This window comes from Pagrus pagrus (assembly GCF_965226575.1).
Source record: "Pagrus pagrus genome assembly, chromosome: 22".
Taxonomy (NCBI): Eukaryota; Metazoa; Chordata; class Actinopteri; order Spariformes; family Sparidae; genus Pagrus; species Pagrus pagrus.
Window position 1 is genome coordinate 12337522 of NC_140204.1, and position 70793 is coordinate 12408314.

Consider the following 70793-nt stretch of genomic DNA (forward strand, 5'->3'; position numbering starts at 1 on the left):
ACCTTTTTAATCCACAAGAGGGAGCTATGGGCCATAGTTTGATTATCCATCAACCAAAGTAAGACAGTATAACAGCACATGTTCAGCATTTTTCTGCACTACTTTTCACTGACACACTTATTACATCATTGTTTATCCTGTACATATATAATGAATATCAGACCCCTGTGTGTTTTTATTTAATTTTACTTCATTCATGCAGGTGGTATAGGTTAATATTAAAATTTGATTAAATTTGATTTCCCATATAGAGACAGATTAAAGCAGATGTGAGCAGGTACCTTGCATCCTGTCTTTCCACCGTGATTTCGGAGAGATTTATACATGCAGACTACACTCTCACATCAGCAGAGGCTTACTTAAAAACATACATAATACACAGTGGTCAATGGTGAAAGAAGTGCTCAAATCGTTTATTTAAGTAAAAGTATGACTACCACAATGTGGAAGTACTCTGTTACAAGTAGCAGTCCTGCATTCAAAACTTTACTGAAGTACAGAAGTATTTGTATCAAAATATACTTATAATATCAAAGTAAAAGTACTCATAATGGAAAATGGCTCATTTCAGAATAATGTAGATTATACCACTGGATTATAATCTTTAATTTTAGTCATCATTACACATTGGTATCTTAATGTTGGAGTTGGAAAAGGCTGCTTATACTGTATTGCCTACTGTGTATGGAGGACTGAAACTGCCAACCTCAAAAATACATTTAAAAAAAGAAAAAAAAAAGAAATGCCATTAAATGCACCAAAAATAATTCTATAAACAAATATGAGCATGAATTATTAAAAATTGACAGTTGTGTTTTAATTTGCTTCTGTATTTTTTATTGTTGGACCATTTTATTTAAATGTTTTCATTTATGTATGCATTTTTATTCATTCATTTATCAATTATGTTGCAAAAGGCAAAAAGAAAAGAGATGAATAAATACGTTTATTTCAGAAAATTAATAAATACAGAAGCATTGAATGAAACAGAATTAAATGTTGCATTTTTAAATATAATATAATTTATATAATATATCATTTATTTATTGAGACATTTTTTATATGGCAGTTTCAGTTCTTCACAACTGCTGTGTAGCTTAATCAATAACAATGATAATATATCTTATATTATTTGTTTAAAGTATTTTGCACTGAACGTTTGAATCTGCAAAGTAACTAGTACCATGTATTTACTTAGTTACTTTACGCCAGTGCTTACAAGCTTGAGTTTACATCTCATTGCTTTTAATCACAACGATATAATACATATAAAAGCCTTAACTCATTGCCTTGCTGTTATATCTGAATCATTTATTATCTACTTTGATTTGTCGAAACTTCGTTCCCTTAACATTCATCAAAGGTCTATCTGTAAAAGTTTAATACGGTTAATAAGGTTTGTTTGATGTGCGCGATAATTTAATTAAACCGTTTAATCTCACAGCTATACTCACTCAGGGGGCACAATGCGAGGCAATTACTCTCCCCCCTCCCTCCCTCCCCTCGTCTGAGTCGTTTCCTTAGTGAGGCGTTAGAAACCAGAAGTGCGTAAAAAACCACATGAAGAGGAGGAACAGAGCGCTCTCAAAACAAGCGAGGAGGAAGACGCATGGGGAGGCTTCCTATTGGCTGCTGTAGAGACAGAGGCAACGAGGGGTGCGAGCTGGAGAGAAGAGGTGGACACAGTTTGACGTTATTTGGGATCGCTCTGGACACGCAGGAGGAGACAGGAGCGCGTCTTGGAGAAGGTGAGTTCCCCCCAAAGCAGCTGCCGCCGCCTGCCTCACTGTATCTGCTCACACTGATAGTTCACATAGGTGAGGCACTGATACGCTCAGGTTTACAGCACATGGTCGAGCCTATTTATCATTTATTAACCTGTAATATCATTGCACGTGTGCTTGGTTGTCTTGTTAATCTGCCTCCTTGAACTTGTGAGGCTTTTTTTAACACTGAGGTCTGCTGGGAAAGGAAGGTTCAGCAAATCAAAATGAGTAAATGACAAATGAGTCAGATAGAATTCAAACTCACACTGAAGAAACTGAACCCTCATGACGATACAATGTCAGATTCAGTGATCACCACTTCAGGATTATTTTTGTAACCTTGAGTAACTCACGAAGGGCTACTTATCAGCAGCCTTTTGGACCTTGCACTCCCTTTTCTGGAAGAGCCTCGCCTCTCAGTGTCTGCGGTACGCGTTTGATCACATGCAGGAAGACTCAATCTACTGTCTTACTGTCTCCTTTTTGCAGTCACTCCTTCCTGAACCCACGTGTTGCTGATCTGCTGCTGCCGCTGCCTGAAGGTATCTGAACTTCTCAGCCACTCTTACCTTCTCCTCATCATATCTGCCTCTAAGTTCTTGTAAAAGTCTGTCATTGTGCATGTTGATATCAGTTTATCTATTCTTTGCCCGACTCTTCTGTATCTCACCGGCTGAATTACTTACTTAAAGACTTCTGTTCACTATCTTGGGATCAATTTTTACATCTGTGCGCCGCATTGTTCTTTCTATCTGTAGGTTCAGAGGTGTTTTTGTACTTTACTTGGTTGTTGGATCAATCTCTGCTCATCAGAGAATGCTTTTACATTCCTGAAGACATTTTTGGACCCGGAAAACTCAGAGATAGTCCTTGAAATCACCTTGAAACAACAGTTAAATCTAAATTTTAATTTTCCAGCCACTAAATTCTGGATGCTTAAATGTGTTAATTAAAAGATTTTCTCTTTAATATCACTGCAATCTTGCCCCTGACAGAGCGCACGCTTTCTCAATCAAAACTCCATTCACATTTTACCGGATTTAAGGTCGTACATCTGATTGTGGCAAGTTTGAGCCTATTAACGCAGAGTGACTCTAACTCATTGAAGCCGGTCAGGCAGAAAGGTGAATGAACATGCCGCCCAACATGCCCCAAACTCCATTCATGCTGAGGATGGTGAACTTTAGAAAGCATGTGACCAGCCGCTGTGCCGACACCTGCTGTGTGTGTGTAGGTGGATTCTTAGGAAGCTATGAACTCAAAATGTGTGTGTGTGTGCCTCAGTCGCTGATTCTAAGACGTACGGTTACTAATGAAGAGCTGGTGTTTTCAGGCATGTGCCGTGTTTGCTCGTCTCCCCCTCTCTGTCAATACACTCAACCTTAAAAGGCCATTTGCCGAGCGGCCTAATGGCTCTCCAATCCACTAAACCGCCCTCAAATCGAACAGCGTGTATGCTACTGTGGTATTTTGTGTTGTTTTTTTGGTTATTTTTTGCGTGTTCGTTCCCACGTTAGCGCCTGAGGCATTGAAATATGCTTTTGTTTGACTAGATTTGAACAGATTGAAGCAACACAAGTACTGAGTTATCAGTCTCCATGGTAACGGCATCACTTTACGAGCGTGTTTGTGTGTGTTTTCTCCGCAGATGGCAGGAGATGATCAGAGATAACTGGGAGAAAAGTTGAAGTCCTCAGTCTCACATCAAGGCGAAAAGCTCTGCGCTTGTGACTGAAATCTTGCTCAGAAGACATTTTATAGCTTTCCCATTTCATAAATCAACGAACAATGGCATCCTACAGCCCGGCCCCGACACAAGAGGCGTCCAGCAGTGGCCCCCCGTCTGTGAAATCTGAAGGCTCAAATGAGTCCATGAAGCTGAAGAAGGAGATCTCCCTTGTTAATGGGGTCTGCCTCATCGTGGGGAACATGATCGGCTCTGGGATCTTCGTTTCACCCAAGGGCGTCCTCATGCACAGCGCCTCCTACGGCCTCTCTCTGGTGTTGTGGACCGTCGGAGGGATCTTCTCCATCTTCGGGGCCCTGTGCTACGCCGAGCTGGGGACCACCATCACCAAGTCGGGGGCCTCTTACGCCTACATCCTGGAGGCCTTCGGGCCTTTTCTGGCCTTCATCCGATTGTGGACGTCGCTGCTGATCATCGAGCCGACCAGCCAGGCCGTCATCGCCATCACGTTCTCCAACTACATGGTGCAGCCCATCTTCCCGACCTGTATACCTCCATACCTGGCCAACAGGCTGCTGGCTGCTGCTTGTATATGTAAGTATACATCTGGAGTGTGTGGCAATGTGTATGAGAGAATAACAGAGACGAGAGAAGGATGAGTCAGTGTACACGCGAGTTAGTGATGAAAAGAGTCGAGTTAGTTACCCATATTATAGAGAGCACGTGAGCTTTGTAGACTAGAGAAGTGAAACATGGTGACACCACTGCTGAAGTCAGCAGAAAGACACACTGACATTTGACGAAAGAGGAAGTGGGCGACCCTTAAAACTTGTGCGACAATTTAGGAAAAGTAAGCGGAAAAATATTTGACTCGACCTCAGAGCTTCAGAGTCAGCAACAGCAAGAGACTCCTCATAAGTGTGGAGGTAAACTTCATTTATGGATGTGGCCCAGATTGCCGAGGTAACTAGAACACAATGGCGCTGAGAAAGAGCAAAGCTGACAAACCGAGTTAATCAAACTAACAAGATCGCTCCAAGAAATTCACAAAACTGCTCACCGAGGCAACCGAGCACAACTCCAGAGGCCGAGAAATACCAACACTCAGGCAACCAGACAAGAAGCCAGAAGACAGAGTGAATATCTCTCAGACAAGCCCTGATAAATATATAGTACATGGTGCTCCTATGGTGCAATTTAATAACTAATTTACCCTCCCACCCACCTGAAAGACATGCCTGAATGAACACACACAACACTTGTGCCATGCACCGATAAGCAGTGCTCAGAGGATGACTGAGAGTACTGATAGTCGCGAGGTAAAGTCCTTCCTGCAGCGAGACTCTGACCTGAGAGGCTGACAAGGCCACCGACAGCTCAGCACAGGAGTCAACACACAGTCCTTGAAGGACTTTTTGAAAAACATCTACACTCTGGAGACTTTGTGCTCCATCTGTACTTCAGTTTTATCCCCTTTTAAATGAGATTTTTGGTCATTAAAGTTAATTTTTGCATCCTATATTTCCATAGCTAAAGAACTTCTCATGAAAATGTATATTTTGTCTGAAGTTGGTCAAAATGACCATTCATGACAACAAATTTGAATAAAAAAAAACAAAACATGAAAAGTATGCATAATAAAACAAATAAAATATACTTATAATAAGGCAAAATTGAAAGTGACAGTCAAAGTTTTAACTTCATAAATTGAACTTAACAAAAAAAATGTTTTTGTAGCAACTCAAATTGTTTTACTTGCATCATAATTCTGACCTACTGTCTTTAAAAACTTTGACTTTACTCATTTTTTAGTATCTTATAATCATGACGTCGACATCCGATCTCATAATTTTGACCTACTACGTCAAATTTTTTCACTTACTGTCTCATATTTTTATACTTTAAGTTTAGATTTAGCACATTTTTTAAATATTTTTTTCTTTTATTGGTGTAAAACAGCTTGAACGTATCTCTTACACTGACCCTCTCGCCCAACTTGTAATGTCAGTACTTTAAAACTTGACTGACATGTGTAGTAGAATTATGAAGCGGGGAAACTGTACATTTTACAAAAATTCTTAAGTCTGAAATCTGAAAAACAGCATCACAGAACCGGAAGGGACCAAAAATACATAATATTTTTGAGGACCTCCTCAAATTACTTTGTGCAACAATAACACAAATTGAATGAATTTCAGCTGTCAACATCTGGAGCCCTGGATGTCAAAGCTTCCCACCCGCACGTGAGTTCACAGCTTTGAGGAGCTCCATTTCACTTCACAGCTGGACCACATTCGACCTCCACTACCAGTCGGCCAGCCTCCTAAATCTGATCTCACACCTCCCACCCTTCTAAACTTTCACTATCAACACACCACGCCTCTACTTCTGTGTGGCAGAGTCTCAGTCTCCATCACTCATTGCTGGTCGCCTCCGTCTGGCCCGTTGTGTGTTGTTGTCTTTGAACCGGGCCTCCTGTTGTGAGCAGACTTGTTATGATCCTGTACCTGTCAATTTGCTGGAAGATGATAGTGTTATGATTCACCACGGCTTTGGTGGTCAACGTGGAGGAGAGGGCGGTGATGTCATCCTGTTTTGCTGTCTTCTTTAGACCTCTGGGTGATGTGGAGGTCAGTGTGGAGAGATAAGTCTGTGAGCTGGAGCCCCTTTGAATGAACTTCACGCTACTGCAGATAAAATTTGTGTACTCAGCTGGTTCGCAGGTGAATTTGTGTAAACAGGAGGAAGATCTACACGCCAATGAGTGCTTTTATTTTGAAACGGTTTTTGACATAATGATTATTGGAAGTCTTCAGGGGTCATGTGCTGATAAGAGGTCAGAGAAAGTCACAGAAAGAAGCATGAAAACATGTTTTCCGAGAACATCAATGCTGCTCAAAGTGAAGGAGGGCAATGAGGAAAGAAGCAGTTTCGACTTTTTACTATCAGTCACTGGGGCTGTGGGTCACAAGTCAACAACAAGCAGAAATATAGAAGGTCATCTGATCAGTGGCGGTTTCACAACGCTCCTTTATTGCTTTAAAAGTTAAGTCTGACACCACGGTACCTGTGTGTGTGTGTGAGGTTGTATGTGCTGCACTCAGCTGTTTCCTCATCTGAAAAACAACACACCAGTCTGCTTGAGTCAGCAGCAGCGTTTCCTCAAATCCACCGAACTCTGACGCGGAAAAACATGCTGGCACAGACTCCCAGTTTACAGAGCAAATGTCACCCACTGAGACTGTACAATGATTTGTGTCTGTGTGTCTGTGTGTGTGTGTGAGTAATATTTATGGATGTGCTCTGGTTGCTTCCCTTTAGGTTTGCTGACCTTTGTAAACTGCGCCTATGTGAAGTGGGGCACCAGAGTCCAGGACTTCTTCACATACGCCAAAGTCATTGCTCTCATCGCCGTCATCATCACTGGCCTGGTGAAGATCGGACAAGGTGCTAAAACCACTCCTCATTTTCATCTTAAAGGGACGGTTCACCTCAAAAAACATTTATTTTTTCCTCTTACCTGTGATATTTATCCATCTAGGTCGTTCCAGGTCATGATTTATGTAAAGAGATATTGCAGTTGAGTTTTCAAAGTGTTTTTTTGGCGCTTTGAGCTCCACCTGTCTAGTTCCATTACATTTGAGCGAAGGCATACATCTCTATGGACAATATCTCCAAAATTCGGCAACTTAAACCAAAAAACAACCTAGATGGATAAAAAACACTACAGGCAAAATAGTATGTTTGATTTTGAGGTGAACTGCCCCTTTAAATCCTCCATAATATCTTGAAATTTCACCAAATCCAGATGCTTTAAATTCCGCTTAAAATGACTGGATTGAGATTAGGAAGCTGATTCTTAACGAAACAGTTGTGTTGTTGTTTTCCAGGTCACACACAGAACTTCGAGGGCCTGTTCGAGGGCTCCTCTCAGAATCCAGGACACATCGCTCTGGCTCTGTACTCAGCTCTGTTCTCCTACTCAGGATGGGACACCCTCAACTTTGTCACAGAGGAGATCAAGGACCCAGAGAGGTGAGGAGATCACTTTTCGTGTTCCAGTGCGCAATGATGAAAGTATATTTTAAGATACAATTTTTTAAAGTACAGAAGCCGGCAAACACCTAATGCAAGCAGGAGTCTTTAATTTGGATCGAATTGACCTGGTTGAGACTTTTGAAAGTCTGAGGTTGTAACATAAGCTGTCAGACGAATGTAGTGGAGTAAAAGTATTGCCTCTGAGATGTAGTGGAGTAGAGGTATAAACGTAAAAAAAGTAAAATGCCTCCAAAAAAGTACCTTGAATTCTGCACCTGATTAAATGTACTTAGTTACATTCCACCACCGAAGGCCACACATGTGATCGGGTCACACGCCTCTCCCGGAGTTCCCAGGCAGATTAGGTGACAAACAGCCCCACCTTATGACCATCCCCATCCTCCCCTCACCCACGAGGCTGATCTTGACCCACAGCCACCCTAATCTTGAGGAAACCTGTATCTGTAGCTCACCTCTTCTGCTTCCCTTTGCTGTTTGTTTGTGTGAACTACAGGAATCTGCCGCTGGCCATCGCTATATCCATGCCCATAGTGACAGTGATCTACATCCTGACCAACGTGGCCTACTACACCATCCTCCCCATCAATTCAATCTTAGACAGTGACGCCGTAGCAGTGGTAAGCGCATGTAATACTTAATACATCACCTCACTTTGGCTCTTCAAGTGCAGCTTTTCACCGTTTAATCTTCTCCTTCCAGACGTTTGCGGACCAGGTGTTTGGTGTAATGAACTGGACCATTCCCTTGGCTGTGGCTCTTTCCTGTTTCGGAGGACTCAACGCCTCCATCCTGGCGTCCTCCAGGTGAGTGATCACAATTTAATATTTGGTTTTAGTCTTTTACTCCTGTACTATCAACACCTATTCCCTTGTTTTCACTCATCACCGCTGTGCTTCATATTTTTGTCTCTAAAAAGGCTGTTCTTCGTGGGCTCCAGGGAGGGCCACCTGCCTGATTACCTGTGCATGATCCATGTCACCCACTACACTCCCATCCCCGCCCTGCTCTTCAACGTCAGTCAACACTCATCACCTTTCATTCGATGTTCTCTTATAAGTTGCATTTGGCTGCTATGTGTTGCATATTTAGGAAAAACTCTCCCCACATTTCAGTTTGACTTACACACTTCTTGTATGTCTCTGCAGGGCATCATGGCTCTGATATACCTGTGTGTTGAAGATGTCTTCAAGCTGATCAACTACTACAGCTTCAGCTACTGGTTCTTTGTCGGTCTGTCCATTTTGGGGCAACTGTACCTGCGCTGGAAGCAGCCGGACAGAAAGAGACCACTGAAGGTAACTCACTTCTACTGCAACGCATTGTGAGCTTGGAGTTAGTCTTGCATAGAAACACCAATTCTCATAATGCTATAAGGGAAAAGACGCCCTAGCTTGTTTAGATTTCTTTTAACCAATCACAACTGTCTTGGGTGGTGTTAACTGGGTGCATCCACCTATTTTGCATTAAATTGGCTAAATCTCTGAAAAGAATTGCTGAAACCTACTAGCTTGTTTACATTTTTACTGTTAGCGACCAGGTTAGGGTTAGGCTAACTTGCCATTTTCAGCCTGTAGCTTGCTAGCTCTGGTTGTTGTTGTTATACAGATAGTGAAAGGGAGGAGAATACCAATAAAACCTAGCGCCTACATTACCCACAATGCAACTCAACTGCTCACAGTTAAGTCTGAGATTCTAGTGTGTTATGCTAGTACTGGCCAATGTAGCCTCAAGCGCTACCTAATAGTAACTTCACTTCTTTTTAACTCTGCACCCCCAATGTTTTTTCATTTCGGACTTGTAGTCTCCAGAACAAATAAACGCAGACTCAGATGACATCACTTGAGGCAGTTCCCCTTTAAGTGCCGAAGTTGTTAATACTAAAATAACTGTATAGGACGGGAATTGTATTTCGTTTTTTCCATGAACATGAAAAATAAAATGATTCGGCAATTCACGAAGTGTGTTGCTTTGCTACATCAACAATCATAAGGCTATAAATAAATAACATCTGACAAACAGACATTAAAAATGGCACAGCCTCTCTGTTAGAATATTCCCTTTAACCGTTGTTGTACTTTATGCGATTGTATTTTATGTGTAAGTAACTGTGACTTTGAAAGGTGCTGTGGAAATCGAGTTGACCTGCTTTCTTTATTTCATCGTTAATGTGGGAATTCAGAGCACCACCTCATTTCTCTTTCCTCTCTTCTCATCCCACAGCTCAGTCTCATCTACCCCATCATTTTCTGCTTGCTCACCGTCTTCCTGGTGGTGGTGCCGCTCTACAGTGACACCACAAACTCCCTGATCGGTATCGGCATCGCCCTGTCTGGAGTGCCTGTTTACTTCCTCTGCTGCTACACTCCAGCCCACAAGAGACCATTGCGGCTACGGAGCCTCATTGGTAAGAGCCTAACCCTGAACCCTTGATGACATTTATTTTTATATTTAACGGCCCCACTGGGGATAAAAAGGAATGGAAAAAGTATTTTTGGGATTTTTTGGTCCCTGAAGGCACAAACAATAAACATGCAACATATTTTTGATACACTTCTTTAAGAAAACAGCAGAGGAGTCCATTTAAAGTAAAAAGTACACCCTTTTTGTTTGATTAGCAAAAAAATGTCAAAAAAACATACTGATACATCAACAAACCTAGTTAATTACACATATTTATTGTTAACAAATATCTATAGTTAGACTAAAACTAAATTTAAAACATCTACAATTATTTGTGTTTTCCATCTTCGTTTGATATCTCAGCCTTTTTATGGATCATCATCATTTATTTTTATATTTTGGGTAATTCAAGCACTTTTCAGGCACTTTTAAGGTAACTAAACCAAAACTTTCAAGACTCTTTAAGTCTAAATCATCACATCTACATTGTTTCTGTGAAATGGAATGATATACTACTTTTTTGTAAAATGAATTGATCTAACTTCTTGGTGGTAAGCCACCTAAAAAGGTGTGCTCCTGAGTGCTACAAATGGCTCAATCCGGTAGAGTACAGCTTTTTCTTTAACTAGATATAACAGCTACACCTGCATTTCATTTGTTTTCCGTGTTTGCAGCTGGATTCAGTATAACAACAGATGAACAGGTTGCCCTAACTTTCCTCCTGTCGTCACCTCTTTCAGCCAAATCCGGCGTGCTGATCCAGAAGGTGTGCTACTCTGTTCTGACTGAAATGGACAAGGATCAGTAGACGATTGGTTTCAACACCCTGCCGGAGACTCACAACGCACAAATGTAGAATCTGAACTCATCCTGGACAGTCGCTGCCACCACGAGGCCTCAGTGGATGAAAACATTTGGGCTTGAGCTCGTCGCCAGTCAGCTCTCTGGCCTGTCAATCATCACCCAGTCATAATGTTAATGAATGCATGAATGATGGCGCCCGGCTGCTTGTTGGCAAGATTTCACCCTAGAGGAACATTTTAATGCACTCCTGAAGAACACCCGTTTCTATTACAGAGCTGTAGTAGATGATTATTTAATTATGTAAAGACAAGTATTTTGTGTGAAATTACATACATGCAATACCTTTTTGATTTTACTACAAGGTGGCAATTATTATTTTTATGGTTAAATTGTTTAAGTGGACAGGAGAACATCTTTGAAACTAAAAGCACTGCCGACCATAGAAACCTTGTTATTTTTATCATATTACTATTAGAACAAAGCAAATTTAGCAGTAAAGATTAAAATATGTTTCCACGTTCACTAATGTGGAGGAAGAAGTTTTATACTGTCAGGGGCAAGGTGTAGTGAAGTAAAGGGCTATTTTTACACACATTAACTCTTTTTTTCTGCAGTTTGAGTAAAAGAGTTTGAGATAGTTGAGCTGCAAACATGTATTTATAATAAAAATTACTTGTTGACAACATAAATTGACTTTTTTCTTTCATTCTGCTCCAGGGATGTTTCTGGGGAGGTTAATTAACGTGTTGTTACTCAAAAATCACAAATAAAAGACACCAAAGAGTTGTTTTGAGGCAGATTTTACATTTTAATAATACCTAATGCCAACTCATGTTGTCACTCATCCTGTCCTCTCTTCCATCCATAAATATGTACATAAATGATTTTACTCTCTAGTTATCAACCTAATCTGATTTATCCCAATGTGTCCTTCCATGGCCTCGCCTTGCCACCATCTGCTTTGTTTTTAGATGATGCTGCAGCGATGGGTGGAGTCTGCTGGATGGGATTGTGGCTAAAAGTCTGCCTCAGTGGACCTAAAAAAAAAATGAGGAATGAAACAAGGACATTTAGCACAAAACCAAAATTACAACATTCAGTGTCAAAGCTCGATAACACAGAGACATCATGCTAACGCCTCTATCTAGCCTTGAGGATGTGAAGGTTTATTTTATAAACACTGTGCAAGCACTCTAAATGGCACACAAACAAAAAGTCTTGTGACTTTACATCAGCAGCACCAGTCACACCTGATATTTGAAACGAGAGCTGTAATGATAAATAGATTTTTTTGGTCAACTACCAAATTAATCAAATTCATTTTGAGAATTGATAAATCGTTTTGTGTAATCTTTTAAGATTTTTTTTTTTTTTTTTCTCTGATTCCAGCATCTTATATGTGAATATTTTGACAGGAAACTGAATAACTTTAAGTTTTGGACAAAATAAGACATTTGAAGATGTCATCTTGGGCTTTGGGAAACACTGATTGCCATTTTTCTACATTTTCTGACATTTTAAAGATCAAACAAATCGATTAAATGAGAAAAAAATTGACTGATCAACAAGGAAAGTAATCGTCAGTTGCAGCAGTTAACATGTCTGTCTGACACAGGACTTCAAATAGGATAAAAGATAAAGAAACATAATTAAGAGCTGGAACGAGGGACCTTTTTTGGCCATGACTAAATCTGTTTGCCTTGATTAATGGCGATGCAACAATCTGCATAAATACCTTGGTGTTAACAATCAGCATTTTATTATTCAAGTGTTGTTTTTGCAAAAACTAACCCTGGCCACATGGGGGAGCACCTTCTCCATTTATACATTGAGACACAAAGTACAGGGTTCATGAAGCTTTTCAAAAGTAAAAATCTTTCCACCTGTTCAAATTCAACTTGTCGTCCATCATTTGAAACAACTCCAGCCAGCTGTTTCTCAGTGGCAGACAGCTGAATTAAAGCCAAGGAGGCAATAAAAAGTCGGTCTATGTAAAGCTGATAATGCAGTGTCGGGACTGACCTTTAGACGCCAGGTCCAAATGATTTTTGATTCTCCTCTCTCTCTCTTGCAGCTGCTGGGCCAGCTGAGCGTTTTTCCAGCCTGGGTGGTCAAAAGAGAGTTGAACCAAGACAAAAAGGCAAATTGAGTTGTCAGTACTAGTTAAAATCAATCGAACAAAAGTCCTCAAGTCCTAGACACGTACCCTTCTTCATGCTTTCGATGAAGCCGTCGTTTTGGGGCAGGGCAGAGGCCGGGTGTTTGATCCTCTCTGGGATATTCAGCTTATCTCTGATGAAAGGGTGTTTGAGCAGGGCGACTTGACCCAAGGAGAAGCAGTTGGAGGTCAGCCAGTAGGTGAACACCGCCTGAGGTTTGATTGAGAACAAAAGGATTTCAGACACTTAAAGAGCAAATTGTGTGTGTGTTAAGGATGTTTATAACCCGCTAGAAAAAAAAATGATGCAAGTGGTCGGCAGACTGACCGTGGGGAAGTTGATGGTGAGGGGGAGGATGATGAAAGGCATGATCCTGAACACTGTCTTCATGGCTCGCAGGTTGGGGTTGTCGATACCGGACTCTGCGCCCAACTAAAAGAGAAGACGTGGTGATTACTAAGGAAAAGTACACATTCAACCGATTATAACAAGATCATAAGATCATTCATCACGAAACTCCATCAGTCCGGTGAAAGTCCTGGGTGATGGTATTTTTCAGTAACAATAACTTCCTGACAGGTTGGGTAAAAGGTGGCTGACCTCCAGGATGAAGAACATGGTTCCAGTGACGGCGATAGGCAGGATATAAAAAGGATCTGCTGCTGTCAGGTCGTGAAACCAGAACAGGCCTCCTGTCTGAAAACTGGGCACCGGCAGGTAGGCCATCTTCCTCAGAGCGATGAAGAAAGAGATGAAGACTGGTGCCTGGGGGGAAAAAACAGAATACAGAAACTTTGAATAACAAGCTTACAAATGTTAAAACACAATTCAACAAATAATATACAATTGTTGGGAGTTTTAAACTGGTATTAAGTAGCTCTTAACAGTATAATCATCTACATGTTACTCGTACAAGTGTAGGTAGCACATTGGCTGTGAACATCAGGTGTTGATGTGAGGATGCAGCCATGTTGAAGAAGTATATTGATGAATAAACACTCATACTGCTGATACATGTCAAAGTTTCTCAGAGCTACTTAAGCACGTTTGCATTTTTAACATTTTCAATGTTTTCCTTCATGTGCATGAGAAAAGTTGAGTTCATTTGATTCAAATTTGAATCCACAAAAAAACAATGGAAAGAAAGACAGCCATGAAAATGAAATGAAATCATTTAATTTTATATAAAATTTGAGGTTGATGATTTGATTAAAGCTAAAAACACAGACATAATGTACTCGCATCATAGTGAGATATAACAATATAAATAATCATTATAAAGAGATAAACTGACCTGCACCAAGGGAACTAGGAAGCCACGCAGAGGATTTACATCATGCTTCTTCTGGAACAAGTTCAGGTCAGAGTAGGCTTTGGCGACTGTAACAGGCAAACAACAGCTCATGAGAAGTTGAAGAGGCTTATTACATAATTAACATGATCTTAATTCTGACAGAAAAGACAAGAAAAGTTCATTTTTACAATCAAATTTATTTCCACTCTGTTTGGCCTCATTCATCCTGTTGGTGAGTTTGGTCATGTCAGGCAGAACGTTGTTCAGCTTGGCTGCCTCCCTCTGGCCTTTCACTATGACTGGAAACACGGCCATACGAGCCACCACCGTTCCTACACGAGGGCGAGAGATTAACAGAAACAGGAAAGAGGAAGAAGAGGATCAGAAAGAACGCAGCAGGGTTCACAAACCTTCTTAAACATAATATTCAAGGATTTTGCAACGACTTTCTGTGCCCAATTCTCTGAATTGAAGGACCCAAAACAATATTAAGGTTTGAGGCACAGATCAAAGTTCATCACTGTTGCAACACTGAGAATCTTTATATGAGCATAGAGAAATTTATACTTTGAGCAATGTATATGTCAAACTTCACATACACCATTCTACACAGTGAAGTTCAAACATTCAACTGTAGAAACAAGGTGAAAAACACATTTTTGACTTTGCTTACCTATAACAATGGCCCCCCACCAGGGCAAACCAAGATCCACGTGCATGAACTCTAGCAAGTGCTGGATCAGTCCCACTGGTGTGTAGCCGGCCAATCCCAGCTCTGCTAAACTTTGCTCTGTGGTCGCTGCAGCCTGCAGGACTTCCACTGCAGTCGGTGCAGCATCAGCCACCTGCTCAATGACTGGCTGCGTTAAAACAGGGGTGGGGTTGGCGGACAGAAGCTCAGGGGAGGCATCCAAGACGAGAGGAGGAGGAGAGATGTCAACTACTGGTGCTGCTGTGGAAAATGGGATCTGAAAATATCAACAAAAATGGAATCATGTCATTCAAGTAAGAAGGGAACTAGAAACCTCAGACAGATGATTTAACTTCATATGTAGTCTCAGAGACCTGTTCAGTGATTGGTTGTGCGATGATCGGGGTAGAGTCCACAGGCAGAGAAACAGGAGAAGACTGGAGTACTGGAAAGCCATCAGAAGCTTCGGCCACTGGAGCTGCCGTGCTTCCATCCTCAAATGGGATCTGAAAGTAAACACTATTATCAATATCAACATGGTAGTGGTGTAACAGTTCAATCAAACAGCTGTTCAATTCCCCTTTGACAGCTTAGCAAAGATTAGGTACATTGTAAAAATCTCACATTTGGCCAGAACATGATTTAATTTACTTTACTAATACTAGTGCAACAAAACAAATCTTTCCAAGCCTACATAAGCGATATGAGTGTAATTAAAAGGGCAATCAAACCAAGATAATTCATAACACAGAGGTGGAGCCTGTTGTCACTCCCACAATTAAGTTATAACAACATGGAATGTTTTTTTAAAACAAAACTGAGCAGTAAAACAGACCCATTCTTTAAATCCTGGTCATTTAAGAAATCCAAAAGTCAAGCTATTAAAATATATATCTGAATATATCTTTAATCATGTGGCTAAAACAAATTGTGGAACGAGTTCTAACAGGATCCTCACTCTTTCCTAATGAGGTCAACAGCAGCTTTGCCATTAGACTAATGACATGTACATCAACTCACCTGTGAGCTGTTGTGTCTGACTGCGACGGCGCTCACCCAGAGGAACTTCCCATGATGTCTGCGGCCCAGCAGAGTCCTCGTGGCAGGACTCTGACACTCAAACACTGTGTGCAGACCGGACTTCTGGAGCAACCGCTGTTTGTGAACAAGAGGCAAAGAATGTCAGCCAGATGCACACTTTACACAATAACCAACAACCTGATGACACATGTTGGGGCTGTTAAGGTGTCATATAGCTTTGTTTAGCTGCAGTTCAGAATGGTTTCAGCTAAACTGGAACTTTCAGGAGTTTAAAATCTCTGCTCATTTCAAAATCTGACCTGATTAGAGGTGAAATAAGAAGTTTAATAAGCACTTATTTGCAAACTAGCCAACTACATCAACTGCAGAGGGAAGAATTAAGAAATGCAGCTGGCACATTATACAGTCTGTGTTTTATAATTTGTAGTCTAATTGCACTTTTGAGTACCACAGAAACTTGAAGAAGTGCATTAATTAAAAAAGCTGTCGCTCAAATATAAGCTTTTAAGTTAGTCAGATAATCCTCTGTTGTGTCAAAGCTGAACTGAGACAATCATAAAATGTTATTATTACACAGTAATATTGATTTGATACCTATGATAGTGTTGCGTTCCTAAGACCATACATAATAAAAGATTAATTACATGATCTGAACTGTAGAAAACTACCCTCTGATGACCCAAAGCTCTGACAAAACAGGTGTGTAGCAGGTTTAACCTAAAATACAGTGACCTCTCGAGGCAGATAGCTTGGGGATTTCAACAAGACACAGCATCAAGGATCAGACTATACAACAAGTGAGCTAGTTAAGCTTTAAACCCTGAAACCACAGCTAAGTCAATGGCAGAGTAACAGCACCACTTTCTTTACTTTAAGAGGAATTATGTTGTAGTTGTTGACACAGATAGCAGGTGCTAACATGAGCCTGCTAGCCTGTGGAGCCACACAGATGTAGCTAAATACACTTCAGTACTGTCAACAAACTCCTGGTGGTCTTAAGCACATATTTCAGTGACTCTGGCTAAACTGTCCACGTTATTTTTGTTTAAAAGCACAGTTATATTATATATCGGAGAGCTGTCTTCACTAGAGAGGGTGCTCCTGTCAAAGTCACACAGAAGGCATGCACCCATAACTGCGCAGTGAGGATGCTAGCCGGCTAGCGAGTTAGCCGGGGAAAGTCGCTGTTTGCGTCCTTTTTTGAGAAGCACAGGTAACGCAAGAGGTCTGAAACTGTAGAGAAGACCTACGTGGTTCCAAATGTCTGAAAGGGGATGGCTGCCTCGGCTCGGTTTTCCAGTCTGTCTGAGGAGACATCTTGCTAGGCAGCTCGGAGTCACCCCGCTCCTGATGGCAGCCATGTTGGAAAATTTACTAACTACGGAAAGCGCGAGGAGTCAGTTTTAATGGCCGTCTGCAACAACCGTCGCTCATATTTGGTGCTCATGTTTGTTTTCAAGGTAAACAGTGTAGTTTCTTCTGTTCAAATAAAACATGACATCAAGACACATAAGTACTCATTACCTGTGTTGAAATAAGTACATGTACTCGAGTATTGTTTGAGGTACTTGTTGGTACCTAAGAATAAATAATACTTCATACTATTTAGAAATGATGACTATCACATTCTTACATTGATTAAGCTCAAGAAAAGATTTTTTGTATTTGCTAAATACAACATATGTATGCTAAAATATAAAATATATAAAACGGAATACAAATAACGAATAAATATCGAGAAAGACATTTATATTTTCATTTATTTGTTTATCTGCCAAACCATCGTGGCCTGATTATCTTACAAAAACAATGTTTCAAAGGCTGTATTTGTTTTCATCAAAATCTTGACACCTTAATAGTTTGTAAGAGAAAGAAAAACAAGGTTGGGAACTCTTTTTGCAGAACAGATGACTATCAGTTTATAGCTTCAGCACCCTTAAAATAGGCTACAGTTAATGTGAATTCCTGTAAATGTGAGAAACTGAAAGTGAAAATTAAAGCTCAGCGCTATTTTATAGTCACACAACACACACTATGAGATTGGTTTCAGTGGGTGCTTTGTTTACTGCAGGGTGGAGGCTTCACCGTCTCAGATATTTTCTGTCTGACCGAAATGTGTCTGAGTTAGTGCCAGATGTATTTATATCTCAAATATTTCCTGGTACAAAGTGTCCTCAGATCGTAGGTGAGGTTTAACCAGTTGAACAAGGGTGAAAAACATCAGACTGATCATGTGAACATGACAATGAGAGGGAGGATGACTGTCAATACAAGAGTCTGATCACAAAATGGAAAAAGTTTTTTGTGATTATGAAAAACATGTAATATTCAATCATCCATAAAATGACACATTAATATATAGTCCAATATGACTAATTACATTCATGTACACAATATCTGAAAGTAATCCCTCTCCTGTTGTCCCTCCTGAAGTTAATACATATTTTTTTTGCCTGTAAATATTTTGGGCAATGTAAACAAAGCCGACTTGTGAGGTAATCTCTCCTGCCATCGTAAAGCACAGTTTGGGTGCTTGAGTTTATTTGAGTCTCTTTTTTTATTCAGATTGTTTTACACATTTGTTTACGTCACCATCAGAATCGTAGGAATGACATAAAGGTACATGACAACACAATAGTTTGGTTCAAAGTGATTGACATAAAATCTTCTAAAACAGTTGTCAGTCAGCACTGCAGTAATCCTACAGGAATTAACATGTGGAGTGTCCAGAAATCCTAATGAAGCAGTAAAAAAACCCATAACATTACAATAAAAGTAAAAATAAAACATCTATACAAATACATTTCCTCACAATCTCTTGTCTGAAATCACATTACATGTTCCATTCAGTGTCATCTATTTATATTTCTCTGAACAATCTAACAGTATTTTGACATTGTAATAGATCAGAACATCTCTTCATCAGTGTAAACCTTAAATATGTGAGAAAATTCTAAAATATTATGATCATTCAGCCTGTGGATGTAATTTCAAATGAACTGCTTTTCCTACCTTGACATTATATTAAAGTTTATTAACAGCCTTCTCTCTCATTAATCCTGTATCATTGGCTGCTGCAACCAGCAGAGGTGATCAAAGGGACACTACACAGTATTACAGTACTAGCCACACTGTCTTATGACTAACTGATCTATTGTAAGTAGAAATCACAATCTCATGATCACCACGGTGAATTGTAGTCAAAATAAGCATTTATGTCGTCCTGAACAAAGTGTGTATTTTGTCTTAATCAGAATCTGCATTTCCCTGCCCTCTAAAAGAGAAACACCCGGTAGTTGTTTTCTTTTTTTTCCCCTTCTCTCTGCGTTTCTTCCGTCGGACAGGCAGACAAAACCATCCACTCTTTTTCTTTTCTTGATCCTCTGTGTCAAAGAGTTTTCGCTTTTTTGTGGCCTTTGTCCCACTCACTGTTAAATTGTCAAATCTCTTGGACAAATTTTGTCGATCATCTAATCCTACAATGTTCCTATCCTCTACATCCTGACCAACCTGCGGATGTTCACTGTCTCCCCTCTTTCGCTCCATGACTCCCTTATCATCCCTCTTCACCCCTCTCTCTTTCTCATGTCTGTTATACCTGCTACTGCCTCCCTCTTTACACCTCTGGTCATTTTTCGGCATTTTCTGTTTATTGTTGTCAACTCTTCTATCGTCCTGATTCTCATTAGATTGGCGGAGGTCATATATTTTCAAGAGCTTTGTTGGCCCTGATCCCGTCCCTCTTACATCCACTCTAGTACTTCCGTTCTTGTCTAACTCACTCAGTTGTCTAACATCTTTCTGTATTGTAGGTGTAGTACTGATTTTCTGCTCAGGATGCACATGTGTCCTCCCACTAACATCATCTTGTCCTCCACTGTCACTGTCCTGAGCCTGGACACCTTCACTAGGATAAGGTTCTGTCACTGATGTGTCTGTGGACTGTGCATGTTTATCATCTCCACTCTTTTGTTCCTCGTCTTCCGGCACATCCATCCTCTCCTCTCTTTGTTGATGGTCATCTTTCGACATGTTCTGTTCACTGTTACCACCTCTTCCATAGTCTTGAATCTCACGAGAACATGAGTCATGTTTTATATTTTCTATCTCTGATGTGATCCCTCTTTCATCAGCTTCAGTTTTTCCTTCCTCGTCATCTATTCCCACTCCTCTCTCATCTCTCTGTTCATCCTCACTGACAGGTTTGAGGTCATGTCCATCTTCCTGTGTGCCCCTCAGATTTCCATCCATGTTCTCTCTAGCATCGTCTTCAGGATATTTCGTCATGGTTTTTCCCTCCTTCTCTGACTGTTTATCCTCTCCTGTCTTTACATCCATTACTCCCCTCTCTTCATCACTTATCTCATCTTCTCTGCTAAGATGAGCATCTTTTGCATGCCCGTCACTGATTTCTGGTTTGAAATCATTGATAATATATGGTGTGCTCTCTTTTCCACTGTCCTGATTCTCATCGACACTCTCTTCACATTGAGTTACTCTGCATAAGGTTCCTCTCTCTTCTGGCTGGTTTTCAGCCTCTGCATTTCCTCCCATGCCCTCCTTATCACCTGTTAATATTTCCACCTCATCCATGTGTTTTTCAGCCTGAGGAATGCGCGGTATGGTGTCCTGATAACTTTCATTATAGTGAGGGTTAGGCTGTAGCTCAACTCCTCCAGACCTAACTCTCTCTGTTTCTTCATCTGTGTCTAGACCCTCCACTCTCCCTCTCTTCTTCCCAGCATCTTGACACTGGTCATAGACGTCGCTGGTAGCAGGCAGGTAGCCTCCAGGAGCAGACACCTCACTGGTGGTTTGAGTGGCTGGAGCAGGAGGTAACATAAACAGTCACTTAATGCACAGTAACAACCTAATTGAGGTGGTAATTCACTAAACACATCAGTAAGAATAATGTAAATGTTTGCCTTCTTACCATTCATTTTCCTGTAAAAAAGGAGATAAGCACTGCTGGATCTAGTGAGAGAAAAGCAAAGAGAACGTAGAGTTTAAAATAAAGCCAAATGTTGGGCTTGTGTTTAACACAGGTTCTGTCTTTCATGCATGTGAACATACATGCATATGAAGTGAAAAATATAGACATTTGAAAAGAATTTCAGATCAAAAACTTAATTTCAATATATATATATATATATATATATATATATATGAATGTAATATTTTTTACATTTTTTTCAGCAAATAGTTAAGCTAAAATATATACCTACACAAATTAACGAGCATAATAACAATCATGTGGCCCAAAAAACACAGTCTGCTTCATGTGATCTATCCATTCAATCCGGCCCTGAATACATAGATGTGAAGTTTATGTATGTGTGCATGTCCATGTTCCTATAGGTGCTTTGGTGCACGCACGTCTACAATAGAAATAAGTCTGAATATGAATGAATACGTACATATTTGGATAAATGCATCTACTGTATAGTATTCATTTTATTGTTTCTTGTGGAGTATGGGTTTGGGTTGGCCTGATTACAAGGCAGCCCCCTCGCCCTGACATATTCCCATACATGCATGCATGTGTGTGTGTTTTGATCCTGTGTTTGTAAAAAATAAATCACCTAAAAACAGATGAACAAAGTATGACTTCTTCCAAGAGAAACAATCTGCAGTTGTGGTGTCATACAGTCCTTCAGAATGAATATGTGCTATAATAAAGTGAAGGGGTTTACATCCATATGTGGATGTACTCATCTGGACACAACCTAAGAAATAATCACAAATGTATGGTGGGGTTAAAAAAAGGATTAAAACTTACTTCTCAAGGTTATCCTCCTGGAACGGCTGGTAATCAGCCTGTTGATAAAAGAAAAAACAAACACAACATGATAAAATCAGTTTCAGTGTAAAATCAGTGTAATACGTAACTATAACAGAGGTACTGAAACGTTGGAGTTAAGGTGTTCAGTCTTACCAGTGTGACCCTGGTGTCATTGAAGTTAAACCAGTTCTCATCACCCCGGATAGTTGCAGTGTAATGTCCGCTTCTAAGATCTCCAAAGTGGTCCACAACCGCGTATAGTGCATATGTCTGATTCTGATCACAGTGGAAATATTAGGACCATGAATAAAAAAGAAATGTCTTTTGATAAGAAAGTGTATATTTTATATACCTCTGGTATCTGTAGGGTGCGGGGAACATCCACAGTCTGGTTGATCTTGACATATGTCATGTAACGGTAGTCAAAGTCAAACCTCTTCAACAGCAGCATCAAAACCTCTGGGGGACGCTTCATTACACATTTCTGCATGAATAGCACAGATCTTCAACATGTATTATCATGTAGTTATCATGCACTTATAATACAATTAAAGCTGTAATTTAATATTGGAGTTAATGTAGACAGATCAGTTCAGGTTTTCTCTTTACTCACAATTGTAGCATCAGATTTGGCGTCACACTGCTCACAGTACATCTGGTTTTCCCCGCTGAAGTCTGAGGCTCTAAAATGCTCCTCAATGCCATCCACCTAAAACAAACAAAGGCAGACAACCAACAATGAAGCAATATATAGGATTAATAAAAATAATTAAATAACTGTCAAAATGGTAGTGATGATTTTTTGCCTGCCATATTGTTCAGTCCTATGAGAAAGCATCTATTGAGTTACTTAATCCAAACTTTAGATTTATCTTTTCACAACAACTTTCAGTTAGTTTTTATATTTTTTGATCACTTCAGACCTTGTACTTAATACCATCATCCTAATGACATCCTTTAATCCTAAAATGCTGATGTGCAAATGGCATATTTAGTTTACTTGATATCTCCTCGGAACAGAAAAAATGCTACAAAGTTTGCAGGTTGTCAGATCCTTACCACACTGTAGTGTTCACTGTATGAATCCACTAACGCAAGAGGAAGATGCCAAAATGCCCCATCAGTGTCCGTCTCTATACCACATGTAGAACATATGGTCTTGTCTGTCAACAATCCGTGAAAGATCTGAAAGCACAAAATACAGACATTCGTTGACTAGAATTTTTCCTTTAATTTACAGATTTTCTTTGACATTGATGTCTTTACCTGTGAAGCATCAGGACTCGTTAGACTTAAAATCTTCTCATAGTACTCAGCAGCATCACGCTGTTCATACACTGAGGAGAGGGAACAGCAGAAATAAATGTGTGTTTCTTTAACAAAACAAGTGGTAAAGTTATATCATTGTCTGTTGATTTACTTATCTCTATTTGTAGGGCTAATGCACAGGATAAAGATCCCGATATTATTTTAAGATATTACTCCAAGTAACCTTAATGTAAGGTGTTTTAAAGCAGGTTTGGTCCACAGCTAGTCTTTTCAAAGGCTGAGTTGTTCTGTGTGTTTACACATACTGTACCTCTGTCAATGCCCAGCTTCCTCGTGATGTTATAGGTGTATGCTGTCCGTTCTTTTAAATCATCAAACAAGGCTTTGAGATGACGATCAACGTACTCAGTGGCAGGATTTTCACAGTCGTGCCTAGATAAAGACACCTGGTCATGAGAGATTCAAAGGCACGCAGTAAAATTTAAATGCATTTATATGACAGGAAGTTGGTCTTTAAAACAAACCTTTCCACAGCTGCTCTGAAGTCTTCGGTCATGTACAGCACCTGCAGCACACTGTTCAGGTAACAGGTCGCTCCTTGGTTACACAAGCCATGATACTGAACTGTTGGGGGAGGTTGTAAATACTGTAGGTTAGTGTGGCTCCATCTTTTTCTTAAAAATGCCCACTTATGCTGTGGACTCCAGGCATATAGTTTAGTTCAGTTCACATATAAACAAAGTAAAACAGTGTGAAACTGTGTTGTCCTTTAAGGTCAGTTTGTTTATTCAGTCATGAAAACTAAGGTTTGTTTAGTTAGGCATAAAAAAATCAGTCAATGAAGATCTTTCTCTTCTGATTAAAGTTTCTTCCCCAAAAGTACATAGTGCACCTTTAACTAACAAGCGTGTTATACCTCTTAACCAATCAGAAGCCGGGGCTGACTGCAGTCTTAATCAGGTGCAGCAGTTAAAAGCTATGGGACTGAAAATCACATACGATAAATAATGGGTCACAGAATTTGGTGTAACACCAGCTTAACAAAATGTACCTGGAGAGGAGAACATGTTATCCATTTTGTTTCCTTGTAGACGATCTTATCAGTTCATTTCTACACCTCTCTCAGCTGCAAAGGAATTTAAATTTACGATCAATAGTTGACAATAAATTAATCGCAAACGTTTTCGGAAACGAAGACAAAATGCAGAAAGTGACGAGCCTCGTTACCTTCAGTTGTGAAATCAATGTTTTAGAGACATCCGAGCAGATTGTTGGGAATCAACTTCTTCTGTTCTTATTGTCGATTTACAAGAAATTGATCTGCCTCCTGTAAAATACAACCCGCTGTACACTTTCTCTTTCACTGGTCTCTGCGCCTGCCGGAATGATGCGTTTAGGGTCGGAAATAGTGGGGTGGTAGCTACCCTATTGCAGCATGCAATCGTCAAAGTAGCTACCTCCGTCAACACACTTCTTCTTTGTGAACACTGGAAATGAGTAAAGGATAAACATGTGTCACCTTCACGGACTCCAGCAGCAGTTTTAACTTTCAGTTTCCCCTTTGTTATTTCTGAGAAGTCACGTGAATGCAGAAAACTTAAAGGGGCACTGTGTAGTTTTTTTAATCAGAGGAGAAAGATCTTTATGACTGAATTTTGTTTAAACAAACTAAATAAACACACTATCTTTTTTTTCATGACTGAATAAACTGAATCAACAAACTGACCTTAAAGACAATACAGTTTCATACTGTTTTACTTTGTTTATATGTGGTGGACCCTGCCACCTTTCTAGCTTCAAACAGTGTTCTGGGATCTTATTTTCCTCTGAGAGCAGCTTGTTTATTCAGTTATGGAAAAAATAAATATGTATTATCACCTCATTGATATTGTAAAAATTAATATCAAACAGAGTTTGAATTTGTTATAAACATTCATTATTTGTCAGAAAACATTAATGAGACTTCTTGCCTGTGTTCAGCATCACCTGCTGATGTGACAAAAGCTTTACTGTTGTCAACCTAAAACACTTAATCAAGCATGAGGCACTAGAGGGAACTTGGCTTTATTTTTACATTAATGGACATCTTTAGAGACAACATGGGAACATTGAAGGATTATTACAATACTTTGTAAACAACGTAAGAAATTTTCCTCAGCTATTATTTAAAAACAGCAGCAGAGGCAGGAGTGGCAGGAGAGGCGGGAGGAGAGGGTTTCTGTCAAGCCGTCAGTCCTCCAGGAACCTTTATCACCAGTTGGATGACGGACATGTGCTGGATTCCATATCCAGACAGCAGATCGGAGTCATCGTCCAGCGCCTTGTCAGTGAAGATCAACCTCATGGCCTCCTGTCCTGTATACACACACACATAGAAGGGCTGAAATGAACAGAATCACTCAAACACACAGATTTATATCACATTAAATGTAACTTTCCTTTTAAGGTCAAGTTCAAGTATATGTTCTTGGGCTTGTAACATAACAAATCTGTTTCTTTTCCGCTGGTTGTAAAAAAGCAGTGGTAGAAATTACAAGTCTGAACGTCTTATTCATCACTAAGCATTGATTTGGTGACTGAAGGTCGAAAGACTAAGTTGGTTGAAAAATTATATTTTCAATGACAACTAGGCCGCTAAAAATGTGAAAGCCATTGACCTTCACTTTTTTTTTCCAGAATTGGATTCATTTGTTCTGATAACTGATAACTAACACTGATTGTATGGGCCCCACAATGTGGAAGCTGCGCACACATACAGTATGGATAATTTTATACCCCGTCTTGTTAGCCTGAAATCACGGTCTACAGGGGCGATACCAAGATGGCTGCCGAGTGGCAAGACCTGCCTAAGATGACATTTTTTAACCTGGACTGCATCCAGTTTAACCCTAATTCATCCATGGTGAAAGAGGATGCACTCGCTCTGTTGACGGCTCATTTTAAGTGAATAAAAGCATGGTTTTTATATTTTCAAGTGATTATACACAAATGAAAACATGATTATGAGTATTATATTCAATTTCTGCCAATAGATCCTCCTCAATCTCCTTAAATCCTGCACACTGGACCTTTTAAAGTACAACTTCTAGATACTGCCTGTTCTACATTATAATTCATAGTTTACAATGCAGTTTTGTTGAAAACAATAGGCTATATAAAGCAGTGTGATGTACCTCCATGTCAACCATCTACAGTAAACACTAAACATTAAAATCTGCTCATATAAAAGCAGAGGTGGACAGAGTACACAACTTCACTACTTGAGTAAAAGTACAGATACTCCTTGTCAAATATTACTCCAATACAAGTAAAAGTAGCTTAGTCAAAATATTACTTAAGTAAAAGTACTAAAGTATTTGTTTAAAAAATTACTTAAGTAAAAGTATTTAAAAAATAAATCAGGAAATACAGGAAAGGAAAGTAGCTTAATGTCATTATACAATACACTGATGCGATTCTGCTACAGACGTGTTTATAGCTCAAAAATAAACAAATAAAGGCAAGAAGCCTCAGAACACAGACTCAGCTGCATTCATCAACACATGAAATATATTGCAGACAGCTGCGGTCACTTCAGTATATTTTTGCATCTGACAACCATGCTTTCTCTACATAAAAAAGATGTAGATGTAGGCACTACAAGAACTTATATTGACATTTACAGATGAACAACTTATTGGCTAGTTTACTTTACTTATATCATACATCACAGCCAAAAATGAGCCGGATAACCCACATCAAAGACAGCCGCACCTCACTAACGCGCGCACACCCACTCTCTCTCTCTCTCTCTCTCTCTCTCTCTCACACACACACACACACACACACACACACACACACACTCTCTCTCTTTCACAAACATTAAGCTAGCTAACGTTAGTAGCTACTTTACATACCGCGACGTGCTTTTTCAGGTTGGAAGACGAGTCTTTGTAGTCCGTGATATAATTGGTCCGCGGTAAGCACAACCAACATTTAAACTGAAACGAATCAGTTTTTGTGACAAAAATCTCAAACATGGGTTTGAGATAAGGCCACGGGTGCTCATGACGTAGTACAGGTACGGCAATACGACTAAGACAAACCATACGCGAATCAGTAGAAACAGTTTATTTTCTCTGAATTTTGCAAAAAAAAAAAAATCATCAGCTGACGTAAGATCAAAAGTAGCGAGTAACGAGAGCATCAATAGAAATGTAGTGGAGTAAAAAGTACAATATTTGTCCTTCAAATGTAGTGGAGTGAAAGTAAAAGTTTCCCCCCAAAATAATACTCAAGTAAAGTACAGATACTCAAAAACTGTACTTAAGTACAGTACTCAAGTAAATTTACTTCGTTACTGTCCACCACTGTATAAAAGCAACAATAAAGTAATAAAAAGTAGTCTTTGCTGTCAACTCTTTACTTCATTGATGTGCTTAACGCAGGACTTTTACTTGTAGTGATGTTTTCTAACTTAAGTGAACAATCTGAGCAGGTTTTATTCTTCTACGACTGCAAACTGTATCATGTATGTGCCTGTTGAGAACAAGTTCAAACAGGCAACAAGGTCACGCTCGTTATTTAAGAAATCGAAACAAAATTCAAAGTCGACTAAACACGTCCCAGCATCTCGCTGGGTGTATTAAAAGTACGTCGGGACGTTAAATCGCAGCTCTTGATCACTCACCTGCGGTGTTTGGAAGCTTTTGCGCGATCTTTTCCTTCAGCTGCTGGACCGTCATGCTCTTCATCTGCTCCTCTGTGTTGCACAGGTCGATCATCATCTTCTCCCCCCTCAGTCCGTGAACTATGAGCTGGTAGATTTTGCCCATTGCTGTGCTTGTTTTGGTCGGTGCGCTAGTTGTTGTGCTCCTCTCGGCTCGGTAGCGGCGAATTTCTATCAACCGAGGTTGTTGTTCAGGCTTATGACCGCCATGTGACGTCAGAGTGGGCCTGGGGATACTTTCACTTTCGTCTGCAAAATAATAACAATTATAATTATTATTGTTCGTTCATCTCTTGTGTGTATTTAGTATCAAAACAGCTTTAACCCTATATCACCATTTGTATCATATTTGATACCTAAGTTTCTGAGACCTCTATCTTATCAACATAATCAATACTTTCCTTAAAAACCTGTTGTATATCACCTAATACATGTATTCTGCCCACTAGTGGATAATCATTCCACTGCAGGCAGTGGAAGGGCTTTTTTTTGTGTGGCTTTTTCAAGATGGCCGCTGTCATTAAATCATCCACACACTTTTGGCAGGAAAATCTTTGCTCATTTTCAAGAAGTTACAGAAAGAATAACATTTATATTGTTATTCATTTTTTCAAGTAAATATGTTCTGTATTGAATCAATGCATAATTACTTAATGATTCATTCTTTATATGACAGTTAAACTGTGTTAAAAATGTGTGTATCAAATTCGATACTGCAGGTATATAAGGTTCTTTATCCAAGAATGGTCATGTCACATTTTTGTAATGTAATCTACATCATGCCTACCACAATACAAGCACACACTATTTTGCAAGCACTGCACCAGCAGTCACTTCTCACATGTCTACTGTGAAGGTGTAAGGTGCATCTTTGCCTGAACAAGGACAGAAACTGTTTTTGTGCCGACCACAAAGTGAAAGAAAAAGGCTGTGAAAAGTTTTATGTATAAAAAAACAATGAGAGAAACTGCCTGACATGTTCTATATTTTCAAAATGTTATTTGCATAATTTGTTTTGTATCTAAAATCAACATTGTTGTGAGCAAAATGTTGCCAAAAATGCCCAGTGTATCAAATGTGATACAAAAAAACAAAAAAATATATCATAAACAAAATGATATGGAAAAATTTGGGGGGTGGATTTTGTTAAAAGGTTTCATAAACATCTCAGTTCCAAAAAATTAGAATTTTCCTGCCAATTTTTTTAGTGTCAGGCTTTACAGGGTTAAATTGTAAAGAGGGAGTTATTCGTTGGTGTTGTTTTGATGTGTAATACATGCAGGTCCTGAATCCTACCTTAAAAAAAGCCTCTACTTACCCATTCTGTGCTGTTTCTTCTTCTGCTGCTGTGCTCCTTTTGGTTCTGCAGCTGTGGTTCTGTCACTTGAGGGTCAGGCTGGGGGCTTATAAACGGAATCTGACGTCACACACATACTTTCACTTTTGCCTGTAAAATAATTTGCAGGTGCATGACTTTTAAGCATCATTTCCTTAATCCTGTCTTTAAAAAGAGCATTTCTGTTTACACATTTTGGACACTGAGCACTCTGTCAAGTAGTCTGCATAACAAATTCTGTGCTCTATTTCATATACTCGCCTAAAACAACCAATATGCGAATGCATTTCCTCATTCGGCTACACAATGTGCGGAAATGGCAGCTGGAAAGCACCAGTAATTCCAGCAGGGTTTGGCATCTTACCAGGGCGGTGTTTGTTTACCAGCTGCCACACATTTTGATGGTCTTATGAGACGCTGATGTGAAACAGTTTAATAATACCAGACTGTCAAAACTATGTGTATTAACATTATACCATACTCGTCAAACCTAAAATCTTCTCAATGTGCCCAGCTTCCCTGTGATGTCATAGGTGTATGCTGTCCGTTCTTTTAAATCATCAAACAAGGCTTTGAGATGACGATCAATGTACTCAGTGGCAGGATTTTCACAGTAGTGCCTAAATAAAGACACCTGGTCATGAGAGATTCAAAGGCACACAGTCAAATTTAAGTGCATTATATGACAGGTGTTTAAAACAAACCTTTCCACAGCTGCTCTGAAGTCTTCGGTCATGAACAGCACCTGCAGCACATTGTTCAGGTAACGGGTTGCTCCTTGGGTGAACAAGCCATGATACTGAACTGTTGGGGGAAGTTAATACTGTACATTTTTCTTAAAACTGGCCACTTTTGCTCTTGACTCCAGGCATATAGTTTGGTTCAGTATAGTGCATGTTCTTTTACTGAAAACGTTCTTCAGGATCAAATGATGACAAAATACTAAAATCAAATTACACAAGTATGATAAGCAGAGCAAGAAAGCAAATTAAGCACCGTCAAAGACAAGTATGCTTTCAAGTCTCTTAAAGGGGCAGTATGTAGTTCTGGAGAAGAAACTCAAACTCTGAATTTTAATATTTACAATATCAATGAGGTAATAATACAAACTCAGGAATATTTATTTTCTCCATAACTGAAAAAAAAGCTGTTCTCAGAGGAAGAAAAGGTCCCAGAACACTGTTTGAAGCTAGAAAGGTGGCAGGGTCCGCCACATATAAACAAAGTAAAACAGCATGAAACTGTGTTGTCCTTTAAGGTCAGTTTGTTGATTCAGTCATGAAAACAAAGAGAGTTAGTTTATTTAGTTGAGACATCAACAAATCAGTCAATGAAGATCTTTCTCTTCTGATTAAAGTTGCTTCCCCAAAACTACATAGTGCACCTTTAAAAGTAAAATAAAAATAAAAACAAACATGGAACACGGAACATGGAAAAATGTTTTCTGCATTCACATGACTTCTCAGAATTGCCAAAAGGGAAAGTGAAACTTAAAACTACTGCTGGAGTCCGTGAAGGCGGCACGGTATTTATCCTTTGCTCATTTGCAGTGTTCACATAGAAGACGTGTGTCGACGGAGGACAGAGGAGCTGGGACAAGATGAATGACCAGGGTCAGAACGAGAAAAGATATGACCCGAAGGACACGACCCTGAAGTTTGTCAACAGGCCGGATGATCTGGATCCACTACGTAAGCACCAAAAGCTGATTGAAAAGCGATTGTATTGACGATCTTTGTGAGCTTTCCTTCTATGTAATTACCTCATCTAATGGCTTTATTACTGTGATGCATGACACTTTGTTGGTATGTAGAGACAGGTGGAGATGTGAAACACAATTTTCCTTCCACTTTTCCTCAGTGTTAGATGTGAGGTATTGCGTTTCACTGTGATGGTGAGTTTAATGCCTGCTCTTGTTGTTGTGCTCCTCAGCCCCAGAAGAGGGAGACAAGTGTCTCCGAGCAGAGATGTCCTGCGGGCATGCCGTGACTCCAGAGTCACTCACTGGGTGGTGTCGCAGCCTGCTGGATCAGGTAGCCTACTTTCCACCATTTGATTTTTTTTTTACAGGGCTCAAAGGTGTGTCTCCACTCCTTCTTGTAAAAGTGAATTACTTTAAAACTTGTTTACTAACAGCTACCTTCCTGCTGTTTATGACACACTATACCACCAATAAAAATGGAGCTTATTTGCTAAATGATTATGTTTCAAACCTTGATGCACTTATAACCTTCAGATTAACAGTGGCACACTGATTCCCTTCCTCTGACCTCACTTTCATGTAAAAGTTAAATGTTTTGTTTCATTTTCTGCGAGGTGGAATCAGGACCTAACCTACATCGCAACAGAGTCACACTGATTTTTATTATTCTGTTTTCAACCTTTCTCAAAGCATCTATAATTTGTATTTTAGGATAAAAATGCACAGCAAAGCATGTATTAGACCTACAGATCCACTAAAGGACAGCGAGTGTGTGTCTGTCTTTGTGTTCAATTTAACGTTAGCCTCTGACCAGAGTCATCACTCACTTAAAGTTATGTGTGAGGTATTGCAGGTGTTAGTTATTGGATTCTCAACTGCCTATTGTCAGACTAAGCACAGCAAGGTTCACCGTATCTTTGATTCTCAATCTAATACAATCTTTCCTGTTAATTTCAGGGCCAGTACAAATTCAAGTGCCCTGCTTTAGAGAACGGCACCCTCCAAAAGTGTGATGCAGTGTGGCCTTATCAAGAGGTGCGCAGGCTGGCAGTGCTGACACCTGAAGAGATGCAGTACTTTGAGGAGAACATCGCCCGTATGGCTGCCATAGAATACTGTGAATTCAAAACAGTGAGTGTCTCTGTGTTGTCTCTGTCTTCAAAAAGTTACAGACTGGTTTGATTATGAGTTCAGCAATCATTAGAGATGGTTTGTTTCTGACCTGTTGTGCCAGAGACTGGGAAGTCTTCCTTGGAAACTGTTTAGAAAAGGGCGGGTACTCTTAAAGAAATACTGGGCAGGTGATTGGATGAACCATCCTTCTATCTCCTAGAGAGAGCAAAAACATGCTTTCCATCAAGAAAAGCCTTCAGCTGTGTAACAAACCATCTGGCACATCAGATCAATGCTCAAAAGTTTAAGTTTTTCCTTAATCTTTCTCACATCCTTTCCAACAGTGCCCTGGTTGCAAAACCTATGTGGAGAGAGAGGACCTGACCAACCTCAACGTGCAGTGCACAGTCTGCAGAGCAGACAAAAAGAAAGTTAGTCAGTTCTGCTGGCAGTGTCTGAAGCCATGGAAAGGTCCAGCTCCACGCTCTGACCGCTGCGACAACGACGGCTGCATCAATCACGACCTCGAGCTTCTCAAGAACTGCAAGAACACCGTCCTCCCTGAGGTGCAGGGGGTCGATGGCTGCCCCTCCATCCGGGCCTGTCCCACCTGTGGTCAGAGGGTGGAGCACGACAAAACGGGCTGTAAGAACATCATCTGCCCTCGCTGTCAGGTTGAGTTCTGCTTTGTGTGCCTGAAGCTCACTGAAGAGTGCCTGAAGAAGAGCTCTTACTTCCTCCCCTGCAGTGATGGTGTGGCTCCCAGACAAACCTCCATACCTGTGTGGCACAGAAACTAAGATTCACTACTCATGATGTCGCTTACAGCCTTCTTCTGTCACATTTTATTGTGCTATTCGTGTTGGATTTAAATGTAAGATTCTCTCTGCGCCCAAAGCCAAACATTTAAGCTTATAATGGTATTTGTTCATGCACATTGTCAGCATTTGAAATCTCTTCTGTATGTTCTCACAATGTCTGACTGATTGTTGTATAATGTACTTTTCTTACTATTGCATTGCAACATTGGTTGCTCCTTTACAGTTGATCTCTGCTCAATAACAGCTCATCATTAATAACTGTAACACTGAATAAAGTTTCCCTTCTACATACAAATACCTTTACTGTCATTGTGTATGTACGAGAGCAAGCTACACAGGAGAAACTGAATCAATTGAAGTGTTAAACGTGAGTAGTGACTTAGTGCAAAATGTGAAAGTAGTAAAAAATAGCAACATGTGTCCACATGCAACATAACATTCAAAATATAAAATAATATTTTACATACTTATGTTAAAATGGTAAATTTTACTCACATACGTATGGAGGTGCAAAAAAATGTTGACACCTGTAGGATTGAGCCAATCTTGCAGTGGCCCAGGAGGAGCTGTAGCACCCTCTGGTGGTCAATCCCAAAATAACACTGAACAATGAGGACAATTCTTGAGAATGGAAACGTGGTTTAATATCCAATAAAGTCAGAAAAATGTACAAAATCACATGTTTTTGAATGAACAACCCTTTGACCTACAAACATAATGACACATTTTAAAAATATATTCTCGTCTTTCTCAGGCTGATCACATTCAGTAAGCCTTTAGAAAATGCTTTGATTTCTTACTAAAGCCTTAAAAGTCTCATGAGTGCAAGCATAGAAAGGGGTATTAACAGAAACACAGAAAAAAAAAAACACTTTCAGATATAATGATGTTGGAACAGAGAGAGCAGGGGAAAATATCAGGTGGGGACGGTTGAAATGTTTTCCGAATTTGTGGCAATGTTTATTCGTTGAAGATTGTAAATGTATAACATCAGTCTGACCTATTCGTACCTGTTAAATCTGAGGCAAAGCATGTGAGAGTTAAGTTTGACACGTTCGGTCAATTTCATACAACTGGACATTTAACATGATAAATCAACTTAAAAATAATGTGGTCATTTGCGTGGAGGATGAACTGAAGCATTAATGAGCGTTATATACAACAAAAGATGTTTGCCAAGTGTTGGGTGGTACCAGAACCGCTGCCTAGCTGCTCTGGAGCAGAGTCGGGTGCAGAGCCAGACCTGCTGGAGGACACACACCAGGTGATACAACAGAAAAAATAATGAACAAACATAAGTCATAAAACACAGGACAAGTGAGATAGGATCATCCTCAAACAATTTTTAAAATGTGTGATTCTGTAGCATTTTGGTAAAACACTGACGCCCACATTGACATTTTTTCTCCTTAAAGTGAGCAGTTTATCATTGTTGGTTTGTTGCTTCAAAATTGTTGTTGAATTGCTTATAATTGTGTTTAACTCAAAGCAAAGGGGGTGTTATGAAAAGTAGTCAGCTTTTAACATACAGACCACTAGGTAGCAGTAGTAGACTACAGGTCATGTTACTTCACTGTCTGGGGCACAAAGGTCAGTGAAGTTTGATGAAGCTGGATGGTAAACAGTAGTGACTCTGAGCTCTTTTCCTTAATAATGAAATAAGGAACAAAACAAGAAGGGCCCAGAATATATCCTGAGTCAGTCTAAAAATGACTCGTCTTCCTTACTGTCACATGGGCAGCTATTGCACTGAGATATGGAGATTACGGGAATGGCTGACGTGTTGGATTCCACATTCAGACAGCAGCGTGGAGTCTTCATCCAGTTCCTTGTCTTTAAAGGATAGATATACACTCATGAAGCGGGAGTGCTGGGATGAAAAACAGCACAGCACATTTTAAAAAACACAATGACAAAACTGAAACAAAACATTTAAAAAACAAACAAACAACCCAACAGAATAACTATTTAGGGGTCTGTTCCAGAAATATTGTAATAAATTTTAATGTTTAAGGTCACGTTGAGCTGCCACCACCTTTGTTAACCCGGTGGCAGGCATGGAGTCGTTCGGCGCGGCCGGTGTCACTGGAGCTGCCGCTGGGGTATGAGAGCACAGATCAGGCACGGCTACTCCCCGGTCCCTCACTACCTAAAGGAGGTATCTGGCCTCCCCTCCTGACCAGCAGACGAGCTCCCCTACTCGACTGTCTTCACTGCCGGCAGCACTATAAGCTGCGAACAGTACCCACCCGCCACAGTGCCGCTGGCTCCCAAACAATTCAGGCTGACTGCTCTCACGTCTTCCCGTCCCTCTCTCGAGTCTCTTCCCCCCCTGCCTCTTTTCTTTCCAGCCACTGACCCAGGTGAGTCTCCTCCCCACCCAGGTGAACCGCATCAGCCACTGATTGCCCCCTCTCCTGGGAGTTCCCAGTTGTGTATGTTATTGTTTAACTAAAAATAATAGATGATGTGTGTTAATGAAGTGTAATTCATGACACAAGGAGGTGTTAAGTTATTGACTTCTTCATTAAAGATAAATACACAGCATCATGCATTCATAATTCTGTCTCCACTGGATTAAATTTGAGTTTTTGTCCATTATTTACCTCTTCCCAGTGAATTGTAGCATCAGACCTCCATTGACGATTGATTGAGCTTCCTCTGAGTTTCCTTTCTCAGAGTTAGTTTAATAAACCTGCTTCCTGCTTTCTTTATAACTGTACTTAATATGAGTATTTTTTTATTTTTTCACATTTCATCTCACTGGTAGTCGCTTTTTGCTTCACCCGGCGAATCACCTTCACTGATCCTTGCCAGGACTGCAGCTTATTGTAAGCTCACACAGCAAAGCTAAGACTTTAGCTCCACAGAGTAGAGAGGCTCGAATCAAATCGTGATGAGCACAAAGAAAAACAAACAACAATGTTTTTCAGTGTAAAATATAACAGGCAATAAAAAGGACTCGGTGGCCACAAACTCATAAACAATGAAGCTGAAATGACGATGTGTTCAGAGAATGGGAGATGGGAGTAGTCAAACCCGGGGGGACTGTGACAAGCACGCGCCACCTACTGGACATTAGGGTCGGTGCACTTTCTTTTGCTTACCAGGCTTTGTTAGTGCAAGGAGGCTGCATTTAAGCTTTGGTCTACATGCAGGCCGCTCTATTGTCGGAAACATGTGGTAAAGGGTCCCAACAGATATATCCGGGGTATGTTTATAAAAAATAGATCTTTTCCATACTTCTGTGTTTGCCCTCCTTGTCACCCATTCCACCATATCCCTTTCCAGGATCACCCCCTCCGCCTGGTAACTTTAAAATGATGTAAATTTCTGACGTGTTGGATTCCATAATCAGACAGCAGAGCACCTTTCTCCAGAGGCTTGGATCCAAAGACCAGGTGCAGGTCACCGTATCCTACACACACCCAAACACACACACACACACACACACACACACACAGTCAAAATCAGGCACTGACAACATTACTTCAAAATAAATCCTGAAGATAGGCCTAATATTTCCTAATATTTACAGCCTATTTATCTAATTCTTAAAAAAAAGTGGGTTTGTTTTCATTTTATATTATTTCCCCTTTCTTGGACCCACTGTCTTCCTACATGGTCCTACACTGGCAACCATCTAATGGTAAAGGGTGTGTGTATTGGTGTAAAGTGGCTATGTGTAGGTTGTATGAATATTTGTGATTCTACCTCCAAAGATGAACTCTATCTTCTTCTTCAGCTGCAGCACCGTGATGCTCTTTATCTGGTCCTGTAGTACCTCGGCACTCTCCTTTACCCCACTCACTGTGTCCGACCACCACTTGGTGGTGACCTTGCACAGTCACCACCCGCTGCAACCGGAAATCCCTCTCTCCTGCCACTCTCTCCTCAACTGTTCTTTCCTCACTACCATCTACAGAACAACTCTCTCTAATGTCCACTGAGGAAAGCCTCCTCCACTCTGTTATCCTCCCTCTCCTCCGCTTTAAACGCTCTCTGTCCCCTCACCTCCCGACCAGCACTATCATCTCCCCCCGTCCCTGGCTGTCTGAATCACTGCGAACCAATAGATCAGTGTTACGAGCGGCAGAGAAACAAAACATCTCACATGACATCTTGCCTTTCCTCACCACCCTGATCAACTCCTCCCTCACTTCAGGCCATATTCCAGCTTCTTTCAAGACAGCTACAGTAAAGCCACTCCTAAAGAAACCCACCCTAGACTCAGCTGACATCCGCAACTACAGACCTGTATCGCTCCTTTCATTCCTCTCTAAAAAACTGGAACACACCGTCTACAACTAACTGTCCTCCTACCTTTCACAAAACGACCTCCTTGACCCCAATCAGTCAGGCTTCAGGACTGCTCACTCCACTGAGACGGCCTCCTCACAGTGACTGAGTCACTCCGTGCCGCCAGAGCCTCGTCTCACTCGTCAGTCCTCTTTCTCCTCGACTTATCCTCTGCATTTGACACAGTTAAACACCAAATCCTCCTCTCCACTCTGGCCAAACTTAGCATCGCTGACTCTGCTCTAACCTAGATCACACCATACCTGAACAGAGATGTCTGCCAGACATTTCGAGATGCGTGTTGCAACGTGGGTATTGGAGGATGGGGGGAAAGAGAGGAACAAGTTGGGTGTCGTCAGCGTAACAGTGGTAAGAGAATCCATGTGATGTGATGCAGAGCCTAGAGATCTAGGGTATAATGAAAACAGAAGTGGTCCTAGTGCCGAGTCTCATTCTACCAGTATAACAAGACATGTCAGCATTGGTTTGGAGTCGATGGCTCAAATGACCTGGGAGCTATTGAAAAAATCGGGTGGTGTATTTGCTAAAAATGGTGATTTTTCATTAAAATATTCACCAAAAATACAAATTCCACCCGAATCCAATGGGGACTGCTGTGTCTCGTTCAGCCAGTATAGGACCACGTTTGGCAGAAATTTAGAGTCAATCGGTCAAAAGACCTGGAAGCTATTGAAAAAATGGGCCGAGTTTTTCATGAAAAATGGCCCCCTTTACAATCGGGACTGCTGTGTCTCGTTCAGCCAGTATAGGACCACGTCTGGGAGAAATTTGGAGTCAATCGGTCAAAAGACCTGGAAGCTATTGAAAAAATCGACCGAGGTTTTCATGAATAATCGCCGCTTTTCTTTAAAATATTCACCAAAAACACAAATTCCACCCGTATACTGGCTAGAGGACCACATTTGGGAGGAATTTTGAATCAATCGTTCCAAAGACCTGGAAGCTATTGAAAAAATCGGCCGAGGTTTTCATGAAAAATGGCCCCCTTTCACTAAAATATTCACCAAAAATACAAACTCCACTAAAATCCAATAAAAACTGCTGTCCCTTCCTTCCACCGGCATCGAGGACGTTCGTGATCAATTTCGAGTCAATCGGCCAAAAGACGACCGTAACCGTAACCCTAGCCCCATAACCCTGACCCTAACCGTAGCCTTAACCCAGCCCCATGAAAGATTGTCCCATTTCACTAAAATATTCACCAAAAATACAAATTCCACCAGAATCCAATGGGGACTGCTGTGTCTCGTTCGGCCAGTATAGGACCACGTCTGGGAGAAATTTGGAGTCAATTGGTCCAAAGACCTGGAAGCTATTGAAAAAATGGGCCGAGGTTTTCATGAAAAATGGCCCCCTTTCACTAAAATATTCACCAAAAATACAAATTCCACCCGAATCCAACGGGGACTGCTGTGTCTCGTTCAGCCAGTATAGGAGCACATTTGGGAGAAATTTCGAGTCAATCGGCCCAAAGACCTGGAAGCTATTGAAATAAATCGCCGAGGTTTCTTTTCATGAAAAATGGTCTTTTCTTTAAAATATTCATGTAAAATACAAATTCCACCGGAATCCAACCAAAACTGGCGACCCTGCTTACACCGGTGAGGAGGACATGCGTGATCGATTTCGAGTCAATCGGTCCAGCCAATCACTAACCCTAACCCTAACCCTAACCCTAGCCTCAGCCTTAAGCCAGGCCTCATGAAACATTGTCCCTCTGACTAAAATATTCACCAAAAATACAAATTTCACCCGAATCCAACGGGGACTGCTGTGTCTCGTTCAGCCAGTACAGGAGCACGTTTGGGGGAAATTTCGAGTCAATCGGTCCAAAGACCTGGAAGCTATTGAAAAAATCGGCCGAGGTTTTGATGAAAAATGGCCGCTTTTCCTTTAAAATATTCATGTAAAATACAAATTCCACCAGAATCCAACCAAAACTGGCGAGCCTCATTCCAACGGTGAGGAGGACATGCGTGATCAATTTTGAGTCAATCGGTCCAGCGATGACCGTGATCCGAAACCCTAGCCCCTTAACCCTAACCCTAGCCCTAACAGCAGCATTAAGCCAGACTCATTTAAAATGGCCCCTTTCACTAAAATATTCACCAAAAATACAAATTCCACCCGAATCCAACGGGGACTGCTGTGTCTCGTTCAGCCAGTACAGGAGCACGTTTGGGGGAAATTTCGAGTCAATCGGTCCAAAGACCTGGAAGCTATTGAAAAAATCGGCCGACGTTTTCATGAAAAAGGCCATTTTTTTCTTTAAAATATTCACCAAAAATACAAATTCCACCAGAATCCAACCAAAACCGGCGAGCCTCATTCCACCAGTGAGGAGAACATGCGTGTGCAATTTCGAGTCAATCGGTCAAAAGACGACCGTAACCCTAACCCTAGCCCCATAACCCTAACCCTAACCCTAGCCTCAGCCTTAAACCAGCCTCATGAAACATTGTCCCTCTCACTAAAATATTCGCCAAAAATACAAATTTCACCCGAATCCAATGGGGACTGCTGTGTCTCGTTCAGCCAGTATAGGACCACGTCTGGGAGAAATTTCGAGTCAATCGGTCCAAAGACCTGGAAGCTATTGAAAAAATCGGCCGACGTTTTCATGAAAAAGGCCATTTTTTTCTTTAATATATTCACCAAAAATACAAATTCCACCAGAATCCAACCAAAACCGGCGAGCCTCATTCCACCAGTGAGGAGAACATGCGTGTGCAATTTCGAGTCAATCGGTCAAAAGACGACCGTAACCCTAACCCTAGCCCCATAACCCTAACCCTAACCCTAGCCTCAGCCTTAAACCAGCCTCATGAAACATTGTCCCTCTCACTAAAATATTCGCCAAAAATACAAATTTCACCCGAATCCAATGGGGACTGCTGTGTCTCGTTCAGCCAGTATAGGACCACGTCTGGGAGAAATTTCGAGTCAATCGGTCCAAAGACCTGGAAGCTATTGAAAAAATCGGCCGACGTTTTCATGAAAAAGGCCATTTTTTCTTTAAAATATTCGCCAAAAATACAAATTTCACCCGAATCCAATGGGGACTGCTGTGTCTCATTCAGCCAGTATAGGACCACGTCTGGGAGAAATTTCGAGTCAATCGGTCCAAAGACCTGGAAGCTATTGAAAAAATCGGCCGACGTTTTCATGAAAAAGGCCATTTTTTTCTTTAATATATTCACCAAAAATACAAATTCCACCAGAATCCAACCAAAACCGGCGAGCCTCATTCCACCAGTGAGGAGAACATGCGTGTGCAATTTCGAGTCAATCGGTCAAAAGACGACCGTAACCCTAACCCTAGCCCCATAACCCTAACCCTAGCCTCAGCCTTAAGCCAGCCTCATGAAACATTGTCCCTCTCACTAAAATATTCGCCAAAAATACAAATTTCACCCGAATCCAATGGGGACTGCTGTGTCTCGTTCAGCCAGTATAGGACCACGTCTGGGAGAAATTTCGAGTCAATCGGTCCAAAGACCTGGAAGCTATTGAAAAAATCGGCCGACGTTTTCATGAAAAAGGCCATTTTTTTCTTTAAAATATTCACCAAAAATACAAATTCCACCAGAATCCAACCAAAACCGGCGAGCCTCATTCCACCAGTGACGAGAACATGCGTGTGCAATTTCGAGTCAATCGGTCAAAAGACGACCGTAACCCTAACCCTAGCCCCATAACCCTAACCCTAACCCTAACCCTAGCCTCAGCCTTAAGCCAGCCTCATGAAACATTGTCCCTCTCACTAAAATATTCGCCAAAAATACAAATTTCACCCGAATCCAATGGGGACTGCTGTGTCTCGTTCAGCCAGTATAGGACCACGTCTGGGAGAAATTTCGAGTCAATCGGTCCAAAGACCTGGAAGCTATTGAAAAAATCGGCCGACGTTTTCATGAAAAAGGCCATTTTTTTCTTTAATATATTCACCAAAAATACAAATTCCACCAGAATCCAACCAAAACCGGCGAGCCTCATTCCACCAGTGAGGAGAACATGCGTGTGCAATTTCGAGTCAATCGGTCAAAAGACGACCGTAACCCTAACCCTAGCCCCATAACCCTAACCCTAACCCTAACCCTAGCCTCAGCCTTAAGCCAGCCTCATGAAACATTGTCCCTCTCACTAAAATATTCGCCAAAAATACAAATTTCACCCGAATCCAATGGGGACTGCTGTGTCTCGTTCAGCCAGTATAGGACCACGTCTGGGAGAAATTTCGAGTCAATCGGTCCAAAGACCTGGAAGCTATTGAAAAAATCGGCCGACGTTTTCATGAAAAAGGCCATTTTTTTCTTTAATATATTCACCAAAAATACAAATTCCACCAGAATCCAACCAAAACCGGCGAGCCTCATTCCACCAGTGAGGAGAACATGCGTGTGCAATTTCGAGTCAATCGGTCAAAAGACGACCGTAACCCTAACCCTAGCCCCATAACCCTAACCCTAACCCTAGCCTCAGGCTTAAACCAGCCTCATGAAACATTGTCCCTCTCACTAAAATATTCGCCAAAAATACAAATTTCACCTGAATCCAATGGGGACTGCTGTGTCTCGTTCAGCCAGTATAGGACCACGTCTGGGAGAAATTTCGAGTCAATCGGTCCAAAGACCTGGAAGCTATTGAAAAAATCGGCCGACGTTTTCATGAAAAAGGCCATTTTTTCTTTAAAATATTCGCCAAAAATACAAATTTCACCCGAATCCAATGGGGACTGCTGTGTCTCGTTCAGCCAGTATAGGACCACGTCTGGGAGAAATTTCGAGTCAATCGGTCCAAAGACCTGGAAGCTATTGAAAAAATTGGCCGACGTTTTCATGAAAAAGGCCATTTTTTTCTTTAAAATATTCACCAAAAATACAAATTCCACCAGAATCCAACCAAAACCGGCGAGCCTCATTCCACCAGTGAGGAGAACATGCGTGTGCAATTTCGAGTCAATCGGTCAAAAGACGACCGTAACCCTAACCCTAGCCCCATAACCCTAACCCTAACCCTAACCCTAGCCTCAGCCTTAAGCCAGCCTCATGAAACATTGTCCCTCTCACTAAAATATTCGCCAAAAATACAAATTTCACCCGAATCCAATGGGGACTGCTGTGTCTCGTTCAGCCAGTATAGGACCACGTCTGGGAGAAATTTCGAGTCAATCGGTCCAAAGACCTGGAAGCTATTGAAAAAATCGGCCGACGTTTTCATGAAAAAGGCCATTTTTTTCTTTAATATATTCACCAAAAATACAAATTCCACCAGAATCCAACCAAAACCGGCGAGCCTCATTCCACCAGTGAGGAGAACATGCGTGTGCAATTTCGAGTCAATCGGTCAAAAGACGACCGTAACCCTAACCCTAGCCCCATAACCCTAACCCTAACCCTAGCCTCAGCCTTAAACCAGCCTCATGAAACATTGTCCCTCTCACTAAAATATTCGCCAAAAATACAAATTTCACCTGAATCCAATGGGGACTGCTGTGTCTCGTTCAGCCAGTATAGGACCACGTCTGGGAGAAATTTCGAGTCAATCGGTCCAAAGACCTGGAAGCTATTGAAAAAATCGGCCGACGTTTTCATGAAAAAGGCCATTTTTTCTTTAAAATATTCGCCAAAAATACAAATTTCACCCGAATCCAATGGGGACTGCTGTGTCTCGTTCAGCCAGTATAGGACCACGTCTGGGAGAAATTTCGAGTCAATCGGTCCAAAGACCTGGAAGCTATTGAAAAAATCGGCCGACGTTTTCATGAAAAAGGCCATTTTTTTCTTTAATATATTCACCAAAAATACAAATTCCACCTGAATCCAACCAAAACCGGCGAGCCTCATTCCACCAGTGAGGAGAACATGCGTGTGCAATTTCGAGTCAATCGGTCAAAAGACGACCGTAACCCTAACCCTAGCCCCATAACCCTAACCCTAACCCTAGCCTCAGCCTTAAACCAGCCTCATGAAACATTGTCCCTCTCACTAAAATATTCGCCAAAAATACAAATTTCACCCGAATCCAATGGGGACTGCTGTGTCTCGTTCAGCCAGTATAGGACCACGTCTGGGAGAAATTTCGAGTCAATCGGTCCAAAGACCTGGAAGCTATTGAAAAAATCGGCCGACGTTTTCATGAAAAAGGCCATTTTTTCTTTAAAATATTCGCCAAAAATACAAATTTCACCCGAATCCAATGGGGACTGCTGTGTCTCATTCAGCCAGTATAGGACCACGTCTGGGAGAAATTTCGAGTCAATCGGTCCAAAGACCTGGAAGCTATTGAAAAAATCGGCCGACGTTTTCATGAAAAAGGCCATTTTTTTCTTTAATATATTCACCAAAAATACAAATTCCACCAGAATCCAACCAAAACCGGCGAGCCTCATTCCACCAGTGAGGAGAACATGCGTGTGCAATTTCGAGTCAATCGGTCAAAAGACGACCGTAACCCTAACCCTAGCCCCATAACCCTAACCCTAGCCTCAGCCTTAAGCCAGCCTCATGAAACATTGTCCCTCTCACTAAAATATTCGCCAAAAATACAAATTTCACCCGAATCCAATGGGGACTGCTGTGTCTCGTTCAGCCAGTATAGGACCACGTCTGGGAGAAATTTCGAGTCAATCGGTCCAAAGACCTGGAAGCTATTGAAAAAATCGGCCGACGTTTTCATGAAAAAGGCCATTTTTTTCTTTAATATATTCACCAAAAATACAAATTCCACCAGAATCCAACCAAAACCGGCGAGCCTCATTCCACCAGTGAGGAGAACATGCGTGTGCAATTTCGAGTCAATCGGTCAAAAGACGACCGTAACCCTAACCCTAGCCCCATAACCCTAACCCTAACCCTAGCCTCAGCCTTAAACCAGCCTCATGAAACATTGTCCCTCTCACTAAAATATTCGTCAAAAATACAAATTTCACCTGAATCCAATGGGGACTGCTGTGTCTCGTTCAGCCAGTATAGGACCACGTCTGGGAGAAATTTCGAGTCAATCGGTCCAAAGACCTGGAAGCTATTGAAAAAATCGGCCGACGTTTTCATGAAAAAGGCCATTTTTTCTTTAAAATATTCGCCAAAAATACAAATTTCACCCGAATCCAATGGGGACTGCTGTGTCTCGTTCAGCCAGTATAGGACCACGTCTGGGAGAAATTTCGAGTCAATCGGTCCAAAGACCTGGAAGCTATTGAAAAAATTGGCCGACGTTTTCATGAAAAAGGCCATTTTTTTCTTTAAAATATTCACCAAAAATACAAATTCCACCAGAATCCAACCAAAACCGGCGAGCCTCATTCCACCAGTGAGGAGAACATGCGTGTGCAATTTCGAGTCAATCGGTCAAAAGACGACCGTAACCCTAACCCTAGCCCCATAACCCTAACCCTAACCCTAACCCTAGCCTCAGCCTTAAGCCAGCCTCATGAAACATTGTCCCTCTCACTAAAATATTCGCCAAAAATACAAATTTCACCCGAATCCAATGGGGACTGCTGTGTCTCGTTCAGCCAGTATAGGACCACGTCTGGGAGAAATTTCGAGTCAATCGGTCCAAAGACCTGGAAGCTATTGAAAAAATCGGCCGACGTTTTCATGAAAAAGGCCATTTTTTTCTTTAATATATTCACCAAAAATACAAATTCCACCAGAATCCAACCAAAACCGGCGAGCCTCATTCCACCAGTGAGGAGAACATGCGTGTGCAATTTCGAGTCAATCGGTCAAAAGACGACCGTAACCCTAACCCTAGCCCCATAACCCTAACCCTAACCCTAGCCTCAGCCTTAAACCAGCCTCATGAAACATTGTCCCTCTCACTAAAATATTCGCCAAAAATACAAATTTCACCTGAATCCAATGGGGACTGCTGTGTCTCGTTCAGCCAGTATAGGACCACGTCTGGGAGAAATTTCGAGTCAATCGGTCCAAAGACCTGGAAGCTATTGAAAAAATCGGCCGACGTTTTCATGAAAAAGGCCATTTTTTCTTTAAAATATTCGCCAAAAATACAAATTTCACCCGAATCCAATGGGGACTGCTGTGTCTCGTTCAGCCAGTATAGGACCACGTCTGGGAGAAATTTCGAGTCAATCGGTCCAAAGACCTGGAAGCTATTGAAAAAATCGGCCGACGTTTTCATGAAAAAGGCCATTTTTTTCTTTAATATATTCACCAAAAATACAAATTCCACCTGAATCCAACCAAAACCGGCGAGCCTCATTCCACCAGTGAGGAGAACATGCGTGTGCAATTTCGAGTCAATCGGTCAAAAGACGACCGTAACCCTAACCCTAGCCCCATAACCCTAACCCTAACCCTAGCCTCAGCCTTAAACCAGCCTCATGAAACATTGTCCCTCTCACTAAAATATTCGCCAAAAATACAAATTTCACCCGAATCCAATGGGGACTGCTGTGTCTCGTTCAGCCAGTATAGGACTACGTCTGGGAGAAATTTCGAGTCAATCGGTCCAAAGATCTGGAAGCTATTGAAAAAATCGGCCGACGTTTTCATGAAAAAGGCCATTTTTTCTTTAAAATATTCGCCAAAAATACAAATTTCACCCGAATCCAATGGGGACTGCTGTGTCTCATTCAGCCAGTATAGGACCACGTCTGGGAGAAATTTCGAGTCAATCGGTCCAAAGACCTGGAAGCTATTGAAAAAATCGGCCGACGTTTTCATGAAAAAGGCCATTTTTTTCTTTAATATATTCACCAAAAATACAAATTCCACCAGAATCCAACCAAAACCGGCGAGCCTCATTCCACCAGTGAGGAGAACATGCGTGTGCAATTTCGAGTCAATCGGTCAAAAGACGACCGTAACCCTAACCCTAGCCCCATAACCCTAACCCTAGCCTCAGCCTTAAGCCAGCCTCATGAAACATTGTCCCTCTCACTAAAATATTCGCCAAAAATACAAATTTCACCCGAATCCAATGGGGACTGCTGTGTCTCGTTCAGCCAGTATAGGACCACGTCTGGGAGAAATTTCGAGTCAATCGGTCCAAAGACCTGGAAGCTATTGAAAAAATCGGCCGACGTTTTCATGAAAAAGGCCATTTTTTTCTTTAATATATTCACCAAAAATACAAATTCCACCAGAATCCAACCAAAACCGGCGAGCCTCATTCCACCAGTGAGGAGAACATGCGTGTGCAATTTCGAGTCAATCGGTCAAAAGACGACCGTAACCCTAACCCTAGCCCCATAACCCTAACCCTAACCCTAGCCTCAGCCTTAAACCAGCCTCATGAAACATTGTCCCTCTCACTAAAATATTCGTCAAAAATACAAATTTCACCTGAATCCAATGGGGACTGCTGTGTCTCGTTCAGCCAGTATAGGACCACGTCTGGGAGAAATTTCGAGTCAATCGGTCCAAAGACCTGGAAGCTATTGAAAAAATCGGCCGACGTTTTCATGAAAAAGGCCATTTTTTCTTTAAAATATTCGCCAAAAATACAAATTTCACCCGAATCCAATGGGGACTGCTGTGTCTCGTTCAGCCAGTATAGGACCACGTCTGGGAGAAATTTCGAGTCAATCGGTCCAAAGACCTGGAAGCTATTGAAAAAATTGGCCGACGTTTTCATGAAAAAGGCCATTTTTTTCTTTAAAATATTCACCAAAAATACAAATTCCACCAGAATCCAACCAAAACCGGCGAGCCTCATTCCACCAGTGAGGAGAACATGCGTGTGCAATTTCGAGTCAATCGGTCAAAAGACGACCGTAACCCTAACCCTAGCCCCATAACCCTAACCCTAACCCTAACCCTAGCCTCAGCCTTAAGCCAGCCTCATGAAACATTGTCCCTCTCACTAAAATATTCGCCAAAAATACAAATTTCACCCGAATCCAATGGGGACTGCTGTGTCTCGTTCAGCCAGTATAGGACCACGTCTGGGAGAAATTTCGAGTCAATCGGTCCAAAGACCTGGAAGCTATTGAAAAAATCGGCCGACGTTTTCATGAAAAAGGCCATTTTTTTCTTTAATATATTCACCAAAAATACAAATTCCACCAGAATCCAACCAAAACCGGCGAGCCTCATTCCACCAGTGAGGAGAACATGCGTGTGCAATTTCGAGTCAATCGGTCAAAAGACGACCGTAACCCTAACCCTAGCCCCATAACCCTAACCCTAACCCTAGCCTCAGCCTTAAACAAGCCTCATGAAACATTGTCCCTCTCACTAAAATATTCGCCAAAAATACAAATTTCACCTGAATCCAATGGGGACTGCTGTGTCTCGTTCAGCCAGTATAGGACCACGTCTGGGAGAAATTTCGAGTCAATCGGTCCAAAGACCTGGAAGCTATTGAAAAAATCGGCCGACGTTTTCATGAAAAAGGCCATTTTTTCTTTAAAATATTCGCCAAAAATACAACTTTCACCCGAATCCAATGGGGACTGCTGTGTCTCGTTCAGCCAGTATAGGACCACGTCTGGGAGAAATTTCGAGTCAATCGGTCCAAAGACCTGGAAGCTATTGAAAAAATCGGCCGACGTTTTCATGAAAAAGGCCATTTTTTTCTTTAATATATTCACCAAAAATACAAATTCCACCAGAATCCAACCAAAACCGGCGAGCCTCATTCCACCAGTGAGGAGAACATGCGTGTGCAATTTCGAGTCAATCGGTCAAAAGACGACCGTAACCCTAACCCTAGCCCCATAACCCTAACCCTAACCCTAGCCTCAGCCTTAAACCAGCCTCATGAAACATTGTCCCTCTCACTAAAATATTCGCCAAAAATACAAATTTCACCCGAATCCAATGGGGACTGCTGTGTCTCGTTCAGCCAGTATAGGACCACGTCTGGGAGAAATTTCGAGTCAATCGGTCCAAAGACCTGGAAGCTATTGAAAAAATCGGCCGACGTTTTCATGAAAAAGGCCATTTTTTCTTTAAAATATTCGCCAAAAATACAGATTTCACCCGAATCCAATGGGGACTGCTGTGTCTCATTCAGCCAGTATAGGACCACGTCTGGGAGAAATTTCGAGTCAATCGGTCCAAAGACCTGGAAGCTATTGAAAAAATCGGCCGACGTTTTCATGAAAAAGGCCATTTTTTTCTTTAATATATTCACCAAAAATACAAATTCCACCAGAATCCAACCAAAACCGGCGAGCCTCATTCCACCAGTGAGGAGAACATGCGTGTGCAATTTCGAGTCAATCGGTCAAAAGACGACCGTAACCCTAACCCTAGCCCCATAACCCTAACCCTAGCCTCAGCCTTAAGCCAGCCTCATGAAACATTGTCCCTCTCACTAAAATATTCGCCAAAAATACAAATTTCACCCGAATCCAATGGGGACTGCTGTGTCTCGTTCAGCCAGTATAGGACCACGTCTGGGAGAAATTTCGAGTCAATCGGTCCAAAGACCTGGAAGCTATTGAAAAAATCGGCCGACGTTTTCATGAAAAAGGCCATTTTTTTCTTTAATATATTCACCAAAAATACAAATTCCACCAGAATCCAACCAAAACCGGTGAGCCTCATTCCACCAGTGAGGAGAACATGCGTGTGCAATTTCGAGTCAATCGGTCAAAAGACGACCGTAACCCTAACCCTAGCCCCATAACCCTAACCCTAACCCTAGCCTCAGCCTTAAGCCAGCCTCATGAAACATTGTCCCTCTCACTAAAATATTCGCCAAAAATACAAATTTCACCCGAATCCAATGGGGACTGCTGTGTCTCGTTCAGCCAGTATAGGACCACGTCTGGGAGAAATTTCGAGTCAATCGGTCCAAAGACCTGGAAGCTATTGAAAAAATCGGCCGACGTTTTCATGAAAAAGGCCATTTTTTTCTTTAATATATTCACCAAAAATACAAATTCCACCAGAATCCAACCAAAACCGGCGAGCCTCATTCCACCAGTGAGGAGAACATGCGTGTGCAATTTCGAGTCAATCGGTCAAAAGACGACCGTAACCCTAACCCTAGCCCCATAACCCTAACCCTAACCCTAGCCTCAGCCTTAAACCAGCCTCATGAAACATTGTCCCTCTCACTAAAATATTCGCCAAAAATACAAATTTCACCTGAATCCAATGGGGACTGCTGTGTCTCGTTCAGCCAGTATAGGACCACGTCTGGGAGAAATTTCGAGTCAATCGGTCCAAAGACCTGGAAGCTATTGAAAAAATCGGCCGACGTTTTCATGAAAAAGGCCATTTTTTCTTTAAAATATTCGCCAAAAATACAAATTTCACCCGAATCCAATGGGGACTGCTGTGTCTCGTTCAGCCAGTATAGGACCACGTCTGGGAGAAATTTCGAGTCAATCGGTCCAAAGACCTGGAAGCTATTGAAAAAATCGGCCGACGTTTTCATGAAAAAGGCCATTTTTTTCTTTAATATATTCACCAAAAATACAAATTCCACCAGAATCCAACCAAAACCGGCGAGCCTCATTCCACCAGTGAGGAGAACATGCGTGTGCAATTTCGAGTCAATCGGTCAAAAGACGACCGTAACCCTAACCCTAGCCCCATAACCCTAACCCTAACCCTAGCCTCAGCCTTAAACCAGCCTCATGAAACATTGTCCCTCTCACTAAAATATTCGCCAAAAATACAAATTTCACCCGAATCCAATGGGGACTGCTGTGTCTCGTTCAGCCAGTATAGGACCACGTCTGGGAGAAATTTCGAGTCAATCGGTCCAAAGACCTGGAAGCTATTGAAAAAATCGGCCGACGTTTTCATGAAAAAGGCCATTTTTTCTTTAAAATATTCGCCAAAAATACAAATTTCACCCGAATCCAATGGGGACTGCTGTGTCTCGTTCAGCCAGTATAGGACCACGTCTGGGAGAAATTTCGAGTCAATCGGTCCAAAGACCTGGAAGCTATTGAAAAAATCGGCCGACGTTTTCATGAAAAAGGCCATTTTTTCTTTAAAATATTCGCCAAAAATACAAATTTCACCCGAATCCAATGGGGACTGCTCTGTCTCGTTCAGCCAGTATAGGACCACGTCTGGGAGAAATTTCGAGTCAATCGGTCCAAAGACCTGGAAGCTATTGAAAAAATCGGCCGACGTTTTCATGAAAAAGGCCATTTTTTCTTTAAAATATTCGCCAAAAATACAAATTTCACCCGAATCCAATGGGGACTGCTGTGTCTCGTTCAGCCAGTATAGGACCACGTCTGGGAGAAATTTCGAGTCAATCGGTCCAAAGACCTGGAAGCTATTGAAAAAATTGGCCGACGTTTTCATGAAAAAGGCCATTTTTTTCTTTAAAATATTCACCAAAAATACAAATTCCACCAGAATCCAACCAAAACCGGCGAGCCTCATTCCACCAGTGAGGAGAACATGCGTGTGCAATTTCGAGTCAATCGGTCAAAAGACGACCGTAACCCTAACCCTAGCCCCATAACCCTAACCCTAGCCTCAGCCTTAAGCCAGCCTCATGAAACATTGTCCCTCTCACTAAAATATTCGCCAAAAATACAAATTTCACCCGAATCCAATGGGGACTGCTGTGTCTCGTTCAGCCAGTATAGGACCACGTCTGGGAGAAATTTCGAGTCAATCGGTCCAAAGACCTGGAAGCTATTGAAAAAATCGGCCGACGTTTTCATGAAAAAGGCCATTTTTTCTTTAAAATATTCGCCAAAAATACAAATTTCACCCGAATTCAATGGGGACTGCTGTGTCTCGTTCAGCCAGTATAGGACCACGTCTGGGAGAAATTTCGAGTCAATCGGTCCAAAGACCTGGAAGCTATTGAAAAAATCGGCCGACGTTTTCATGAAAAAGGCCATTTTTTTCTTTAATATATTCACCAAAAATACAAATTCCACCAGAATCCAACCAAAACCGGCGAGCCTCATTCCACCAGTGAGGAGAACATGCGTGTGCAATTTCGAGTCAATCGGTCAAAAGACGACCGTAACCCTAACCCTAGCCCCATAACCCTAACCCTAACCCTAGCCTCAGCCTTAAACCAGCCTCATGAAACATTGTCCCTCTCACTAAAATATTCGCCAAAAATACAAATTTCACCCGAATCCAATGGGGACTGCTGTGTCTCGTTCAGCCAGTATAGGACCACGTCTGGGAGAAATTTCGAGTCAATCGGTCCAAAGACCTGGAAGCTATTGAAAAAATCGGCCGACGTTTTCATGAAAAAGGCAATTTTTTCTTTAAAATATTCGCCAAAAATACAAATTTCACCCGAATCCAATGGGGACTGCTGTGTCTCGTTCAGCCAGTATAGGACCACGTCTGGGAGAAATTTCGAGTCAATCGGTCCAAAGACCTGGAAGCTATTGAAAAAATTGGCCGACGTTTTCATGAAAAAGGCCATTTTTTTCTTTAAAATATTCACCAAAAATACAAATTCCACCAGAATCCAACCAAAACCGGCGAGCCTCATTCCACCAGTGAGGAGAACATGCGTGTGCAATTTCGAGTCAATCGGTCAAAAGATGACCGTAACCCTAACCCTAGCCCCATAACCCTAACCCTAGCCTCAGCCTTAAGCCAGCCTCATGAAACATTGTCCCTCTCACTAAAATATTCGCCAAAAATACAAATTTCACCCGAATCCAATGGGGACTGCTGTGTCTCGTTCAGCCAGTATAGGACCACGTCTGGGAGAAATTTCGAGTCAATCGGTCCAAAGACCTGGAAGCTATTGAAAAAATCGGCCGACGTTTTCATGAAAAAGGCCATTTTTTCTTTAAAATATTCGCCAAAAATACAAATTTCACCCGAATCCAATGGGGACTGCTGTGTCTCGTTCAGCCAGTATAGGACCACGTCTGGGAGAAATTTCGAGTCAATCGGTCCAAAGACCTGGAAGCTATTGAAAAAATTGGCCGACGTTTTCATGAAAAAGGCCATTTTTTTCTTTAAAATATTCACCAAAAATACAAATTCCACCAGAATCCAACCAAAACCGGCGAGCCTCATTCCACCAGTGAGGAGAACATGCGTGTGCAATTTCGAGTCAATCGGTCAAAAGACGACCGTAACCCTAACCCTAGCCCCATAACCCTAACCCTAACCCTAGCCTCAGCCTTAAACCAGCCTCATGAAACATTGTCCCTCTCACTAAAATATTCGCCAAAAATACAAATTTCACCCGAATCCAATGGGGACTGCTGTGTCTCGTTCAGCCAGTATAGGACCACGTCTGGGAGAAATTTCGAGTCAATCGGTCCAAAGACCTGGAAGCTATTGAAAAAATCGGCCGACGTTTTCATGAAAAAGGCCATTTTTTCTTTAAAATATTCGCCAAAAATACAAATTTCACCCGAATCCAATGGGGACTGCTGTGTCTCGTTCAGCCAGTATAGGACCACGTCTGGGAGAAATTTCGAGTCAATCGGTCCAAAGACCTGGAAGCTATTGAAAAAATCGGCCGACGTTTTCATGAAAAAGGCCATTTTTTCTTTAAAATATTCGCCAAAAATACAAATTTCACCCGAATCCAATGGGGACTGCTCTGTCTCGTTCAGCCAGTATAGGACCACGTCTGGGAGAAATTTCGAGTCAATCGGTCCAAAGACCTGGAAGCTATTGAAAAAATCGGCCGACGTTTTCATGAAAAAGGCCATTTTTTCTTTAAAATATTCGCCAAAAATACAAATTTCACCCGAATCCAATGGGGACTGCTGTGTCTCGTTCAGCCAGTATAGGACCACGTCTGGGAGAAATTTCGAGTCAATCGGTCCAAAGACCTGGAAGCTATTGAAAAAATTGGCCGACGTTTTCATGAAAAAGGCCATTTTTTTCTTTAAAATATTCACCAAAAATACAAATTCCACCAGAATCCAACCAAAACCGGCGAGCCTCATTCCACCAGTGAGGAGAACATGCGTGTGCAATTTCGAGTCAATCGGTCAAAAGACGACCGTAACCCTAACCCTAGCCCCATAACCCTAACCCTAGCCTCAGCCTTAAGCCAGCCTCATGAAACATTGTCCCTCTCACTAAAATATTCGCCAAAAATACAAATTTCACCCGAATCCAATGGGGACTGCTGTGTCTCGTTCAGCCAGTATAGGACCACGTCTGGGAGAAATTTCGAGTCAATCGGTCCAAAGACCTGGAAGCTATTGAAAAAATCGGCCGACGTTTTCATGAAAAAGGCCATTTTTTCTTTAAAATATTCGCCAAAAATACAAATTTCACCCGAATCCAATGGGGACTGCTGTGTCTCGTTCAGCCAGTATAGGACCACGTCTGGGAGAAATTTCGAGTCAATCGGTCCAAAGACCTGGAAGCTATTGAAAAAATTGGCCGACGTTTTCATGAAAAAGGCCATTTTTTTCTTTAAAATATTCACCAAAAATACAAATTCCACCAGAATCCAACCAAAACCGGCGAGCCTCATTCCACCAGTGAGGAGAACATGCGTGTGCAATTTCGAGTCAATCGGTCAAAAGACGACCGTAACCCTAACCCTAGCCCCATAACCCTAACCCTAACCCTAGCCTCAGCCTTAAACCAGCCTCATGAAACATTGTCCCTCTCACTAAAATATTCGCCAAAAATACAAATTTCACCCGAATCCAATGGGGACTGCTGTGTCTCGTTCAGCCAGTATAGGACCACGTCTGGGAGAAATTTCGAGTCAATCGGTCCAAAGACCTGGAAGCTATTGAAAAAATCGGCCGACGTTTTCATGAAAAAGGCCATTTTTTCTTTAAAATATTCGCCAAAAATACAAATTTCACCCGAATCCAATGGGGACTGCTGTGTCTCGTTCAGCCAGTATAGGACCACGTCTGGGAGAAATTTCGAGTCAATCGGTCCAAAGACCTGGAAGCTATTGAAAAAATCGGCCGACGTTTTCATGAAAAAGGCCATTTTTTCTTTAAAATATTCGCCAAAAATACAAATTTCACCCGAATCCAATGGGGACTGCTCTGTCTCGTTCAGCCAGTATAGGACCACGTCTGGGAGAAATTTCGAGTCAATCGGTCCAAAGACCTGGAAGCTATTGAAAAAATCGGCCGACGTTTTCATGAAAAAGGCCATTTTTTCTTTAAAATATTCACCAAAAATACAAATTTCACCCGAATCCAATGGGGACTGCTGTGTCTCGTTCAGCCAGTATAGGACCACGTCTGGGAGAAATTTCGAGTCAATCGGTCCAAAGACCTGGAAGCTATTGAAAAAATTGGCCGACGTTTTCATGAAAAAGGCCATTTTTTTCTTTAAAATATTCACCAAAAATACAAATTCCACCAGAATCCAACCAAAACCGGCGAGCCTCATTCCACCAGTGAGGAGAACATGCGTGTGCAATTTCGAGTCAATCGGTCAAAAGACGACCGTAACCCTAACCCTAGCCCCATAACCCTAACCCTAGCCTCAGCCTTAAGCCAGCCTCATGAAACATTGTCCCTCTCACTAAAATATTCGCCAAAAATACAAATTTCACCCGAATCCAATGGGGACTGCTGTGTCTCGTTCAGCCAGTATAGGACCACGTCTGGGAGAAATTTCGAGTCAATCGGTCCAAAGACCTGGAAGCTATTGAAAAAATCGGCCGACGTTTTCATGAAAAAGGCCATTTTTTCTTTAAAATATTCGCCAAAAATACAAATTTCACCCGAATTCAATGGGGACTGCTGTGTCTCGTTCAGCCAGTATAGGACCACGTCTGGGAGAAATTTCGAGTCAATCGGTCCAAAGACCTGGAAGCTATTGAAAAAATCGGCCGACGTTTTCATGAAAAAGGCCATTTTTTTCTTTAATATATTCACCAAAAATACAAATTCCACCAGAATCCAACCAAAACCGGCGAGCCTCATTCCACCAGTGAGGAGAACATGCGTGTGCAATTTCGAGTCAATCGGTCAAAAGACGACCGTAACCCTAACCCTAGCCCCATAACCCTAACCCTAACCCTAGCCTCAGCCTTAAACCAGCCTCATGAAACATTGTCCCTCTCACTAAAATATTCGCCAAAAATACAAATTTCACCCGAATCCAATGGGGACTGCTGTGTCTCGTTCAGCCAGTATAGGACCACGTCTGGGAGAAATTTCGAGTCAATCGGTCCAAAGACCTGGAAGCTATTGAAAAAATCGGCCGACGTTTTCATGAAAAAGGCAATTTTTTCTTTAAAATATTCGCCAAAAATACAAATTTCACCCGAATCCAATGGGGACTGCTGTGTCTCGTTCAGCCAGTATAGGACCACGTCTGGGAGAAATTTCGAGTCAATCGGTCCAAAGACCTGGAAGCTATTGAAAAAATTGGCCGACGTTTTCATGAAAAAGGCCATTTTTTTCTTTAAAATATTCACCAAAAATACAAATTCCACCAGAATCCAACCAAAACCGGCGAGCCTCATTCCACCAGTGAGGAGAACATGCGTGTGCAATTTCGAGTCAATCGGTCAAAAGATGACCGTAACCCTAACCCTAGCCCCATAACCCTAACCCTAGCCTCAGCCTTAAGCCAGCCTCATGAAACATTGTCCCTCTCACTAAAATATTCGCCAAAAATACAAATTTCACCCGAATCCAATGGGGACTGCTGTGTCTCGTTCAGCCAGTATAGGACCACGTCTGGGAGAAATTTCGAGTCAATCGGTCCAAAGACCTGGAAGCTATTGAAAAAATCGGCCGACGTTTTCATGAAAAAGGCCATTTTTTCTTTAAAATATTCGCCAAAAATACAAATTTCACCCGAATCCAATGGGGACTGCTGTGTCTCGTTCAGCCAGTATAGGACCACGTCTGGGAGAAATTTCGAGTCAATCGGTCCAAAGACCTGGAAGCTATTGAAAAAATTGGCCGACGTTTTCATGAAAAAGGCCATTTTTTTCTTTAAAATATTCACCAAAAATACAAATTCCACCAGAATCCAACCAAAACCGGCGAGCCTCATTCCACCAGTGAGGAGAACATGCGTGTGCAATTTCGAGTCAATCGGTCAAAAGACGACCGTAACCCTAACCCTAGCCCCATAACCCTAACCCTAACCCTAGCCTCAGCCTTAAACCAGCCTCATGAAACATTGTCCCTCTCACTAAAATATTCGCCAAAAATACAAATTTCACCCGAATCCAATGGGGACATCTGTGTCTCGTTCAGCCAGTATAGGACCACGTCTGGGAGAAATTTCGAGTCAATCGGTCCAAAGACCTGGAAGCTATTGAAAAAATCGGCCGACGTTTTCATGAAAAAGGCCATTTTTTCTTTAAAATATTCGCCAAAAATACAAATTTCACCCGAATCCAATGGGGACTGCTGTGTCTCGTTCAGCCAGTATAGGACCACGTCTGGGAGAAATTTCGAGTCAATCGGTCCAAAGACCTGGAAGCTATTGAAAAAATCGGCCGACGTTTTCATGAAAAAGGCCATTTTTTCTTTAAAATATTCGCCAAAAATACAAATTTCACCCGAATCCAATGGGGACTGCTCTGTCTCGTTCAGCCAGTATAGGACCACGTCTGGGAGAAATTTCGAGTCAATCGGTCCAAAGACCTGGAAGCTATTGAAAAAATCGGCCGACGTTTTCATGAAAAAGGCCATTTTTTCTTTAAAATATTCGCCAAAAATACAAATTTCACCCGAATCCAATGGGGACTGCTGTGTCTCGTTCAGCCAGTATAGGACCACGTCTGGGAGAAATTTCGAGTCAATCGGTCCAAAGACCTGGAAGCTATTGAAAAAATTGGCCGACGTTTTCATGAAAAAGGCCATTTTTTTCTTTAAAATATTCACCAAAAATACAAATTCCACCAGAATCCAACCAAAACCGGCGAGCCTCATTCCACCAGTGAGGAGAACATGCGTGTGCAATTTCGAGTCAATCGGTCAAAAGACGACCGTAACCCTAACCCTAGCCCCATAACCCTAACCCTAGCCTCAGCCTTAAGCCAGCCTCATGAAACAATGTCCCTCTCACTAAAATATTCGCCAAAAATACAAATTTCACCCGAATCCAATGGGGACTGCTGTGTCTCGTTCAGCCAGTATAGGACCACGTCTGGGAGAAATTTCGAGTCAATCGGTCCAAAGACCTGGAAGCTATTGAAAAAATCGGCCGACGTTTTCATGAAAAAGGCCATTTTTTCTTTAAAATATTCGCCAAAAATACAAATTTCACCCGAATTCAATGGGGACTGCTGTGTCTCGTTCAGCCAGTATAGGACCACGTCTGGGAGAAATTTCGAGTCAATCGGTCCAAAGACCTGGAAGCTATTGAAAAAATCGGCCGACGTTTTCATGAAAAAGGCCATTTTTTTCTTTAATATATTCACCAAAAATACAAATTCCACCAGAATCCAACCAAAACCGGCGAGCCTCATTCCACCAGTGAGGAGAACATGCGTGTGCAATTTCGAGTCAATCGGTCAAAAGACGACCGTAACCCTAACCCTAGCCCCATAACCCTAACCCTAACCCTAGCCTCAGCCTTAAACCAGCCTCATGAAACATTGTCCCTCTCACTAAAATATTCGCCAAAAATACAAATTTCACCCGAATCCAATGGGGACTGCTGTGTCTCGTTCAGCCAGTATAGGACCACGTCTGGGAGAAATTTCGAGTCAATCGGTCCAAAGACCTGGAAGCTATTGAAAAAATCGGCCGACGTTTTCATGAAAAAGGCAATTTTTTCTTTAAAATATTCGCCAAAAATACAAATTTCACCCGAATCCAATGGGGACTGCTGTGTCTCGTTCAGCCAGTATAGGACCACGTCTGGGAGAAATTTCGAGTCAATCGGTCCAAAGACCTGGAAGCTATTGAAAAAATTGGCCGACGTTTTCATGAAAAAGGCCATTTTTTTCTTTAAAATATTCACCAAAAATACAAATTCCACCAGAATCCAACCAAAACCGGCGAGCCTCATTCCACCAGTGAGGAGAACATGCGTGTGCAATTTCGAGTCAATCGGTCAAAAGACGACCGTAACCCTAACCCTAGCCCCATAACCCTAACCCTAGCCTCAGCCTTAAGCCAGCCTCATGAAACATTGTCCCTCTCACTAAAATATTCGCCAAAAATACAAATTTCACCCGAATCCAATGGGGACTGCTGTGTCTCGTTCAGCCAGTATAGGACCACGTCTGGGAGAAATTTCGAGTCAATCGGTCCAAAGACCTGGAAGCTATTGAAAAAATCGGCCGACGTTTTCATGAAAAAGGCCATTTTTTCTTTAAAATATTCGCCAAAAATACAAATTTCACCCGAATCCAATGGGGACTGCTGTGTCTCGTTCAGCCAGTATAGGACCACGTCTGGGAGAAATTTCGAGTCAATCGGTCCAAAGACCTGGAAGCTATTGAAAAAATTGGCCGACGTTTTCATGAAAAAGGCCATTTTTTTCTTTAAAATATTCACCAAAAATACAAATTCCACCAGAATCCAACCAAAACCGGCGAGCCTCATTCCACCAGTGAGGAGAACATGCGTGTGCAATTTCGAGTCAATCGGTCAAAAGACGACCGTAACCCTAACCCTAGCCCCATAACCCTAACCCTAGCCTCAGCCTTAAGCCAGCCTCATGAAACATTGTCCCTCTCACTAAAATATTCGCCAAAAATACAAATTTCACCCGAATCCAATGGGGACTGCTGTGTCTCGTTCAGCCAGTATAGGACCACGTCTGGGAGAAATTTCGAGTCAATCGGTCCAAAGACCTGGAAGCTATTGAAAAAATCGGCCGACGTTTTCATGAAAAAGGCCATTTTTTTCTTTAATATATTCACCAAAAATACAAATTCCACCAGAATCCAACCAAAACCGGCGAGCCTCATTCCACCAGTGAGGAGAACATGCGTGTGCAATTTCGAGTCAATCGGTCAAAAGACGACCGTAACCCTAACCCTAGCCCCATAACCCTAACCCTAACCCTAGCCTCAGCCTTAAACCAGCCTCATGAAACATTGTCCCTCTCACTAAAATATTCGCCAAAAATACAAATTTCACCCGAATCCAATGGGGACTGCTGTGTCTCGTTCAGCCAGTATAGGACCACGTCTGGGAGAAATTTCGAGTCAATCGGTCCAAAGACCTGGAAGCTATTGAAAAAATTGGCCGACGTTTTCATGAAAAAGGCCATTTTTTTCTTTAAAATATTCACCAAAAATACAAATTCCACCAGAATCCAACCAAAACCGGCGAGCCTCATTCCACCAGTGAGGAGAACATGCGTGTGCAATTTCGAGTCAATCGGTCAAAAGACGACCGTAACCCTAACCCTAGCCCCATAACCCTAACCCTAGCCTCAGCCTTAAGCCAGCCTCATGAAACATTGTCCCTCTCACTAAAATATTCGCCAAAAATACAAATTTCACCCGAATCCAATGGGGACTGCTGTGTCTCGTTCAGCCAGTATAGGACCACGTCTGGGAGAAATTTCGAGTCAATCGGTCCAAAGACCTGGAAGCTATTGAAAAAATCGGCCGACGTTTTCATGAAAAAGGCCATTTTTTTCTTTAATATATTCACCAAAAATACAAATTCCACCAGAATCCAACCAAAACCGGCGAGCCTCATTCCACCAGTGAGGAGAACATGCGTGTGCAATTTCGAGTCAATCGGTCAAAAGACGACCGTAACCCTAACCCTAGCCCCATAACCCTAACCCTAACCCTAGCCTCAGCCTTAAACCAGCCTCATGAAACATTGTCCCTCTCACTAAAATATTCGCCAAAAATACAAATTTCACCCGAATCCAATGGGGACTGCTGTGTCTCGTTCAGCCAGTATAGGACCACGTCTGGGAGAAATTTCGAGTCAATCGGTCCAAAGACCTGGAAGCTATTGAAAAAATCGGCCGACGTTTTCATGAAAAAGGCCATTTTTTCTTTAAAATATTCGCCAAAAATACAAATTTCACCCGAATCCAATGGGGACTGCTGTGTCTCGTTCAGCCAGTATAGGACCACGTCTGGGAGAAATTTCGAGTCAATCGGTCCAAAGACCTGGAAGCTAGTGAAAAAATCGGCCGACGTTTTCATGAAAAAGGCCATTTTTTCTTTAAAATATTCGCCAAAAATACAAATTTCACCCGAATCCAATGGGGACTGCTGTGTCTCGTTCAGCCAGTATAGGACCACGTCTGGGAGAAATTTCGAGTCAATCGGTCCAAAGACCTGGAAGCTATTGAAAAAATTGGCCGACGTTTTCATGAAAAAGGCCATTTTTTTCTTTAAAATTTTCACCAAAAATACAAATTCCACCAGAATCCAACCAAAACCGGCGAGCCTCATTCCACCAGTGAGGAGAACATGCGTGTGCAATTTCGAGTCAATCGGTCAAAAGACGACCGTAACCCTAACCCTAGCCCCATAACCCTAACCCTAGCCTCAGCCTTAAGCCAGCCTCATGAAACATTGTCCCTCTCACTAAAATATTCGCCAAAAATACAAATTTCACCCGAATCCAATGGGGACTGCTGTGTCTCGTTCAGCCAGTATAGGACCACGTCTGGGAGAAATTTCGAGTCAATCGGTCCAAAGACCTGGAAGCTATTGAAAAAATCGGCCGACGTTTTCATGAAAAAGGCCATTTTTTTCTTTAATATATTCACCAAAAATACAAATTCCACCAGAATCCAACCAAAACCGGCGAGCCTCATTCCACCAGTGAGGAGAACATGCGTGTGCAATTTCGAGTCAATCGGTCAAAAGACGACCGTAACCCTAACCCTAGCCCCATAACCCTAACCCTAACCCTAGCCTCAGCCTTAAACCAGCCTCATGAAACATTGTCCCTCTCACTAAAATATTCGCCAAAAATACAAATTTCACCCGAATCCAATGGGGACTGCTGTGTCTCGTTCAGCCAGTATAGGACCACGTCTGGGAGAAATTTCGAGTCAATCGGTCCAAAGACCTGGAAGCTATTGAAAAAATCGGCCGACGTTTTCATGAAAAAGGCCATTTTTTCTTTAAAATATTCGCCAAAAATACAAATTTCACCCGAATCCAATGGGGACTGCTGTGTCTCGTTCAGCCAGTATAGGACCACGTCTGGGAGAAATTTCGAGTCAATCGGTCCAAAGACCTGGAAGCTATTGAAAAAATCGGCCGACGTTTTCATGAAAAAGGCCATTTTTTTCTTTAAAATATTCACCAAAAATACAAATTCCACCAGAATCCAACCAAAACCGGCGAGCCTCATTCCACCAGTGAGGAGAACATGCGTGTGCAATTTCGAGTCAATCGGTCAAAAGACGACCGTAACCCTAACCCTAGCCCCATAACCCTAACCCTAGCCTCAGCCTTAAGCCAGCCTCATGAAACATTGTCCCTCTCACTAAAATATTCGCCAAAAATACAAATTTCACCCGAATCCAATGGGGACTGCTGTGTCTCGTTCAGCCAGTATAGGACCACGTCTGGGAGAAATTTCGAGTCAATCGGTCCAAAGACCTGGAAGCTATTGAAAAAATTGGCCGACGTTTTCATGAAAAAGGCCATTTTTTTCTTTAAAATATTCACCAAAAATACAAATTCCACCAGAATCCAACCAAAACCGGCGAGCCTCATTCCACCAGTGAGGAGAACATGCATGTGCAATTTCGAGTCAATCGGTCAAAAGACGACCGTAACCCTAACCCTAGCCCCATAACCCTAACCCTAGCCTCAGCCTTAAGCCAGCCTCATGAAACATTGTCCCTCTCACTAAAATATTCGCCAAAAATACAAATTTCACCCGAATCCAATGGGGACTGCTGTGTCTCGTTCAGCCAGTATAGGACCACGTCTGGGAGAAATTTCGAGTCAATCGGTCCAAAGACCTGGAAGCTATTGAAAAAATCGGCCGACGTTTTCATGAAAAAGGCCATTTTTTCTTTAAAATATTCGCCAAAAATACAAATTTCACCCGAATCCAATGGGGACTGCTGTGTCTCGTTCAGCCAGTATAGGACCACGTCTGGGAGAAATTTCGAGTCAATCGGTCCAAAGACCTGGAAGCTATTGAAAAAATCGGCCAACGTTTTCATGAAAAAGGCCATTTTTTTCTTTAATATATTCACCAAAAATACAAATTCCACCAGAATCCAACCAAAACCGGCGAGCCTCATTCCACCAGTGAGGAGAACATGCGTGTGCAATTTCGAGTCAATCGGTCAAAAGACGACCGTAACCCTAACCCTAGCCCCATAACCCTAACCCTAGCCTCAGCCTTAAGCCAGCCTCATGAAACATTGTCCCTCTCACTAAAATATTCGCCAAAAATACAAATTTCACCCGAATCCAATGGGGACTGCTGTGTCTCGTTCAGCCAGTATAGGACCACGTCTGGGAGAAATTTCGAGTCAATCGGTCCAAAGACCTGGAAGCTATTGAAAAAATCGGCCGACGTTTTCATGAAAAAGGCCATTTTTTCTTTAAAATATTCGCCAAAAATACAAATTTCACCCGAATTCAATGGGGACTGCTGTGTCTCGTTCAGCCAGTATAGGACCACGTCTGGGAGAAATTTCGAGTCAATCGGTCCAAAGACCTGGAAGCTATTGAAAAAATCGGCCGACGTTTTCATGAAAAAGGCCATTTTTTTCTTTAATATATTCACCAAAAATACAAATTCCACCAGAATCCAACCAAAACCGGCGAGCCTCATTCCACCAGTGAGGAGAACATGCGTGTGCAATTTCGAGTCAATCGGTCAAAAGACGACCGTAACCCTAACCCTAGCCCCATAACCCTAACCCTAACCCTAGCCTCAGCCTTAAACCAGCCTCATGAAACATTGTCCCTCTCACTAAAATATTCGCCAAAAATACAAATTTCACCCGAATCCAATGGGGACTGCTGTGTCTCGTTCAGCCAGTATAGGACCACGTCTGGGAGAAATTTCGAGTCAATCGGTCCAAAGACCTGGAAGCTATTGAAAAAATCGGCCGACGTTTTCATGAAAAAGGCCATTTTTTCTTTAAAATATTCGCCAAAAATACAAATTTCACCCGAATCCAATGGGGACTGCTGTGTCTCGTTCAGCCAGTATAGGACCACGTCTGGGAGAAATTTCGAGTCAATCGGTCCAAAGACCTGGAAGCTATTGAAAAAATCGGCCAACGTTTTCATGAAAAAGGCCATTTTTTTCTTTAATATATTCACCAAAAATACAAATTCCACCAGAATCCAACCAAAACCGGCGAGCCTCATTCCACCAGTGAGGAGAACATGCGTGTGCAATTTCGAGTCAATCGGTCAAAAGACGACCGTAACCCTAACCCTAGCCCCATAACCCTAACCCTAGCCTCAGCCTTAAGCCAGCCTCATGAAACATTGTCCCTCTCACTAAAATATTCGCCAAAAATACAAATTTCACCCGAATCCAATGGGGACTGCTGTGTCTCGTTCAGCCAGTATAGGACCACGTCTGGGAGAAATTTCGAGTCAATCGGTCCAAAGACCTGGAAGCTATTGAAAAAATCGGCCGACGTTTTCATGAAAAGGCCATTTTTTCTTTAAAATATTCGCCAAAAATACAAATTTCACCCGAATTCAATGGGGACTGCTGTGTCTCGTTCAGCCAGTATAGGACCACGTCTGGGAGAAATTTCGAGTCAATCGGTCCAAAGACCTGGAAGCTATTGAAAAAATCGGCCGACGTTTTCATGAAAAAGGCCATTTTTTTCTTTAATATATTCACCAAAAATACAAATTCCACCAGAATCCAACCAAAACCGGCGAGCCTCATTCCACCAGTGAGGAGAACATGCGTGTGCAATTTCGAGTCAATCGGTCAAAAGACGACCGTAACCCTAACCCTAGCCCCATAACCCTAACCCTAACCCTAGCCTCAGCCTTAAACCAGCCTCATGAAACATTGTCCCTCTCACTAAAATATTCGCCAAAAATACAAATTTCACCCGAATCCAATGGGGACTGCTGTGTCTCGTTCAGCCAGTATAGGACCACGTCTGGGAGAAATTTCGAGTCAATCGGTCCAAAGACCTGGAAGCTATTGAAAAAATCGGCCGACGTTTTCATGAAAAAGGCAATTTTTTCTTTAAAATATTCGCCAAAAATACAAATTTCACCCGAATCCAATGGGGACTGCTGTGTCTCGTTCAGCCAGTATAGGACCACGTCTGGGAGAAATTTCGAGTCAATCGGTCCAAAGACCTGGAAGCTATTGAAAAAATTGGCCGACGTTTTCATGAAAAAGGCCATTTTTTTCTTTAAAATATTCACCAAAAATACAAATTCCACCAGAATCCAACCAAAACCGGCGAGCCTCATTCCACCAGTGAGGAGAACATGCGTGTGCAATTTCGAGTCAATCGGTCAAAAGACGACCGTAACCCTAACCCTAGCCCCATAACCCTAACCCTAGCCTCAGCCTTAAGCCAGCCTCATGAAACATTGTCCCTCTCACTAAAATATTCGCCAAAAATACAAATTTCACCCGAATCCAATGGGGACTGCTGTGTCTCGTTCAGCCAGTATAGGACCACGTCTGGGAGAAATTTCGAGTCAATCGGTCCAAAGACCTGGAAGCTATTGAAAAAATCGGCCGACGTTTTCATGAAAAAGGCCATTTTTTCTTTAAAATATTCGCCAAAAATACAAATTTCACCCGAATCCAATGGGGACTGCTGTGTCTCGTTCAGCCAGTATAGGACCACGTCTGGGAGAAATTTCGAGTCAATCGGTCCAAAGACCTGGAAGCTATTGAAAAAATTGGCCGACGTTTTCATGAAAAAGGCCATTTTTTTCTTTAAAATATTCACCAAAAATACAAATTCCACCAGAATCCAACCAAAACCGGCGAGCCTCATTCCACCAGTGAGGAGAACATGCGTGTGCAATTTCGAGTCAATCGGTCAAAAGACGACCGTAACCCTAACCCTAGCCCCATAACCCTAACCCTAGCCTCAGCCTTAAGCCAGCCTCATGAAACATTGTCCCTCTCACTAAAATATTCGCCAAAAATACAAATTTCACCCGAATCCAATGGGGACTGCTGTGTCTCGTTCAGCCAGTATAGGACCACGTCTGGGAGAAATTTCGAGTCAATCGGTCCAAAGACCTGGAAGCTATTGAAAAAATCGGCCGACGTTTTCATGAAAAAGGCCATTTTTTTCTTTAATATATTCACCAAAAATACAAATTCCACCAGAATCCAACCAAAACCGGCGAGCCTCATTCCACCAGTGAGGAGAACATGCGTGTGCAATTTCGAGTCAATCGGTCAAAAGACGACCGTAACCCTAACCCTAGCCCCATAACCCTAACCCTAACCCTAGCCTAAGCCTTAAACCAGCCTCATGAAACATTGTCCCTCTCACTAAAATATTCGCCAAAAATACAAATTTCACCCGAATCCAATGGGGACTGCTGTGTCTCGTTCAGCCAGTATAGGACCACGTCTGGGAGAAATTTCGAGTCAATCGGTCCAAAGACCTGGAAGCTATTGAAAAAATCGGCCGACGTTTTCATGAAAAAGGCCATTTTTTCTTTAAAATATTCGCCAAAAATACAAATTTCACCCGAATCCAATGGGGACTGCTGTGTCTCGTTCAGCCAGTATAGGACCACGTCTGGGAGAAATTTCGAGTCAATCGGTCCAAAGACCTGGAAGCTAGTGAAAAAATCGGCCGACGTTTTCATGAAAAAGGCCATTTTTTCTTTAAAATATTCGCCAAAAATACAAATTTCACCCGAATCCAATGGGGACTGCTGTGTCTCGTTCAGCCAGTATAGGACCACGTCTGGGAGAAATTTCGAGTCAATCGGTCCAAAGACCTGGAAGCTATTGAAAAAATTGGCCGACGTTTTCATGAAAAAGGCCATTTTTTTCTTTAAAATATTCACCAAAAATACAAATTCCACCAGAATCCAACCAAAACCGGCGAGCCTCATTCCACCAGTGAGGAGAACATGCGTGTGCAATTTCGAGTCAATCGGTCAAAAGACGACCGTAACCCTAACCCTAGCCCCATAACCCTAACCCTAGCCTCAGCCTTAAGCCAGCCTCATGAAACATTGTCCCTCTCACTAAAATATTCGCCAAAAATACAAATTTCACCCGAATCCAATGGGGACTGCTGTGTCTCGTTCAGCCAGTATAGGACCACGTCTGGGAGAAATTTCGAGTCAATCGGTCCAAAGACCTGGAAGCTATTGAAAAAATCGGCCGACGTTTTCATGAAAAAGGCCATTTTTTTCTTTAATATATTCACCAAAAATACAAATTCCACCAGAATCCAACCAAAACCGGCGAGCCTCATTCCACCAGTGAGGAGAACATGCGTGTGCAATTTCGAGTCAATCGGTCAAAAGACGACCGTAACCCTAACCCTAGCCCCATAACCCTAACCCTAACCCTAGCCTCAGCCTTAAACCAGCCTCATGAAACATTGTCCCTCTCACTAAAATATTCGCCAAAAATACAAATTTCACCCGAATCCAATGGGGACTGCTGTGTCTCGTTCAGCCAGTATAGGACCACGTCTGGGAGAAATTTCGAGTCAATCGGTCCAAAGACCTGGAAGCTATTGAAAAAATCGGCCGACGTTTTCATGAAAAAGGCCATTTTTTCTTTAAAATATTCGCCAAAAATACAAATTTCACCCGAATCCAATGGGGACTGCTGTGTCTCGTTCAGCCAGTATAGGACCACGTCTGGGAGAAATTTCGAGTCAATCGGTCCAAAGACCTGGAAGCTATTGAAAAAATCGGCCGACGTTTTCATGAAAAAGGCCATTTTTTTCTTTAAAATATTCACCAAAAATACAAATTCCACCAGAATCCAACCAAAACCGGCGAGCCTCATTCCACCAGTGAGGAGAACATGCGTGTGCAATTTCGAGTCAATCGGTCAAAAGACGACCGTAACCCTAACCCTAGCCCCATAACCCTAACCCTAGCCTCAGCCTTAAGCCAGCCTCATGAAACATTGTCCCTCTCACTAAAATATTCGCCAAAAATACAAATTTCACCCGAATCCAATGGGGACTGCTGTGTCTCGTTCAGCCAGTATAGGACCACGTCTGGGAGAAATTTCGAGTCAATCGGTCCAAAGACCTGGAAGCTATTGAAAAAATTGGCCGACGTTTTCATGAAAAAGGCCATTTTTTTCTTTAAAATATTCACCAAAAATACAAATTCCACCAGAATCCAACCAAAACCGGCGAGCCTCATTCCACCAGTGAGGAGAACATGCGTGTGCAATTTCGAGTCAATCGGTCAAAAGACGACCGTAACCCTAACCCTAGCCCCATAACCCTAACCCTAGCCTCAGCCTTAAGCCAGCCTCATGAAACATTGTCCCTCTCACTAAAATATTCGCCAAAAATACAAATTTCACCCGAATCCAATGGGGACTGCTGTGTCTCGTTCAGCCAGTATAGGACCACGTCTGGGAGAAATTTCGAGTCAATCGGTCCAAAGACCTGGAAGCTATTGAAAAAATCGGCCGACGTTTTCATGAAAAAGGCCATTTTTTCTTTAAAATATTCGCCAAAAATACAAATTTCACCCGAATCCAATGGGGACTGCTGTGTCTCGTTCAGCCAGTATAGGACCACGTCTGGGAGAAATTTCGAGTCAATCGGTCCAAAGACCTGGAAGCTATTGAAAAAATCGGCCAACGTTTTCATGAAAAAGGCCATTTTTTTCTTTAATATATTCACCAAAAATACAAATTCCACCAGAATCCAACCAAAACCGGCGAGCCTCATTCCACCAGTGAGGAGAACATGCGTGTGCAATTTCGAGTCAATCGGTCAAAAGACGACCGTAACCCTAACCCTAGCCCCATAACCCTAACCCTAGCCTCAGCCTTAAGCCAGCCTCATGAAACATTGTCCCTCTCACTAAAATATTCGCCAAAAATACAAATTTCACCCGAATCCAATGGGGACTGCTGTGTCTCGTTCAGCCAGTATAGGACCACGTCTGGGAGAAATTTCGAGTCAATCGGTCCAAAGACCTGGAAGCTATTGAAAAAATCGGCCGACGTTTTCATGAAAAAGGCCATTTTTTCTTTAAAATATTCGCCAAACATACAAATTTCACCCGAATTCAATGGGGACTGCTGTGTCTCGTTCAGCCAGTATAGGACCACGTCTGGGAGAAATTTCGAGTCAATCGGTCCAAAGACCTGGAAGCTATTGAAAAAATCGGCCGACGTTTTCATGAAAAAGGCCATTTTTTTCTTTAATATATTCACCAAAAATACAAATTCCACCAGAATCCAACCAAAACCGGCGAGCCTCATTCCACCAGTGAGGAGAACATGCGTGTGCAATTTCGAGTCAATCGGTCAAAAGACGACCGTAACCCTAACCCTAGCCCCATAACCCTAACCCTAACCCTAGCCTCAGCCTTAAACCAGCCTCATGAAACATTGTCCCTCTCACTAAAATATTCGCCAAAAATACAAATTTCACCCGAATCCAATGGGGACTGCTGTGTCTCGTTCAGCCAGTATAGGACCACGTCTGGGAGAAATTTCGAGTCAATCGGTCCAAAGACCTGGAAGCTATTGAAAAAATCGGCCGACGTTTTCATGAAAAAGGCAATTTTTTCTTTAAAATATTCGCCAAAAATACAAATTTCACCCGAATCCAATGGGGACTGCTGTGTCTCGTTCAGCCAGTATAGGACCACGTCTGGGAGAAATTTCGAGTCAATCGGTCCAAAGACCTGGAAGCTATTGAAAAAATTGGCCGACGTTTTCATGAAAAAGGCCATTTTTTTCTTTAAAATATTCACCAAAAATACAAATTCCACCAGAATCCAACCAAAACCGGCGAGCCTCATTCCACCAGTGAGGAGAACATGCGTGTGCAATTTCGAGTCAATCGGTCAAAAGACGACCGTAACCCTAACCCTAGCCCCATAACCCTAACCCTAGCCTCAGCCTTAAGCCAGCCTCATGAAACATTGTCCCTCTCACTAAAATATTCGCCAAAAATACAAATTTCACCCGAATCCAATGGGGACTGCTGTGTCTCGTTCAGCCAGTATAGGACCACGTCTGGGAGAAATTTCGAGTCAATCGGTCCAAAGACCTGGAAGCTATTGAAAAAATCGGCCGACGTTTTCATGAAAAAGGCCATTTTTTCTTTAAAATATTCGCCAAAAATACAAATTTCACCCGAATCCAATGGGGACTGCTGTGTCTCGTTCAGCCAGTATAGGACCACGTCTGGGAGAAATTTCGAGTCAATCGGTCCAAAGACCTGGAAGCTATTGAAAAAATTGGCCGACGTTTTCATGAAAAAGGCCATTTTTTTCTTTAAAATATTCACCAAAAATACAAATTCCACCAGAATCCAACCAAAACCGGCGAGCCTCATTCCACCAGTGAGGAGAACATGCGTGTGCAATTTCGAGTCAATCGGTCAAAAGACGACCGTAACCCTAACCCTAGCCCCATAACCCTAACCCTAGCCTCAGCCTTAAGCCAGCCTCATGAAACATTGTCCCTCTCACTAAAATATTCGCCAAAAATACAAATTTCACCCGAATCCAATGGGGACTGCTGTGTCTCGTTCAGCCAGTATAGGACCACGTCTGGGAGAAATTTCGAGTCAATCGGTCCAAAGACCTGGAAGCTATTGAAAAAATCGGCCAACGTTTTCATGAAAAAGGCCATTTTTTTCTTTAATATATTCACCAAAAATACAAATTCCACCAGAATCCAACCAAAACCGGCGAGCCTCATTCCACCAGTGAGGAGAACATGCGTGTGCAATTTCGAGTCAATCGGTCAAAAGACGACCGTAACCCTAACCCTAGCCCCATAACCCTAACCCTAACCCTAGCCTCAGCCTTAAACCAGCCTCATGAAACATTGTCCCTCTCACTAAAATATTCGCCAAAAATACAAATTTCACCCGAATCCAATGGGGACTGCTGTGTCTCGTTCAGCCAGTATAGGACCACGTCTGGGAGAAATTTCGAGTCAATCGGTCCAAAGACCTGGAAGCTATTGAAAAAATCGGCCGACGTTTTCATGAAAAAGGCAATTTTTTCTTTAAAATATTCGCCAAAAATACAAATTTCACCCGAATCCAATGGGGACTGCTGTGTCTCGTTCAGCCAGTATAGGACCACGTCTGGGAGAAATTTCGAGTCAATCGGTCCAAAGACCTGGAAGCTATTGAAAAAATTGGCCGACGTTTTCATGAAAAAGGCCATTTTTTTCTTTAAAATATTCACCAAAAATACAAATTCCACCAGAATCCAACCAAAACCGGCGAGCCTCATTCCACCAGTGAGGAGAACATGCGTGTGCAATTTCGAGTCAATCGGTCAAAAGACGACCGTAACCCTAACCCTAGCCCCATAACCCTAACCCTAGCCTCAGCCTTAAGCCAGCCTCATGAAACATTGTCCCTCTCACTAAAATATTCGCCAAAAATACAAATTTCACCCGAATCCAATGGGGACTGCTGTGTCTCGTTCAGCCAGTATAGGACCACGTCTGGGAGAAATTTCGAGTCAATCGGTCCAAAGACCTGGAAGCTATTGAAAAAATCGGCCGACGTTTTCATGAAAAAGGCCATTTTTTTCTTTAATATATTCACCAAAAATACAAATTCCACCAGAATCCAACCAAAACCGGCGAGCCTCATTCCACCAGTGAGGAGAACATGCGTGTGCAATTTCGAGTCAATCGGTCAAAAGACGACCGTAACCCTAACCCTAGCCCCATAACCCTAACCCTAACCCTAGCCTCAGCCTTAAACCAGCCTCATGAAACATTGTCCCTCTCACTAAAATATTCGCCAAAAATACAAATTTCACCCGAATCCAATGGGGACTGCTGTGTCTCGTTCAGCCAGTATAGGACCACGTCTGGGAGAAATTTCGAGTCAATCGGTCCAAAGACCTGGAAGCTATTGAAAAAATCGGC

At 42.0% G+C, this 70793-nt stretch overlaps 5 protein-coding genes and 1 long non-coding RNA gene across 6 annotated transcripts; 2 read left to right on the forward strand and 4 right to left on the reverse strand.

The window, feature by feature from the left end:
* Window positions 1-1602: 1602 nt before the first annotated feature.
* On the forward strand, window positions 1603-11425 carry slc7a7 (solute carrier family 7 member 7). Its single transcript, XM_084344269.1, has 11 exons — window positions 1603-1748; window positions 2256-2308; window positions 3415-4047; window positions 6775-6900; window positions 7344-7488; window positions 8006-8129; window positions 8212-8315; window positions 8429-8525; window positions 8658-8807; window positions 9733-9916; window positions 10653-11425. The coding sequence occupies exons 3-11, from the start codon at window positions 3555-3557 to the stop codon at window positions 10718-10720; spliced, it is 1491 nt and encodes a 496-aa protein (XP_084200395.1). The 5' UTR covers window positions 1603-1748; window positions 2256-2308; window positions 3415-3554; the 3' UTR covers window positions 10721-11425.
* Window positions 11426-11500: 75 nt separating this feature from the next.
* oxa1l (OXA1L mitochondrial inner membrane protein) lies at window positions 11501-17267 on the reverse strand. The gene is made up of 11 exons (XM_084344268.1): window positions 17152-17267; window positions 15881-16015; window positions 15235-15366; window positions 14843-15137; window positions 14358-14501; window positions 14170-14255; window positions 13476-13640; window positions 13203-13307; window positions 12923-13085; window positions 12739-12819; window positions 11501-11753 (listed from the first exon to the last, which is right to left on the reverse strand). Exons 1-11 carry the CDS (start codon window positions 17260-17262, stop codon window positions 11632-11634), a joined length of 1539 nt encoding a protein of 512 aa, XP_084200394.1. The 5' UTR covers window positions 17263-17267; the 3' UTR covers window positions 11501-11631.
* A 1135-nt stretch (window positions 17268-18402) lies between these two features.
* LOC311251132 (uncharacterized protein) lies at window positions 18403-24567 on the reverse strand. The gene is made up of 12 exons (XM_084343451.1): window positions 24180-24567; window positions 24004-24078; window positions 23477-23576; window positions 23263-23384; window positions 22950-23020; window positions 22743-22868; window positions 22297-22392; window positions 22036-22167; window positions 21837-21959; window positions 21681-21718; window positions 20835-20875; window positions 18403-20724 (listed from the first exon to the last, which is right to left on the reverse strand). The coding sequence occupies exons 2-12, from the start codon at window positions 24026-24028 to the stop codon at window positions 19148-19150; spliced, it is 2451 nt and encodes an 816-aa protein (XP_084199577.1). The 5' UTR covers window positions 24029-24078; window positions 24180-24567; the 3' UTR covers window positions 18403-19147.
* Window positions 24568-25000: 433 nt separating this feature from the next.
* Window positions 25001-29073, reverse strand: LOC311251412 (uncharacterized protein). The gene is made up of 3 exons (XM_084343810.1): window positions 28979-29073; window positions 27622-27909; window positions 25001-25307 (listed from the first exon to the last, which is right to left on the reverse strand). Exons 1-3 carry the CDS (start codon window positions 28980-28982, stop codon window positions 25174-25176), a joined length of 426 nt encoding a protein of 141 aa, XP_084199936.1. The 5' UTR covers window positions 28983-29073; the 3' UTR covers window positions 25001-25173.
* Window positions 29074-30519: 1446 nt separating this feature from the next.
* Window positions 30520-32907, forward strand: LOC311251760 (putative E3 ubiquitin-protein ligase RNF144A-A). The gene is made up of 4 exons (XM_084344399.1): window positions 30520-30687; window positions 30929-31029; window positions 31656-31829; window positions 32156-32907. The coding sequence occupies exons 1-4, from the start codon at window positions 30597-30599 to the stop codon at window positions 32609-32611; spliced, it is 822 nt and encodes a 273-aa protein (XP_084200525.1). The 5' UTR covers window positions 30520-30596; the 3' UTR covers window positions 32612-32907.
* A 347-nt stretch (window positions 32908-33254) lies between these two features.
* LOC311251757 lies at window positions 33255-34933 on the reverse strand. The gene is made up of 2 exons (XR_014621460.1): window positions 34668-34933; window positions 33255-34502 (listed from the first exon to the last, which is right to left on the reverse strand). It is a non-coding gene; the product is annotated as an uncharacterized lncRNA (long non-coding RNA).
* Between the last annotated feature and the right edge of the window lie 35860 nt (window positions 34934-70793).

Excerpts from the sequence above, each read along its gene's own strand:
- LOC311251412 (XM_084343810.1), bottom strand. Across the intron at positions 25,308-27,621 it reads AAAGCTTCCAAACACCGCAG|GACAGGAGGCCATGAGGTTG; the intron begins GTGAGTGATCAA and ends GTGTGTATACAG.
- slc7a7 (XM_084344269.1), top strand. The coding sequence starts at position 3,555 with ATGGCATCCTACAGCCCGGCCCCGACACAAGAGGCGTCCAGCAGTGGC. Across the intron at positions 6,901-7,343 it reads CCTGGTGAAGATCGGACAAG|GTCACACACAGAACTTCGAG; the intron begins GTGCTAAAACCA and ends GTTGTTTTCCAG. Across the intron at positions 8,130-8,211 it reads ACAGTGACGCCGTAGCAGTG|ACGTTTGCGGACCAGGTGTT; the intron begins GTAAGCGCATGT and ends TTCTCCTTCCAG.
- LOC311251132 (XM_084343451.1), bottom strand. The coding sequence starts at position 24,028 with ATGGATAACATGTTCTCCTCTCCAG. Across the intron at positions 22,393-22,742 it reads ACAGTGAACACTACAGTGTG|GTGGATGGCATTGAGGAGCA; the intron begins GTAAGGATCTGA and ends TGTTTGTTTTAG. Across the intron at positions 21,719-21,836 it reads ATGACACCAGGGTCACACTG|GCTGATTACCAGCCGTTCCA; the intron begins GTAAGACTGAAC and ends TTTTATCAACAG.
- LOC311251760 (XM_084344399.1), top strand. The coding sequence starts at position 30,597 with ATGAATGACCAGGGTCAGAACGAGAAAAGATATGACCCGAAGGACACG. Across the intron at positions 30,688-30,928 it reads GGATGATCTGGATCCACTAC|CCCCAGAAGAGGGAGACAAG; the intron begins GTAAGCACCAAA and ends TGTGCTCCTCAG. Across the intron at positions 31,030-31,655 it reads GTCGCAGCCTGCTGGATCAG|GGCCAGTACAAATTCAAGTG; the intron begins GTAGCCTACTTT and ends TGTTAATTTCAG.
- oxa1l (XM_084344268.1), bottom strand. The coding sequence starts at position 17,262 with ATGGCTGCCATCAGGAGCGGGGTGACTCCGAGCTGCCTAGCAAGATGT. Across the intron at positions 13,641-14,169 it reads TCCTAGTTCCCTTGGTGCAG|GCACCAGTCTTCATCTCTTT; the intron begins GTCAGTTTATCT and ends TTTTCCCCCCAG. Across the intron at positions 12,820-12,922 it reads CATCGAAAGCATGAAGAAGG|GCTGGAAAAACGCTCAGCTG; the intron begins GTACGTGTCTAG and ends TTGACCACCCAG.